The 64,343-nt window shown below is 47.5% G+C and overlaps 1 protein-coding gene and 1 pseudogene across 2 annotated transcripts; one reads left to right on the top strand and one right to left on the bottom strand.

The window, feature by feature from the left end:
* Positions 1-8,387: 8,387 nt before the first annotated feature.
* Positions 8,388-11,273, top strand: senp8 (SUMO peptidase family member, NEDD8 specific). The gene is made up of 2 exons (XM_080533085.1): positions 8,388-8,458; positions 9,557-11,273. Exon 2 carries the CDS (start codon positions 9,598-9,600, stop codon positions 10,249-10,251), a length of 654 nt encoding a protein of 217 aa, XP_080389211.1. The 5' UTR covers positions 8,388-8,458; positions 9,557-9,597; the 3' UTR covers positions 10,252-11,273.
* Positions 11,274-13,569: 2,296 nt separating this feature from the next.
* Positions 13,570-47,416, bottom strand: LOC308158293 (telomerase reverse transcriptase-like; annotated as a pseudogene). The gene is made up of 7 exons: positions 46,640-47,416; positions 26,834-26,986; positions 21,028-22,250; positions 20,674-20,863; positions 20,397-20,550; positions 20,175-20,285; positions 13,570-13,704 (listed from the first exon to the last, which is right to left on the bottom strand). The product of its transcript is annotated as a telomerase reverse transcriptase-like (transcript).
* Positions 47,417-64,343: the final 16,927 nt, after the last annotated feature.

Raw genomic sequence — 64,343 nt, 5'->3', positions numbered from 1 at the left:
TACAAGCCCGGTTTGTTTTGCTTTCTCCACTGCCAACCGAGCCGTACCGGCCCGGGACGATGTCTGTCTGTCTGTCTGTCTGTCTGTCTGTCTGTCTGTCTGTCTGCCAGCAAGCCAACCAGCCAGTCAGTCTGTTGGGCACCCTTTGAAACCTGAGATGATAGGTGCAGTTGGAGCCGCAGTGATGCAAGCTCTGAGATGAGCGTGAGAAACTACAGAGAGCAGCTAGGGTCACACTTGTAAGGAACAACAATAATCCGAAACTCAACACTTACAATGTCATATAACTGTATATTGGGAGACACAGACACAGTCAGTCACCACAGTCACCATTCTGAGGCCCGCCCAGTTTTCACATTGATTGATTCAACAGACAGACACACTCCCTCTAACCCTCTAATTAGCCACAAAACTCCTTCGAGGCCAGGGGAAAAATGTCTCTGGAGGGACTTACGGTCCAGAACAAGGCGGCGGACTCGGATCATTTATTCTCCCAACAATGCCTTGTTCCCCTCAGCTAAGAAGGTCACAGCAGTCCAGATCTCTCCCTCATGATCCTTTATTTAGCCTTGGATGACCCACATCTCCAATCCCACCTCCCCCCCCCCCCGCCAAAACTAGAACTCCGGAAGGACTGGGACAGAAGGTTAGCGTTAGCCACCCTGTTTTCATAACGCGCCTACCTGGACTGAAGCCCACCTCCACCCGTGTGACGTGACCCGAGGGAGACGGGAGCTAAGCTAGCCAGTGACCGCAACCACTCAGTGGGGTCACCGAGAGTGTGGACGATGGAAGGAGAGGTCAAACAGACCGTGGGGTTACCATGGGTTACTAAAAAGTGTCTCCTGTCCAACTATACCACAGAAATGTGTCCAATCGGGGACAAAATAAGGACACGGTTAAAGACAACAAAAGTACCACAGGCGAGAGAGTCCAACACAGGTTTAGGGGGCGACGTCACGTAATGTTGTCGAAGGTTTCAGGTTGATATATGTGTGTGTGAGTCAGGGTACCTCAAAGAGGAGTTTGAAGGAAACGGTCGGTGACAGTTTGTTGTGACAGAGCAGTCAGACATGACAGAGGAGACAGGCAGTCTGAGGTGAACCGCTGATGAGCTAATGACAGCAGCGCTAATGGTTTTAGCAGACCGTGTGCCAGATTAAAAGAGTACTACTACTAAGTGCTACTAAACATCGACTGCACCATGTAGAAGGGAGACACTTCGTTCGTTAGGGCACTTACTTCCAACGACATCGCTCTCGACATGGGCCTAATGCTTTCTAAATGTAACGGTAGAATTGGGGGAGCTGGGGGGGGGGTAAAGTGAGTAATGTCATCAATACAATACTCTATTAGTAACTTCAATTATAGGCCCGTACCAAACAGCACATTAGCAAGAACCTCAGAGCAGCAACAAATAAACTACAGCTTAACCAGTGTAGTAGTAGGATTCAGCTCTGACTTCAGAGGTGTGACTAATGTTGTCTAAAAGTCATTGAGTTACTGTGAGCTCTGCTCTCCTCCGTTAGGGAGGAACCACGTTAACCACAGTTTACCTCACCACATAGAAATATCCTCTGTTTTCTGTCAGATTACCACGCTATCTCAACTTTTCCTCCCCTCTTTCCTTATCCACTGACACTGAATAGCGTTCATCTGAATTCCTAAACCAAGTCTAGAGACAAGCAGAAATTTGTGTTATAGTGTTTGTGTTAACAAAGCAATGTCACAACAATATTAAACTGAGTCCATTTTGATGTAACAACGTTTTTTTATTTTTTATGGTAGCTACTGTATGTTGACGAGAAGAGTATACTTTGTAGAAACATCACATAACAATCAACTTATTGAACTTCTAGAAGGTTCTGGTGAGAGTCAGAACAATTAAAAGCCACCAGAGTGTAGCCTACCCGCTATTGATGATCAATGTTCACTTTTCTGTGTACATTGGGCCCAGGGCATATATATCCAACACACACACACACACACACACACACACACACACACACACACACACACACGTCTGGTTAGAGCGATACCATGGCTCAACCATTGCACTCCACAGCCAATGGCCTGCATTGTCCCAGCACACAGGAGCACATGCCTAGGGATTAGTCGTTGGCCCTCTGCGATGTATGCCATATGGCTACTGCAGGCACCGTTGCAGCTGTGTGTACACATGCGTACACACACACACACACACACACGTAGCAGGTTTCCTCAGTTCAGCTGAAGCCAGAAACAAGGAGAGAGAATGGTCTTGTTTCCAATGGGCTTAATTCTACAAACAAATCAACGGTGCCTACATTATATTTGAGAGGGTTCTCTATTCTGCCAACCTACAGGCCTTGGTGAGGGAGTTTCACACATCTGTGCGAGCCATCAAACAAAAGTGTTTGCCAACTGCAGCTGGCTTGTGGAAATATCATACAGAAGACTCAAACAAAACAACCCTATGTGAGTTATCAGTTAGGCTGCATGTGTCGTCAAACCAAATAGGGATCTTTGTGTCAAAACCATTGGTGGTTGTTGACTAGTCTTCTATAGCCATGCTTTCCAAATCACATTGTTCTCATGTTTCCTTTGGAGGTTTGGAGAATTTGAGATTAGCCGCTCTGGCTTATATGAAACCTGGACGGGAGCGCTGTGAGAAGGAGCTCACAATTTCATTGGTTGAACCCTGGTCCAAGACTATATTGCAGAGAGTTGTTGCCTATGCTAGCAGCAACACTGAAGACAACGGAAGAAAACCTGAAGGATAAACGTAACTCCGTTTTGCCAGGAGTATACTCCATGCACAACATCTAGTTGATGAAGGCGTTAGGTTATTTGATTGGTTTGACATGTGGCGAGGCGTCAGCTATTTCAAAACTGGTTTCTACCCCTTTGTAGCTACTTTACTCTGCGAAGGATTTTTACCAGGCTTTCCGAACTAGGAAAGCCTCGTCTCAACAGGGTTAGTGGTTGACAAGTCATTGGTATGTGTGGTTGTCCTCCTTTAACCACATAGATGACTAATCATGTATCGTGCATGTGGCCACTCCAGCATGGATACTGATAAGACTGCAACTTACTTCTGTCAGAATTGCTTTACATTTAGAAAAAAAGGGAACTAAATGGTTACAATTAGGGTAGGTTACCTTTAAAACAGGTTTATAAAAGGTTCATGGAGTTGGTGTGCGCCTAATAAGCATTTATAAAGCATTACTCATAATGATTAATATTGATAAACCCATTATAAACACAACCTAAAAGTCTTAGTTACAGAACCCACTTCCTCGCCATCAGACTCAGTTGTTCATCTCTCTCACACAAGCCACACTGAACTACCCTCGGAAAGACACTAGGTAGTACACTTACAGTACACTCAGTGGTACACTCAATGTGCTTCTCAGTGTTCTACTCATTCAGATTGGTATGATGAAAACTACGCTAGTAGCACCCCCAGGGTACCAAGACCTAACTCTTCAACCCGCCCGCTTCTCAGGCACCAGAACAGCAGGTCAGAACACTGACCCATTAGGCCAACATCCAGCTTCTAAAAGAAATATCCTAATTTCATCAAACCGTTAAGTTAAAAACACCAGTTTTTAGATTTTTAAAAATCTAATATTGTGCTTAAATTACAGACAATTCACCATTCTAATTGCAAAGAATGATTAAGTGGTACTAAACCGTATGTGGAATTAACAGAAGGGCTATTTTCCAGGAGCTACTTTCTCGACATACCCTCCTGTTTTGAGCTTCCTGTGATTGTTCGAGCATAAACTAAATCACCATGGGGGTTTCTCAACAGAGAGGATGAAAACACCAGGCTATGGCCTAGTTCTCTCTCTGTTAAACAACTGCAGAGCAAACTAGGAAAAGGGCTGACCTGGGAAAAGACATTGAGCCTTAACCATCGACGTTTACCACCTTTAAAAGGTCTTGAACACTCTACTGAGGGACTTGGCCTCATGAACATGCATAGTTTCACTGAATGAACTTGACCACAGTGAATACAAGATACTGTTTTCATCAGTACAGTATTTAAATGTGACATCTATGATGACAATGTCATTTCAGTTCCTGATGTACTGTATTCTGCTCATTACGGTCGTCCTTGGGGTTGAAGGCGAGGTATAACTACTAGCTAACTGTAACTCTTTTGTTATTTTTCTACATTTACTTGTTTTTTTATTAGTTGTTTTATTAGTTGTTTCGTAGATTTTCAGCAATTCTGTCAACGGTCAGGTTTGCACTTTGCATGATCAATCCATTTATGTTCTCAAATGGCAGCCATACCCCGAAAAAACAGTTGGTTGACACCTTTGGAAGCAAAATCATAAAATATTCACATATTCACACTTTTCATGCCATGACAAGGTTACAAAAACCAACACAAGCCCTGCGTTTCTATTCACCTACACCCTTGCAACTGTGAGCAGCATGGAGTTAATGAGGGGAAATGCAGAGCAGGGAGGGAACCGAGCCTTTGAGGGCCCTGGCCTCCCCACGTAATGACCAACAGGAACCAAGCCTTTGAGGGCCCTGGCCTCCCCATGTAATGACCAACAGGAGACAGGCCTTTGAGGGCCCTGGCCTCCCCATGTAATGACCAACAGGAACCAAGCCTTTGAGGCCTCAGCCTCCCCATGTAATGACCGGGGAGAGAAAGGAGAGCTTTGTTCACAGCAACACAAGCAGGTTCCTCTTTAATGACTTCATATGCATGCCAATCGCTTACACCATACAATCCCATCATGGGGCCATAACAAGGCTTTTACTGGAGAGGCCTGACCATGTGACTCAGCATCACGTGACATGACCTGAACACTAACGCACACGCGCGTATACACACACACACACACACACACACACACACACACACACACACACACACACACACACACACACACACCATGTGACACACACTAGAGCACACACACACACACACACGCACGTATACACACACACACACACACACACAATGTGACACACACTAGAGCGCACACACACACACACACACACACACACACACACACACACGCACACAATTGAGCCTAGGGAGTCCCGCTGGGAGCACTGGGGTCATTCTCATCTGAGGTCATGTAGGGTTTCAGAATGTGCAGAACCCTCACAGGGCATTGTGTGTGAGGAGAGTACTATTCACAGAGGACTGGTCTGTTGCCTTGATGCCCACAACACAATGTGGACACGCACCGTAAACATAATGGCAAATCCTCTGCAGTTCATGACGACAATGATGGATGGTTGGGGAGTTCCCTTCATCTAAACAAAATCTTCCATGGGCCCCCAAATCTAAATGTTACATGGCCTATCGTAAAGCTTGTTTCTTTTTAATCAACCCAGCTAGAATTAGCTTAGCCTATTGAGGTTAAGTCACTCAATAACAGGCAGCTAACTATCACTTCTCGTTGATTTCACTGATGCTGCCTGTCATGGTGGGGTTCTAAAGAGGATTCCTTCAGTAACTTTCCTCTAGTATACAATGTTCCACTGTCAAAGAGAATGACATACTCTGACTCTGGGTTAATTTTTAAGCAGAGATTAATATTTCATGATTGAACATTTTTATAAACTGCAGAGTGATGCTGTTCCCTTCAGAAGCTGAGTCTCTGCCCTACACATCAGCTAGAGTATGCACATCTCTCTGGCTGCTAAAAGCATAGTGACGGTATACTGCATTTCCAATCTTTCCCACTCCTAGCCTCTCCTGTGCACTCAATCAAATCATTCATCGATTAGCTCTACAGTCCAGCAGAACCCTTTTCACTGTACCATGTGCTTGAACAACATCATTGTATCAATTTGTGGAAAAAGTGTTGATCATGCTGTTCCTCCAACAGTCAGACTTCAAGGAACCTCATGAGTTCATTGTTCTTTTCAACAAAACTCGAAAGAAAACAAGAGTATTGCCCTACCCTTCCTACTCCTCCACAACATGCTACATCCAGAGCTGTGTCACTCAGAAATAGGAGAGAGAGAGAGACAGAGAGAGAGAGAGCGGGGCTGAGGCTGGGCTGAGAGGTGTCAGATGTCGGTAGGGACCAGTTGCTGGACTCTAATGGGAGGCCCTGGCAATGGCATGTCTCTCTCTGATGCTGCCAACAGCTGTGTCTCCTCAGACCCCTCACATTCCAAGAGCCCAGTCCAGAACCAAACTGGTCACCTGTGTAGATGACGGGCGGGACGGGGACAGTCTTTCTCAGAACATCCCCAGCTATGGCTACGACGATACCCATTTTGGACTTGCATACATGTGGTTAAGGGGTCAGAGAACTAATGCTGCGCTTTTAGGTTAGGTTTTTAGCTGATTTCCAAATGTTTTGCTGCTCATCAACTGCCTCATTTGTTTAACTGCCAGCTAAACGTATTAATAAATGGTTCCATAAACAGAACACGTTGGCCATGTTAGACAGCATACAGCCTGCTGTGTTTAAACTCACAAATCTCACATTAATTACAATCTCCCAAAAAAAACATAAAAAAACCTCTACAGCTACCTTCTGTAAAGAATATTGGATAATACTACAGTTACAGCATATACAGTTAAACAATACAGTATGCAGTATACAGTCCAGTATACAACATTAGTTCAAATCACCCCTACTACTACCACCATCCCTGTGTTCACAGAGCGAGTCCAAGGCAGGCCCCACCATGATTCAGCATCTTCCTCACCCCATTAGACCTCCTCTCCTCTCCTCTCCAATCCCACTGCTTGGCTTTGCAGTCTGGAGGCTATCCCACTGCATTAGAAGCACATCTGACTGACCTCTACTAAATAATAAATGCAGACATTTCCCCCCGCCCAAGACAAAGACAAGACACGCCACACACATCTCTTCTTTTGATACAGGGGTAGTAGTGTGTGCGTCTCAATTCTAAGATTGGTGTTGTTGTTGTTGTTGTTGTTGTTGTTGTTTTTGCGAATAACATTGGTCTGCAAGTCACAATGTAACCTTCAGCATGTGCATGAACCGATATCACTTGACTTCTTGAATACAATCTGATGGTTCAAGAACACATACGGGTGTTGATACACTGTCAAGTGTTTACATATTCCTGGCAGCAACCAACTCCAGCATTCAGAGAAGCATGAATAATGCATAGGTATGAAATACAAATACACCATACTATATATGTTGGCAGCCTAACAAAACGTCATACATTAGATGCAACAGTCAACTTTTATGAAAGGCTACTGCACGGCACACACACACACACACACACACACACACACACACACACACACACACACACACACACACACACACACACACACACACACACACACACACACACACACATACATACACATAGACATAGACATAGACATACACACATACACACACACACACACACACATACATACACATACACACACACACCCTGCTGACAAAAAATGTTCTTCCTAGTTCATAACAGGCACAACAGTGTTTTCGAGCCATGCACTCGATCAATAACACATTGTGTTCAAATGTGCAATCCATGTGTTGGGCTCGCGCAGAGAGGACATCAGATGCGCGATGAATGGAATCTCAAGAATCGTCTATCGGGGAAAACGTAGTGGTAGGGTTTCAAGGATGTTTCCAGCCACACACGAAAGAAAGACCCTGCCCTCTTTAGGACACTAAAGCATATATAACACACATTCTTCTTACCTCTCAAGACTTTAGTTGAATGTCAAACACAATTGTGTTGTAGTAGTACGCAGTATACGCGACTCCTGCTTTGGGTAATAGGGGAACTCAGCTCGAGCTCGCACACATTTGCAACTCTCCAAATCTTGCCTTTTAAATTCTCGGGGCTTCTCAGGCACAAATGATTCTTTTCTCAACTCTTCTCTCCTTAATAAACCTCCACTGAGCAAAGAATAACCCCCCGAATTCACGTACGTCCAGAAAAGTGACGCATGTTATGTTTGTCCGTTTTTTCTTTTCTTTAAAAAAATAATAATTAAAAGCAGCTCTTTTTCTTTTTCCCCGGTGACGTTCGATGAAAACGCTGCGCTGCGCTGTGCCTTTTTTCCCCCTTTGGCTAATCAGTGCGTATCAAAGTGGGTGTGGCTTGTATCAAAGTGGGAGTGGCTTAGACACTTAGTGGGAGTGGCCTGTATCAAAGTGGGCCTCACAGCGCAGTGCGCGAAGGACAGAGCCACTGGCTGGGCGGGGAGCGAATAACGAGAGAGAGAAGGCGGAGGATTTCCAAGAGAGGTTCGACGTGATTGGGTGACTACGAACACCCCCAGCCAATCATCTGCGTTGAAACAAACGGGGCCAGACTGTCTCGGGACAACCCACTCCCCCCCCCCCCCCCCGCGCAACTGTCGCAAAATGTTTACAATCGTGTAGCAGTTTATTTCGGTTTACGTTCGGCACTGCACTGAGAGAAATCAAGGGACACAGGGTTTGGACTTCTGATGGGGTTTCCCCCATTGAACGTGCCTGGTAAGGTATGTGACATCGATGTTAGTTTGTTTATCAGCTGTTTACGATTGAACACGTGGGAGTGTTTTGTAAGCATTAGAATGTTCTTAATCATTTCCAAAACGATTCAAAATTCTCGCTGTATAAAAGATCTGGCTTGCAAAACGCAATGCGACCCTACCTGCTTTGACCCAAAAAAATAAGCTTCCAGGTGACAGTAAAGATCGCATTGAAGTATAATGTTTATGCCACAGCTATATAATCAGCCAACAGTTGTTGTGAGCTAGTTGTCGAGAAATCACTTCCTGTTTTAGCATCCAAATGTTGAACATCAAAGCTTTTACACTCAGCAGTAGTCTAGGACTAGTATTGTCGGACTGCTAACTAGTTGGCCTAGATATGGCACTCAATTCAGCCAATATTAGTGCATAGTGCACTACAGAGAGTCGTGAGAACAGCACAGAAGATCACCGGCGCCCCCCTCCCCTCTCTGGAAGAGCTGTACAACACACGCTGTCTCAGGAAGGCCTCCAAGATCTCCAGGGACCCGACCCACCCTGGGCACGTACACTTTATCAGGCTGCCCTCGAATAGGAGGTACAGGACCCCGGCCGCTAAGACAAACAGACTGAAGAACTGCTTCTACCACAGGGCCGTCAAGGCCCTGAACACAGCAAAGGCCTAAGTTCTGGGCCCAGGACAGTCCGGACGGATTGTATGGCAGCTAGTGCTGAGGCACAAACATGTACATTTCAAGCCTGCAAACTGTGACACTTTAAAATAACGTGAAAAAATACTTTTGTGCAATATGACAACCCTAGTTGACTATCTGTGCAGTATAGTACAGTGGATTGTGTACATAGCCTTTATTTATGTAAACCAGCTCCTTACCTTCTTGTGATTTTATGCTTTTTCTAAAATGTTTTTTTTTTTTTCCCTTTCCTAACACCAGGGGAGCCACCCCTCCTAAATTTCGTTGTTTGGTACCTGTACTGTAGCAATGACAAATAAAGTCCATTCCATTCCATTCCATTCCATTCCATAGGCCTACTGGATCTCTTGGTCTTGCTCCATTAGGCTACCTCAAATCCTTAAACCTCTGTGTCTCTCTCCATGTCTTTCAGAACGACCCTATCCGCGCCCCATCCTGTCCACCGGGGAGAGCATGGATCCTGTGGTGTTGAGCTACCAGGACAGCCTCCTGCGACGCTCCGACGTGGCCTTACTGGAAGGACCCCACTGGCTCAACGACCAGGTCATCGGCTTCGCCTTCGAGTACTTCGCCGCGGACTGCTTCAAGGGGCTGGGAGAGAAGGCCGTCTTCATCAGCCCCGAAGTCACCCAGTTCATCAAGTGCGCTTCCTGCCAGGAGGAGCTAGCCCTGTTCCTGGAGCCCCTGGGGCTGACGGGCAGGCGCTGGGTCTTCCTGGCCGTCAACGACAACTCCAACCAGACCGCCGGAGGCTCCCACTGGAGCCTGCTGCTCTTCGGGCGGGACGGGGACGGGGGAGGAGGCCATTTCGCCCACTACGACTCCCAGAGCGGGGGGGGGAACTCGCTGCACGCCCGGCGCATCGCCGCTAAGCTGGAGCCTTTCCTGGGCGCCGGGAAGAACGCGGCGTTCGCGGAGGAGCCGTGCCCGTCTCAGCAGAACAGCTACGACTGCGGCATGTACGTCATCTGTAACGCGGAGGCGCTGTGTGAGAGAGCGACGGTGGAGGGGTCCCCCAGGCTCCCCGGCCAGACCATCACCCCAGCTTACATCACACAGAAGAGGGCTGAGTGGTGCAGACTGATCCAGAGACTGGCTAAAGATTGACTGACCCCCCTGCCCGTACCTGAATCGCAACGGAATTTAGACGAAACCACGACCATTTCCGCATATGATGTACACGATGCGTGAGGGAGGCGAGAGAGAGATGTTGATGCTGGATCATGGTTAGGGTTAGGGAAATGTATGCTAGCTATGGTTAGGGTTAGGATTAGGGTTACGGCCGAGAGCTGCGGTGTCCATAGCAACACAGCGGGCAACACGCACGTCATGCGGAAGTGGGCATGGTTTCGTCTAAACTGCAATTCGGGTAGTCGCCCCGCCCCCCCCCTCCCTCCTCAGCACTTAGCTGCTTTGCCTACAGTGACAACAGTCTATCTGCAAGTGACCCCTTACAGTACATATGCTACAGGAATTCATTGTAAAACCCTCCGTAATCTATATCATGCTACAACTACAAGATAATACCTATCACAGTTGATATGTAAAAAGAAATACAGATAATAATAATTAAGCAATGTTACAAATATTTCAGGCTTCATATGACAGTTGTTGGTAATATGTATTTAAGATGTCACAGTATGTAAACATTGCACCAGCATGCCTATCAACGTGGATCAACATTATCCTCATCAACATTATATTCCCTAGGGGAGTGTTGCAAGATATCTAGAAAATGGGGGAGATGCTTAACTTTAATTTATTGTTTTAATTGAATGTGGAAAGTGGTTAACATTTTACAGTGATTATTGCTCAGGGTCACTATGAACTATAATTGACAAAGAATGTGCATTCTGTGTTGTTGAATAAACAATAGCCTCACTGAAGAAAGGATTTGATACAAAACATAGGCCTACCTTTTAATGGTGAAGTTGCTTCAGTGTAAAACATTAGTTCCATGAAACCTCTAATTTATTTAGTCCATGGCTTAGTTTGTTAACAGCAATGGTCACACATCATCATCCTCTAGCATTACTTAGAATGAACCATCCAAGCAACAAAGAAAGTGCCATCTTATAATGGAGATTAGAAGACGTGGCAAGATAAGAAGTAAATACCATGTTAAGAAGAAGGGGATACAGTATTTTATTTATAATAAAAAATATATAATAAAGCAGAAATCTCTGAAATCTGACACATGGTCAAATGATTCATGACATGTTTTTATTTGTATTTATTTGGTTTATTAGCGGCAGATGCTGTGTAGCATGTGGGAAGTCTTACTGTGTAGCAGATCTGATGCCAGACTCTGGGTCCGATGCAAGTTTTTGGTAACCGATTAAATAACCTCACACCGTTGTGCATTATAACCGCAAAGGGGCCAACAGTCTTGTAGCTACAGTTTGCCTTACACACAGCACTCCAGATGAGGGGGGATGGCATCCCCCCTGAAATAAAAACATTCAAAATCATCCCCCTTCTAACGGCCATCCCCCCTTTCCATCCCTTATGTCATTTTATCAATGAACGTGGTATTACTGCTATTTCAACATTTAGTTTTGCGCATATTGAGTAAAATACTGTGGGCAAGGGGAGGGGCACGCACACATGCAATGACATTTTTACCAAGTCACTGACGCTGTGGGGATGCTAAAATTGTCCCTGCTTGAGTACTGCTTACACACATACTTAAACTGCTTTACGATTTAATATACTTCATATACCAGGGTATACACACCTACCCTACAACCAACATTACACTCATTCAAAATTACCCCTAGAGCTGCTTACCTCTGCTCTTTCTGTAAGTCCTTTGAGGACTCACACCGCTTGTACCATATTCTATTAAGCTCAAGGCTTCTAGAAACAGGAGAGGAAAAGGGAGGGCTATTCCCACAACTGTATCAGTCAATGGCAGAATCTGACCCTCTATAGGGCAGCATACATTTGAGCAGGGCTTACCTGACCGTGATCGGGTTATGGGCCATGCAGTGAAGCCAAGCTGAAACACTGTGGGCCATTCTCTCTGGTTGGATGGACAACGTGTTCCACAGACATCTCACACCTCCATTTTACTCCCAAGAAAGGGATTATGAATGAATGTTCAGACCATGATTATCTTTTCTGGCACACCGAACCAACCTTGTAACCCAAAAACACTCAGCTCCAATACTGGTGTACATAATCTCCCAGAACCAGACAGCGGGCCTCTGAATAAACTGTGCTGCAGTAATTCTGCAATACTGGGGGGGAGGGGGGGTTGGGGTGGGATTAGGCTGTCCATTACTGATGTACTATAGATCACGTGTCATCTATCACCTTTGAAATCAATATAAAGCAGTTTGAGACTTTCCAAAAATGCAAAAAGTAAACCTATTTCGCATGGAACGTGTCAAGTGGGTCATCATCACGGTTGATATTACAGTTTTTCTCAATTGCTAAAACACATTTCACTAAACTTTCACCCACAGGGGTGGGTTATGGCATATGATGTCCGAAATTTTACTAAAGTTCAGCCGCGAAGTTGTTGCACTGTTGTCCTATCGAGTTTTAAATAAAGGTTTGAAAAATGTACCGTATTCCCACATGTACAATACTGTACTGTATCACAACTCAATGCAAACACTACAGAGGATCCATTACACACAACAATACTCACTGAAAACAATGTTCCGGGTGTGATGTTTTTTGTGATTTATTTATGGAAACACACACACACACACACACACACACACACCACAATCATTTGCAACAAGTGTCTTACATTTTGAGTCGTTATGTTTAATGAATGAAGCCAGGTGTGTTCATTGTGTTCAAATGTTGCTGACTGTGGCAAGCATTTTGCATCACATGAGCTTTAATTTGAGAATTTGAGCAGAGTTTTTTGCAACTTGTGTTTTAGCAAGACAAAATGTGTTTAGATTTATGAGAAAAGGAGGATTGTGTTTTGTGAATTGTGTCTTCATGTGAAATGTGTTTATGGTTTTGGCAAATGGGAGCTAGTTTTATTAAATGTGTTTAGAGAACTGGTCATTTGGTTTAGAGAATTGGCTTTTGTGTTTTAGCAATTGGGAAAAACTGTAACGGAGGACACCTACAGTTAAGTCCACCGGTTGCAACTAACAAGACAATGAAATTAGAATTCATAGACAAACTAACAGACAAATCCCCCTGAGACCCATGGCAATTTGGCTGAAACACCCAAGATGGCCGCCAGTCAAGCCCACCCATAAAGGGCCCTAGCTTCATTTGAATGTGAATGTCTGTTGTTTGAATTCTTAATGATGTGGCTGTGCCAGCCATGCACTTGAGAATGTTTGAGAGCGGACACCGCCACCACCACCACCACCACCACCACCACCACCACCACCACCACGGCTTTCGGCTGAAGATTTATTCCCCTTGGAGCGGTGCCACCCTGGGGGACTACTTCCCCGGGCGTCCTGCGCCTGTCCGCACCCGACGGTCATATTTCACCACAAGTACCCAGACGTCTGTCCCATTAGGGTTTATTGCAGCACTGTCCTCATAAAACACACGGCGGCTGTACCACCCGCCACCCTGGAAGCACACTTCATTAGGAGAACAGAGCTCTCAGAGTAACAAGAGGAGAAGGAGACCGAGGAGGATTTGCCTGTAAATGAGACAAACACACACGCACAGACACAGATACAGACACACACAGGCGCACACACTCAGGCACTGAGGCACACACACACAGACACAAACAAACACAGTCGACTGCCAAATCCCTTCCTTGAACAGACCGGCTTATTTGCCAGTCATCCTGATGTGTGTTGTATGTAATGGATCACAGCGTCGGTTCTTTCCTGGGAATAATATCTTCGCCTCAGCATCTCAGGTGTTTCACATTAGCTGTTCCAGGCGGCCCTTTGGCTTGGAGAATGCACTACCTCACACACACATGCACATTTTATTACTATACATATACTCCACATTCATCTCAGACACGCATACACATGCATATTTATAGACAGACAGACACACACACACGCACGCACACACACACACACACACACACACACACACACACACACTGCTGTGAGAAGTTTGCCATTAGAGAGTGAACTTACAGCTCTGCATCACATTAGCGTAATAGATGGCACGTCTTTTTGCCCTTAAAAGACTCTCTTTAGCCAACTGGTGGAACTACACAACATCCTGGGAACTGTCTGAGAACATCTGAAACCAACTACAACAACCTGAGTCCATTTACACCAATGTGTGCGCAAATCAGTTTAAGGTGGGAAGAAACGGTGCTGCCAGATGTTGTTTTGGATTTTTTTAATGCCGAAGCCTACATTTCAAGCAACTTCTAGCAAGACAATATCATACTGTTTTCTAAGATGTAAGTATTTAAGCGACAGGCAAATGTCGTTCGAGATGATAATGTTAGAGCAGTGAGTCACCAAGCAACCTAGACACCTACAGTACATCTTTATATTTAGCCTTAGCTTAATGGACACAGATATATCCCTTTGCACATGGTTAGTACTGTATGTCATCGTGTCATAGACATCACACCATCAAAGTAAGTAACACCAGTTACAGTAGCTGTCTGACCGGAGACGTAGCAGTCTAGACAGTCAACACACTGTCAGTTAGTTAGTGTGTCAGTCTGGATACTGTCGCTATGGAGAGATGAGAGTCAGCACCAACCAATACCAGGCTCAGGGTAGAACAGTGTAACAGCGTGGAGTAGGTCAGTCAGTGCACTCGTGCATGAACACACACACACACCCCTAATGCTCTTTCCCTGTCAACACTCACTAGCATCGATGCTAGCATCAGGCCAAACATGGATTCAGCATTACAGCTTTCTGCCTGCCAGAGGAAGGAGAGAACGCCCTTCAACCTCCAACCTCCATTTTGAAAGATGTCCTTTCCCCCCCCACCCGTGTCTGTCGAGATCCTTTTCCATCTGTTTCGGATCTGTGTGTTTTTAGAGGTGGGTATCTATGGAAGTAGAACTGGTTGTTATTGCTGGAGGGGAAGACAGAGGAGATTAATGATCCTCCATTTGAGACTTTGTACATCAGTGTAGGAGAGAGAGGGTAGAGGAGTGACTAGAGGAGAGAGAGAGAGACACACAGAGAGAGAGAGACAGAGGGAGGGGAGAGAGAGAGAGAGAGAGAGAGAGAGAGAGAGAGAGAGACAGAGAGAGGGGCAGGGGCAGAGAGAGACAGAGAAGGGGGGGGGGGGTAGAGGAAAGTTAATTGACCCTCCTTCACCTTCCACATCAGGACGTCCAGACCGAGGGTGGTCTGGGGGGGGGGTGGGGGGGCGGGGTGCCTATGACTCAAGGTCAAGTTGACCTCTTTATCTGGCAGCCATGCAAATCGCCCCCTGGACCCACATCACCCCAAGGTCATGGTACCTCACGCAATGGCCTAGTTTCAACAGTACACGTGAGGCAGGTTGAATCAAAGCAGCTGTTTCTAACGTTCAACGGTAACGTTCAACAATCCTTGATCATGAAGGACAACTAGGCTAGGGGTATATTCCAAAAATGCATCACTATTAAAGTTTGTAATACATGTGTTAATATCTGGCAATCTGGGATTCAAATGTGGGATTTAAAATGTTTTCAGTAATATCTGAGGGATGGGGCTGGAGAAGCATAAGAAATATGATAGTAAATAATAATAAATATCATAATAAATTATAGTTTTAACACGATAGTGTTTCACGATTAAAGCTTATATTTTCGGTTCTGATAGGGTAAAACAGTTGAACTAAGCTCATGAGGCGTGTACAAGTTATATTCTTCAAGAATCAATGGCTCTACTCGGCATATCATTAATTTAAAAGTTGTGTTGCATTTATGAAGTATGAAATATGGATATGAATCTAGGCTTTCCATTTCATTGCTTTCCTGATGCTTTGGCCTCTCTCCAAAATTCAAGCTTTCACCATGGGGGGAAATTACAGATCATATTCCTTTCCTGTGTAATGTGGATAATTACTGTAACTTTAAGGGCAGCATGTTCATAGTCATGCAACCGACAGCCTGCGTCCTCAGAGGGACATTCCTGAACAGACACAACATGCCTCCTATAGGAGTAATGGGCCCGTCTCAGCTGTAGGCTGTCTGACCATCTGCTTCAACCTGACCTCTCCCTCTCCCTCTCCCTCTCCCTCTCCCTCTCCCTCTCCCTCTCCCTCTGCACACGTACGCACACAGGCACCCAGGCGCGCGCACACACACACACACACACAGAGAGAGAGAGAGAGAGAGAGAGAGAGAGACAGACACACACACACACAGAGAGAGAGAGAGAGAGAGAGAGAGAGAGACACAGACACACACACAGAGAGAGAGAGAGAGAGAGAGAGAGAGAGAGAGACACACAGACACACACAGAGAGAGAGAGAGAGAGACACAGACACACACACAGAGAGAGAGAGAGAGAGAGAGAGAGAGAGAGAGAGACACACAGACACACACACACACACACACACACACACAGAGAGAGAGAGAGAGAGAGAGACAGACACACACACACACACAGAGAGAGAGAGAGACAGACACACAGAGAGAGAGAGTGAGAGAGACACACACACACACACACACACACACACACACACAGAGAGAGAGACAGACACACAGAGAGAGAGAGTGAGAGAGACACACACACACACACACACACACACACACACACAGAGAGAGAGAGAGACACAGACACACAGACAGACACACAGACACACACACACACACACACGGTGTGCCTTCCCAGTCACCAGATCTGAATCGAACACCTTTGGGATGTGGTAGAACAGCAGATGAGATTCACAGCTTGGAAGTGCACCTGAAAAATCGTATTTGGAATTGCGTGATGCAATCATGTCATCATGGACCAGAATCTCAAAGGAGATTCTTTCCTCCAACATCTTGTGGAATCAATGCCACGACAAAATTGAAGCTTTTTTTGAGAACGAAGGGAAGCCCTACCCAGTATTAGAATAGTGTTCCTAATAAAGTGTCCAGTGAGTGTACTTGATAATTGTTGGTCTGGTCTCATGAAAGGCCCCTGGGCTTAAGTGTAGCCTATATTAGCCATGCCTATCAACCCCTGTGAGTCGAGCTAGTCTGTTCAGCGACTGGCTAATTAGCTGGGAGCATTCCTGACATAGTTCAAGAGAGTGTCAGGGCAAGACTACTGGAACCTCTTAACCAGGTGTCCCTCTCCAGCCACTCACCGCCGGACTGTGGGAACCAGTCTGTCACCTGTCAATCACTTTGGCTCGTCACGATAATGAGGTGCCGTGGTCTGTCGAGGGCCCACAACTTAGGGCTCATAACGGTTCGTATCTTCGGCAGATTGTGAAACGTGAGCCCACATGGTGTTAAAGCTTCCTGAATAAAGTGGAAGTTAATGGTAAATCAATATTCAATAACAATATCATTAATAATATATATATATATATATAAAAGTCATGATAAAATTGCTTTCATATATTTCGAATGAAAATAAAAGTGGAACGTCACTGGAGACACCTAGACAAACGTGCAACGCTGTAACACTGACATGATACAGCAGATATTTCGCTGTCTAACTTGGTTGGTTAGATCGATAGATAGATAGATAGATTGATAGATCGATCGATAAATGGATGTTTCTTTCCCTCCTACACAGATGAGGACAGGGCTGTTGAATCAATCATCCAGACCTCTTACTCATCGCCCTCCTTACTCTGCCACCCCGCACTGCCTCTCACACCAATCAGATGAAGCCATTTAAGCTGCTTGTGTTGTCCCCCAACCTCTCTCCATTGGCTACTCACGTAGTGTCAGAGGCCATAACCCCTAACCCTCGTCTTTCCAGCCACCGAGTGTCCAGTTGCCAGAGAGGTCACTGCAGACACATCTACGGCCCCTAAAGAGGATCTGCCGGCTTATGAAAATCTCCCCTCAGGAAGTTGCTGCTTCCGAGCTTGCCATGCGGTCATGAAGAAGAATGGGAAGGAATGTTTTACTTCAGCAATCAGTCAGTCAATTGTTGGAATTTGGTATTTCTTTGCTCTAGGCAAATGTCTACAAACTGTCACTGAAGACAGGTGAGATCTCCACTGTGTGCAACAGGTGCCAGAGGACATGACGGGCATATCCACCACAGCATGCAAAGAGGATATGCCAACCTATGAAAATCCTCACTCACTGCCGTCTCCAAGCCGCAGCATGAGCCTCGCAGTTGCTGCAAACAGCCACTAGAGGCAGTAGAGGGCTCTAACAAGTGTGCAGTTGCAGTTGTGTGCATTCCACTGTCCAATCGAGAGGATGTGTCAGCTGAGGGAAAAAACGTAGGCTACCTCCAAAATGTCACCCCCTACAAACAGCAGCAGAGAGTGTGACAGAGTGCACGTCTAGTGTGAACAGAGAGGATCTGCAGGTCATTTACAAGTCCTATTCCAACACTGCTTCCAGCTCCAAGCCAGCCAGCCAGCCACACAACCACAATGACACTCTCAAGCAGTCACAGCATGCTCCAGAGGGTGCCCCCAGAAAGTGCCTTCAGAATGCTCAGTGAACACCAAATCACTGCATCCGACCAGGGCCGGCCGCTGGCATAAGCAGTCTTATGCGGTTGCTTAGGGCCACAAGGGGCCACACTTTTGCCGTCGATGTACCGCAAGCTACCACCCGTCAATCAAAAACTCCACCCCCCCCCCATCAACGAAACACCCGTCAATGGGAAAATCTGCTAGCACCCCCCCCCCCACCCGTCAAGGAAATACCCGTCATTCAAAAACTGCGCTAGCACATCTGCTGATAGTTTGGCTGATAGTGAAAATGAGGAGGGGAGAAAGGAGACTAAGGGTGGTGAGAGTAGGGACCAACAGAAGAGAGGGGGCATTAAAACGGATGGAGAGAGATAGAGTAAATTCCCAGAGGGCTAATGTGATGTTGCCAGTAATCCGAGGGATGAAGATGAAAGATAAAGAGCCGAATAATCTTATGGGGGCGGAAAGAAAAAGGAAGCTCAGGAAAGAAAAAAAACAGACAAGGCAGATAAAAGATAAAAGGCAACGGGGGAGCTAGTGAAGCAGCAGAAGGCCATAAAACAAACAGAGAGAACGAGAGAGATCTGTGAGGACTTAAAAAGAAGGGAGAAGGATGGAGCAAAGTTCCTTGAGATGGAGAGAAAGAAAGGAGAAATTTAAAAAGCAGGAGACAACTGAGAGAATTGGAGCTGAAAGAAAACAATGATGTGGTGAACAAAGAGAAAAATAAAGAAAGAGAGTATGAAAAGGGAGGAACAGGCGCTGAAAGAGAAGAAACTCTAGCTGCTAGAGTTTCTTCTCTAGCAGAACAAGGAAGAAGGAAGTGGACGAGGAGATAGGATGTAGAGAAAAATAGGCTGACTAAGAAATACTTCCCTATGAGCCTTTAGGACATTATTGAACCTGATAGTTGGATAAAAAATATCAATTATTTGTTATACTCTTTTTGTGAAGGTTTATTGTACTATGGAAAGCAAATGCAATGTTGAGAAATGGTTGGCCACTGTGACTACAGGGTTGGGTTAGTGCATGTCTCCACCTTGTGGCAAGAATAGGGACTGCAGTTTCATTCCAGGCAACACGACCTCCAAATGTCAGGGCGGACACTGAGCTGGTCAAATAGACATTTTATTGCATTCTTTTAAAAGAAAGAGACAATATGCAGATTTAGATACAGTTCCGTATACTATGATTGTCAGTCTTATTATGTTTTAAGTCATTGGACCTTTTTGACAGATGCATTGCCATCAATAATGCCTGTTGACAACATGTACTGAACGTTATTGTCAACAGATGTTGTCAACAATAGTTTTAAACATATCTAGACATTGTTTGCATACAAAGACACAAAATAACAGTACATTTCAAGTTTGATAAGGTAAGACAGTAGAACTGAAGTCATTATGCAATTGTTTTATTAGACAAATATAAATATCAGGAATTGAAATGATTATTGAACAGCATTATCTGAGGTCCCAGTTTGTGCCTTGAATATATAATCCATTTACCAGGAAGCACTCATCCCCCATTCCCCAAACCGTGGAGCCCAGAAGAGAGGGCTCGGAACGCGTACACGCACGCAGGACGTCCAACAGGGTCCTCACATGCGACTGGAACAGCTGGAAGGTAGGTTAAACACACACACTATACTTATTACATATTGTAACACACACGTTGACTAAAAAAACGAACACATTATTTATTTTATTTTTTAAGTACTCAAGACATACCCTTGTTTTGGAGTCTGCCCCTATCAGTCGTGTGATTGGTCTCATGTTTTTTGTCTTGGGAATGAAGCGGAGGCGGGATATGACGGTGGTTTTTGGAAGGGACGCTACCTGGGCCGGGGTCAACTCCTCCACCTGACCCTTGAGGATGTGACCTCTAAGAACCAGGTCACACCAATTAGTGAGGCACTTGTCTCAGAGTGAGAATGAGAAGCTATAACTGTACTGCATTCCGTGTGTGTGTGTGTGTGTGTGTGTGTGTGTGTGTGTGTGTGTGTACCTGAAAGCCAGATCCTGTAGTTTGGCCCAGACCTCCTGTCTGTAGAATCTCAGGGCGTTCTTCTGTCCCATACACTCTGTGACGTAGAACAAGGCCCTGACCAGGCCTAGCACGTAGCCATCCAGCAGCCAGGCCAGGAACTGTCCTAGCACCCGCGTCCGATATGCAAGCTCACTGGGTGGGCAGCGACCTGGGTCACGAGAGGTAGTGTAAACAATATGGGTAAAGGCATCTGATCTCATTATGTCATATCTACAAGAAGTGCCAGGGGTAGTTACAAGAGCTTGATTTCAGACTATGCATTAGTGGATGAGACAGTCTGGGCAGAGAGGGTACGTGATGAGAAACTCTCACCTGTCTTGCTGATCTTCAGCCAATCACAGTCGTTCACACTAATCTTCCACATCAGCTCAGCCAATGAGAGCCTCTCAAACTTGCCCATGCACAGAAAGCCCCTGACTCTGGACAGGAAGTTGAGTCGGTTCTGGTCTGTACCCCACAGCTCCTGTGGGACCACCGTCGAGAGGCACTCCTTGACAAACAGGTAGACCCTGTGAGGTGCACAGTGCTGGGGCAGGAGTATGGCCATGACCCCCTCTCCATCTCTCTCCCATCCTTGGGCAGACCCTCTGGAGGATCTTGGTATATGGACATCTCCTGTGTCGACGCATCAGCTGGCTGAAGAGGGGCACCATGTAAAAAAAACGCAGTGGGAATTTCTTTGGTTTCTTCTCCCTCCCGTTGAGATAAGCCGCACCTTCAAAGAATACCACTCTGAGTAAGTCCCGCCCCTGCAGACGCTTTGGCCCTTCAGCCCCTCCTTTCCTCCTCTTGTTTAGCAAGAAGCCGTGCATGCCCCTCCCCCCGTAGAGCATGCTGTGGGTGCGGATGAAGCACTGGGAAGGAGGGAGAGGAGGTAACAGCCCTGAACTCCAGCTAGGACCCCCCTCCAAAGTGGTATTGGTGTTTTTGCTTTTGGTGGCTTTCATGTTCGCTGACTGCTGCTCATTTCCAGTGCCATTGGACACCTGATTTGAATGTTCTGTAAACCCATCCACACGTCTCCTCTTCCCAGGTAGACTGTCCTCTCTTTCACTCACCTTTTCCCTTTTCCTCTTCCTGATGTCTCCACCGCCATCCCTTCTCCTCCTCCTCCTCTCACTCAGGTTTGGATCCTGACGTGTCCTGTGCCAGGTAACAGTCCTGTTCGTTCTGGTGTTCCGCCTGGACCGGTTCTGGAGGTGTAGCCCTGCCGCTGATCCCATGGACACCCGGTCGTACACCGGTACACCACACACCTGGAACATACATGATGGAGGAACCGCCACGAAGATGGCACAGTTCTCCAGCAGGTGGTGCATGACGTCTGTGCCAAGACGCTGGGCTATTCTTTTCCATAAGTCACTGCCATGAACGTATGCTGCATTCTGAGTCACTTCACCGTGAAATTTGAACGGGTCAGCGTCACGGTCCTGGGCAAGGAACGGGTAGTTGTATCCGTTTGCAAGGACGTTCCTCTTCTTCTTCCGCTTGAGGTTGTTCAGAACTAATGCCAACAGCTCATGCAGAGTGCAGATCTAGCGATGGGCGACATGGAAGACATTATAATGAAACCTTATAATTACCAAAAATGTATTGAGAGGAGTGGCCCACTGCTACTACATTGCACTGAATAAAAAGTTGCAAATCTTTTGAGAATCAAACCATTCCTGGCACGGCCTAAAGATGAGTTATGTTCAGGTTGCTAAAAAAGAGGGTGCTGTTATGTTCAATAACGGAGTCGAACTCAGAGCTTGTAGTCGGAGCTGGCAACTCCATTTAATCAAACACGAGTGTAACACAAAACGTAATACGGCACATGTCGTAAAGCCCAAACTGTCGTAAACACAGACGTAACATTTCCCCCCCCCTCACACAACCTAGGTGTGATACTCAGTCATGTAATCACGCAAGTGCTCGGGCCTGTTGCGTGCTCGAACCAGACGTGGCTCTGGTGCAGCCACAGCCACTGGTGGCGGCTCCACGCCTTGGGGCTGAGCCTGGTAGGCCGGGGTTGCTGCTTCATCCAACCGTGCGGCTGGCAAGACTGTGGAAGAGGCCACACTCAGCGCTGGGCCAGGGGGAGGCTGCACCTTACGCAGGCGGGTAGCATGCCAGCGAGTGCCGTCGGCGAGCCTAAACGAGGCCGGGCCAAGCTGTTTGCTGACCTGGACAGGGTCAGACCAAAACGACTGGAGTTTGTTGTCCCGATGAGGTCGTCGGATCCTGACCCAGTCCGACACAGCGATGACAGGTGGCCTAGCACGTCTGGCCCTGTCGAAACGATCCTTCATCAAGCGCTGGTTTTTGGTGACTGTGGCTTGAACTGGATGGACCGGGGGCTGAGCTAGTATAGGGCGGAGCCTATCGAGAGGCAGCTGGAGCTCCCGCCCCAGCATGAGGGAGGCTGGGGAGACTCCTGTAGTGGCGTGTCGCGTGGCCCGATAATGCAACAGCGTCTGGAGGAGGCTGGTGGTGAGCGTGCACCCTTGTGCCAGGTGGGCCCTGATGCCATTCTTCAGTGTTTGGTTCAGCCGTTCCACCCCCCCGTTCGCAGCAGGGTGGTAGAACGCTGTGCGGATGTGGTGGATCCCTTTACCCACTAGATAGGAGGACAGTTCATGGGAAACCATTTGAGGACCGTTGTCAGTCGTGATCCTCTTGGGCAGGCCCCAACGCGCAAACAGAGCGTCGAGAATGTCGATCAGCACCTTTGCTGTGACCGAGCCCACAGGTGTCACCTCTGGCCACTTAGAGTGGAGGTCGTAGGTCACAACGAGAAAACGCTGGTGATGTGGTACCCCATGCAGCTCGCCGCAGATATCCAGTTGCAGGTGCTCCCAGGGTTGAGATGGCCAGTCCAACGGCTGCATGGGCGGGGGTGGAGCTGGAGCCCTGGTCTTACCACTAAGGAGACAGGCAGTGCAATCCTTGACCAGGGTTTCGAGTTCCCTGTCGATGCCTGGCCACCACACAACCTCACGACAGCGCTGTTTGAGCCTGACTATGCCCAGGTGACCCTCGTGCGCCATAGCAAGGATACGCGCCCGAAGGACACCTGGGACCACAGTGCAGAACCCGCGAGCGACACAGGTGTCATTCCAAACCGACAACTCCTCCCTGATCCTGGAGTAAGTGAGTAGCTCGTCAGGTACTCTTACCGGCCACCCCTGCGTGATGTAGGTTGAGAGTGTAGAGAGGGTGGGGTCATCGGCTGAGGCATCCCGGAGCTCCTTCAGCGACACCGTCTCCTGAAGGGGTGTGTGGAGGAGCTGGACGAGGTCATGCTCAGCCTGGTCCAGTCCGGGGGTCAAGGTTGGGGCTGTGGGTGGGCTGGGGATTGCGCGTGATAGCAAGTCGGCTACCACGTTGTCTCGTCCTGGCGTGAACTGTAGCCGATAGTTGTACTGTTGCAGGCGGTCGGCCCAGCGGTGGAGGCGGAGTGGCTTGTGACCGGTGCCAGACGTGGCCAGGAGGGTGATGAGGGCCTGGTGGTCTGTCCTCAGTGTGAATAACCGTCCATAGAGGTACATGTGCCAGCGCTCACATGCCCAGAGGCATGCTAGGGCCTCTCGCTCCCCCACCGAGTACTTCTGTTCCGTGGGGCTGAGAGCACGGGAGGCGAAGGCGATCGGTCTCTCCACCCCCCCTTGCAGCTGGGACATCACCGCACCAATGGCTGTGGCAGAGGCGTCGCACGTGACAAGAGTGGGGCTGGCCAGGTCGAAATGCGCCAGGACCGGTGGCGAGGTGAGTTGGGCCTTCAGGAGGCGTACGGCGTCTGAGCAGGCAGACGTCCAGAGCCAGGGCTCGTCATGCTTCAACAGCTTCCGCAGCGGTGTGGTTGTGGCCGAGTACTGTGGCAGGAAACGGAGGTAGTACGCCGTCATGCCTAGAAAGGAGGCCACCTGAGCGGCTGTGGTGGGCTCCGGGACATGATGGATGGCCTCGGTGTTCGAGTGCAGCGGGTACGTGCCATCAGCTGAGAGGCGGAACCCCACAAAGTCGATGGCTGGGGCGGCGAATACACACTTCTCACCATTGAGTGTCAGGTGATGCTTGGCCAATGCACTGAACACACTGTGGAGACGCTCGTCGTGGCTCTCGACGGTGGCCCCGTGAACCACGATGTCATCAAGATAGATGGCCACACCTGGGATCCCAGCGAAGATGGAGGCCATGATCTTTTGGAAGCAGCTGGGGGCGGAGCTTAAACCGAAAGCCATGCGTTTGTAGCGGAAAACCCCTCTGTGAGTGATGAACGCTGTGAGGTTGCGGCTCTCGGGGTGTAGTGGCACTTGGAGGTAACCCTGACGGAGGTCCAGTTTAGAGAACACGCTGGACCCGTAGAACTGGGCGGTGAGCTCCTCTATCGTTGGCAGGGGGTATTTGTCAGGGATGATGGCCTTGTTTACCGCTCTCAGATCCACGCAGATGCGCAGCCCCCCAGACTTCTTCTTCGCCACCACCAGGTTGGAGATCCAAGGCGATGCGTTCACCTGCTCAATGATGTCGCTATCGAGCATGCTCTGTAGTTGAGAGGAGATGTCATCGCGGAGAGCCAGGGGGGAGCGGCGGAGGGGCTGTATAACAGGCATCACTGTAGGATCTAACAGAGGCTGGTGGGCAAAAGTGTCGAGGCAGCCTACACCGCTGAACAGCGCAGGCCACTGTTGCTGCCAGGGGGTGGAAACGGTGTGAATCTCTGAGCCAGCTGTGTCTAGCAGGGTGAAACCGAGGGCGTTGAACAGGTCGAGGCCTAACAAGTTGGTCCCGTGGCGTGCAACGTTGAACCTGAAAGCCGGCAGTGTCCTCTCCCCGTACTTCACAGGCAGCTGAAAAGAGCCCACAATGTCAATCTTAGAGTTGGCATAGCCACGCAGGGTGGTGGAGGGCAACCCCAGGGGCACATGGGAGAAGAACTGTGTATAGGTCGTCAAGTTCACAAGGGACACTGTGGCTCCAGTGTCTAGGAGGAGCGGCAGAGTGACATCACCAACCATCAACGAGCATGTTTTGAATGGCGCTCGTCCTGAGCTGACATTATGGATGACTGTGGTAGGTGACTGGGAAGCTCTAGCTGGGGCAGACCTGCAGACCTTGTGAAAGTGGTTTAGTCTCCCGCAGTTGGAGCAGGTTTTACCACGGGCTGGGCATGTCTGAGCTCTTGAATTGTGTGCAGAAGAGCCGCAATTCCCACACGGCTGGTGTGGCTGGTCGCGTGACCGAGAGGCCAGTAAAATGCTCTCCCCGCCGCTGGTTGCACTCACGTGGAGGAGGGGCACCTGTAGGCTGTGCGCGCCCTCTGCCGGTGAGCTGGGAGAGGCTGAAAAACTAACTGCACATTCTAAAGCTGTTTCAACCTGGACCGCCATGTTCAGAGCTGCTGATAATGTAAGTTCATCATTTTCCAGTAACAGTTTTTCCCTAATCTTGTCACAGTTCGTGTGCAAGATGAGTTGGTCTCTTATCATCTCGTTCTGCAATGCCCCGAACTTGCATAAGCTCGCCAAGCCCCGCAGATCAGCCACATACTGTGTCACTGTCTCACCTGTTCGTTGGTGTCTTCGTCCGAATATGACGCGGCGGAGAAGAGCGCTTTGTGGAGGGGCGAAGTGTTCCTTCAATAGTTCCACAGCGTCTGTGTATCTCGCCGCAGTGCCAAGAGTTCCAAACACGCGCTGACCCTCCGTTCCCAGGCAGTGCCGCAGCAGCGCGCATTTCCTCTTGTCTGATACATCCTCCAAACCGGCGGCTAGGATATATGTTTCGAAAGAGGAAATCCAGCGGCCCCACGGAATCGGTGGTTCTGCCGGGACTGCTAGGAAAGGAGGGGGTGTTGGTAGAGAACAATCAGCCATCGCTCGTCGCCAATGTTATGTTCAATAACGGAGTCGAACTCAGAGCTTGTAGTCGGAGCTGGCAACTCCATTTAATCAAACACGAGTGTAACACAAAACGTAATACGGCACATGTCGTAAAGCCCAAACTGTCGTAAACACAGACGTAACAGGTGCCCCTCGTCTAAACAACGCATTATTCAGCATTTCCGAGATCAATGAATGAGCTAATAACGCTTTTTTTTGCCGTGGCAACCACAATTGCGAAATGAAATACATACCTGGCTACAGCTGGGGACATCCTCAAATTTTTTGTCCGAGCAAATGAGCATTCCCCGGACGAAAGATACGAAGAGGTTTGTGTCGGGTTGCTCGATAAGGACCACTTTGTGTCCCTCTCTGTACACGAGGGTTTCTGCAAACTCCTCCAATGTCTGTACGTGTGGATACAGAGAGCCGAGTATGGCGAGCACCCGTGAAATACCTGCACCGGGCATATTCCCTGCACATGCCTCAAACCACAGAACACGTGGTAAAATATGTACATATGTACACATGTATTTATGTTGGACCTTTCAGTCGTGTTCAGAATGATAGCGCCAATCACTGTAGATATCAGCTTGCACAATCTTCTAGACCAATGAGCAGTCGCTTGTTTCCCCCGTCCAATGAGATAACCGTATTCATAGCTTTCATGTGACGTCACAGCATAGTGGAAACGCCCACCTGACGGGCAAAAGGCACTTTTTGCGGGCAAAACCCACGGGCAAAACCCACTTTTTGCGGGTTAATAACTTTTTTTTCCCGTGGGTTAGGAAAATAATTCCAACGTGTCCGGATAGAGTAGAAGACAGGGAATCCAACACTATTTGAATGGAGTCGATCCTCCACTCCTATCACCGTGGACACAGCAAGGAGCGAATTCCCGGATATAAATATTCCCTCGCCTCGCTGACAGCGGGAGTTGGGAGTTTCGTCCAGCAGCCGGTGAACGCCTGGTTGATCGAGTTTCATATTAAAAGTATATCTTCTCGGGGTGTCAGCGCGTTGGTTAAGAGCTCAAAATGACCGTATACTGATGGTGAATTTAGCAATAATAGTCTTATGTTTGTACCACCTCCATAACCGGTGTTATTCACGGGAAAAGCCGGTCAAGGAGGCACCCTTTGCAGGTCAATAACTTTGATTCTCCGGGGGTTAGGAAAATAATTCCAACGTGTCCGGATAGAGTAGATGACAGGGAATCCAACACTATTTGAATGGAGTCGATCCTCCACTCCTATCACCGTGGACACAGCAAGGAGCGAATTCCCGGATATAAATATTCCCTCGCCGACAGCTGGAGTTGGGAGTTTCGTCCAGCAGCCGGTGAACGCCCGGTTGATCGAGTTTCATATTAAAAGTATATCTTCTCGGGGTGTCAGCGCGGTGGTTAAGGGCTCAAAATGACCGTATACTGATGGTGAATTTAGCAATAATAGTCTTATGTTTGTACCACCTCCATAACCGGTGTTATTCACGGGAAAAGCCGGTCAAGGAGGCACCCTTTGCAGGTCAATAACTTTGATTCTCCGGGGGTTAGGAAAATAATTCCAACGTGTCCGGATAGAGTAGAAGACAGGGAATCCAACACTATTTGAATGGTGTCAATCCTCCACTCCTATCACCGTCGTGTATCTTGATAGTTCTTCATGAGTGAGGTGGTCTAAATAGTAGGCAGCCATGTTGAGCGATGTTGCTATGATACTTTTTGCCCTTCAGGTTGGTGGTTGCTAGGGAAGAAACCACGTGACTGAAAGCTATGAATAGTTGGCCACGTGGTACAGTCAAAGCGTATTAAAGTTGTAAACTCCTTTCTCTGCGTTAAGTCTCTTTGCTCATGTTTTTTTACGTCAAAATAAATATTTACACGGATGTTAGTAAGTGTGATAAGATCAAGCTGTAATTGTTATCATGGGTATTCTTTCTATGTCCGCAAGGACAAATAGACTGAAGCTCAGCTTCTACCCTAGGTGAACACAGCAAAGACCTAGGTTCTAGGCCCTGGACAATCTAGACAATTTGATGGCAGCTACTAGATTGTAATCAAGTGCAATACTGAAACACAACTGTGAACAGTTCATACTTGCAAACTGCGACACTTTAAATGAATGTGCAATAATACTATGTGTGACAACCCTCGTGCACATAAGGTTCAGAGATGTTAGGATATTTATAGCATAGCATAGAGTACAGCACAGTGTTTTATTTGTATAGTATAGTATAGTGGATAGTGGATATAGCCTTTATTTATGTAAACCAGCTCTTTTCCCTTCTTGTTTTTAGTAGGCCTATATATTTTTTTTCCTAGCACCAGGGGAGCCCCCCCTCCCAAATGTCGTTGTATGGTACCTGTTGTAGTGACTACATTATGGGTTCATGTTCTCCTCTTACTGTTGGTTGTGTAGTGGGAGGGAACCAGTTCTGGCACTAGGGGCAGAGGGGAGGATTATTAACGTTGCAACTTCCTGTTTAGATACAAGTGTTTTGGTGATCGATTTCCTGGTCCTGTACGGAGTGTACAAGTTGTTATTTTGATTAAACAGTTATCATTACGTTGCCTACGTCTTTCCTTTTTCCTCCGGCACTACACTGGTGACCCCCGACGTGGATTTTTGTTAACGTGATTGTGTACAAAAACCAGCGAGCGAACATTGCAATCCTGCAAAATGTCCGGGCGAGGAAGACGTTCAAACCAGCGGCAGCCATCACCATCCCCTGTCAGGGTAACGCGTGGTGCGCACACTCCCACTCTCAAGCTACCAGAATTCTGGGACTCAACGCCTGCTGCATGGTTTGCTATTGTAGAGGCACATTTTAACAAAAGTGACATCGATGACGACGACGACCGGTACAACCATGCTGTGGCAATGTTGGGCAGCTCCACCGCAGCTCGAGTGGTAGGTTTTTTGTCTGCTCCCCCGACGACGAACAAATATGAGCGCCTCAAGGCCCTGCTTCTAGAGACATTTGAACTGTCCACTGCGGAGAGGGTGCGTCGCCTATTTGCCATGTCGGACTTGGGTGACGAGAGGCCTTCTGCGCGCATGGAGAGGATGCTAAACCTGCTCGGTACAGAAGACCCCATGATCCTCTTCACAGAGCTGTTCATGCGCACATTGCCAGCTCAAGTTAGGATGGCGCTGGCCAACACCGCCATCATGGAGCCCCGCGCCCTGGCCAGGGAGGCGGACCGGTTCGTCTTGGCCATGCCTCAACGGTCCCCCGACCTGCTCGCTCCCGCGGCCGCCCCGCCACCCGACCGTCGCAGGAGAGCGAAGGATGACGCCAGACCTTCTGGCCAGCAGGGTAACGCTGCGGGCCATTGTTTCTACCACGCCACTTTTGGCGCCAAGGCCAAACGGTGCCGCTCACCCTGCACCTTCGGACCGGCGGGAAACGGCGGGGCCGGCACTCAGTAGTGGCCCTGAGCGCTGGCGTCACCAACAGGCTGCTCTTCATACAAGACACCGCCTCTGGTCGCAGTTTTCTTTGTGACACAGGTGCCCAGTGGAGCATCATTCCGGCAGAGAGATCGGATGTGGCGAAGGAGGAGCGTGGTCCGCAGTTGGCAGGCGCGGACGGCACACCTATCTGCTCTTATGGCACTAGGGCGGTGGACGTGTGCTTCGGAGGACAATGCTTTTCGTGGGATTTTGTCATAGCGGCTGTCACATTTCCCCTCCTTGGTGCGGATTTTCTGTGCGCCCACAACCTGTTGGTGGACGTGGGGAACAGGCGCCTGGTCAACTCACAGACTTTCGCTTCCTTCGCCTGTACGCAGGGGGAGGCGGTCTACAGCGGGTGGTCCAATACGCTCGCCGAAAGTGACCAGTACCTTCGGCTGCTCGCCGAATTCCCCGACCTTACCAAGCCCACCTTCTCCGCGCCCACGGTGAAGCACGGAGTGGAGCACCACATCGAGACCGAGGGGCCTCCCCTCCACGCCAGGGCCAGGCGCCTCAACCCGGAGAAGCTGGCCATCGCCAGGGCGGAGTTTGCGCATATGGAGCAGGTGGGCATCGTTCGGCGCTCGAGCAGCCCCTGGGCGTCTCCCCTGCACATCGTCCCTAAGTCAGACGGCGGGTGGCGCCCATGTGGGGACTACCGCCGCCTCAACGACGCGTCCAAGCCTGACCGCTACCCGGTCCCACATGTCCAGGACTTTTCAGCGAACCTGGCAGGCAAACGCTTCTTCTCCAAAGTGGACCTGGTACGGGGGTACCATCAGGTGCCGGTGCACCCCGAGGATGTCCCTAAGACGGCCGTAATCACGCCATTTGGACTCTTCGAGTTTCTGCGGATGCCGTTCGGCCTGAAGAACGCGGCGCAGACCTTCCAACGCCTCATGCACTCGGTGCTCCGGGACCTACCATTCCTCTTCGTCTACTTGGATGACATCCTCGTCGCAAGCACCACGGAGGAGGAGCACCTGTCCCACCTCCGGGCCCTTTTCACACGGCTCAGCCAACATGGGCTGATTGTCAATCCGGCGAAGTGTGAGTTCGGACGGAACACCATCGACTTTCTCGGGCACCGGGTCTCCGCAGAGGGGGTGACCCCCCTCCCCTCGAAGGTGGAAGCTGTCGCTGCTTTCCCGCGCCCCAGCACAATCAGCGAGCTCAAGGGGTTCATCGGGATGGTAACCTTCTACTATCGCTTCCTCCACCACATCGCTCACATCCTGCGGCCTCTGTACGATGCCCAGAAGGGCAAGACTCTGAAGCAGCCGGTGGACTGGACGGCGGAGCGTGTCAAAGCCTTTCAGGACACCAAGGCGGCCCTGGCCCGCGCTGCCATGTTGGCCCACCCCTCGACCTCGGCACCCACTGCTCTCACCACGGACGCCTCTGACTTTGCTGTGGGAGCGGTGTACGAACAGTGGGTTGGGGACGCCTGGCAGCCTCTTGCATTCTTCAGCCGCCAGCTGTCTCCCAGAGAGCAAAGGTACAGCACATTCGACAGGGAGCTCCTCGGGCTGTGGCTTGCTGTCAGACACTTCCGTTTTTTACTGGAGGGCCGCGAGTTTACGGCCTACGTGGACCACAAGCCACTCACGCACGCCATGTCCAAGGTGGCGGAGCCGTGGTCCGACCGCCAACAGCGCCAGCTCGCCTACATATCCGAGTTCACCACAGACATCCAGCACGTTGCTGGGAAGTCCAACCAGGTCGCGGATTGTCTCTCCAGGGCGGTGGTTGGTGCGGTCCAACTGGGTTTGGACTACGCGCGCATGGCTGCAGACCAGGCCGCCGACCCCGCCGTCCAGGCTCTCAAGTTGTCGGACACAGGACTGCGCCTAGAAGAGGTGGTTTTCGGTGACGCAGGGGCCACGCTCCTGTGCGACGTCTCCATGGGTCAGCCACGACCGGTGGTCCCCGCCAACTGGAGGCGCCCCGCCTTCGAGGCGATACACGGCTTGTCTCACCCTGGTAGGAAACCGTCCTCGCGGCTGGTGTCAGAGAAATTCGTCTGGCATGGGCTCAAGAGGGATGTGAGGGCCTGGGTAGACACGTGCATCGCCTGCCAGCGCGCCAAGGTGCATCGACACGTCAAGGCCCCCCTGGAGCAGTTCTCTGTGCCTGAGCGGAGGTTCGATCATGTAAACGTGGACCTGGTAGGGCCGCTGCCCCCCTCGCACGGATACACCTATCTCTTTACCATGGTGGACAGGACGACTCGCTGGCCGGAGGCAGTTCCGCTCTCCTCAACGACAGCCCCCGACCTGGCCCGGGCGTTCATCGCGGTGTGGGTCTCCCGCTACGGCACCCCTGCTGATCTCTCCTCTGACCGTGGCTCACAGTTTACTTCAGAGCTGTGGGCAGCGGTGGCGGAGAATCTGGGGGTCAAGCTCCACCGCACAACCGCCTATCACCCGCAGGCGAACGGGCTCTGTGAGCGTTTCCATCGATCCATGAAGGCCGCCCTTCGAGCCAGCCTCACGGACAGCGACTGGCTTGACAAGCTGCCGTGGGTCATGCTGGGGCTCAGGACAGCGCCTAAGGAGGACCTCCAGTCGTCGTCCGCTGAGCTGGTGTTTGGACAGCCGCTGCGGGTCCCCGGTGACTTCATTCCCAAGTCAACGGAGCCCTGGTCCGCCGCCGCTCAGCGCGCCTCCCTGCTGGACAGCGCCAGGACCTTCGTCCCGGTCCCGACTACGCAGCATGGTGTCCCTACTTCGAGGGTGCCCCCGGAGCTGCACTCGGCGAGGTTCGTTTTCATTCGTCATGATGGCCACAGGACTCCACTACGTCCTCCTTATGACGGGCCTTTCCGTGTCATCGAGGCCGGAGCCAAGAACTTCATGGTTGACATGGGGGGTAGGCCTGAGTGTGTGTCCGTTGATCGCCTCAAACCGGCCCACTTGGACCTTGAACTGCCCCTGGACTTGGCCCTGCCACCGCGCAGAGGCCGGCCTCCAGTCCTGCCTCCCCTGCAGCGCCCTGGCCATTCCCCCCTCCGACCCCGACAACCCCCCGCGGCTCGCGAGCCCCCGGTCGTCACTGCCCCCCGTCCTTCCCTGCAGGAGGACGTGATGGGCGATGTCACACCTCCTCCCGCACCTCCTGACTTTACCTACGATCGTAGGGGCCGGGCCATACGCCCTCCTCGCCGTGAGGATTTCCAATATTGAGGTGAACACTGGGGGGGCTGGTGTAGTGACTACATTATGGGTTCATGTTCTCCTCTTACTGTTGGTTGTGTAGTGGGAGGGAACCAGTTCTGGCACTAGGGGCAGAGGGGAGGATTATTAACGTTGCAACTTCCTGTTTAGATACAAGTGTTTTGGTGATCGATTTCCTGGTCCTGTACGGAGTGTACAAGTTGTTATTTTGATTAAACAGTTATCATTACGTTGCCTACGTCTTTCCTTTTTCCTCCGGCACTACACTGTACTGTATTAATGACAATAAAGACCATTCATTCATTCATTCATATGTACTTTTTTTATAATAAAAAATGTTTTGTTGGAAAATAATGTTTATCTGGCAGTGATTTTAGAGTAAGACTCGGTGCTTACTGGGTAATGTGAAAGTTGTGACAACAAAGTAATGACATTCTCTTCAGCTAGGACCAGAAATGGTGCATGGGTAGGCTGATTGGTGATTTGGTGACAAATGAATAATATAGGCACTTCCTACTCCTGTATATTGCTCTTGAATGGCTGGAAATTCACCATGACTTTCAACTTATCAACTAAATTGGTGCGCGTGACTCATTATTACGCACGGCATCAGCACGGCGGCTCCATGGAAACAGTTGATCTATGACGTTTTTTGACAGAACGTTAAAACAACAATAGAATAATTGTACAAATCCTCAGTTACTTTACTGCTGGAAAGCGGTGAGACCTACCTATGGTTAAGACGGTCAACTAAAACGGAACAGTGAGATTTGGTGAAAGTCCCCTGTCTGTGATATCAAGTAATTACAGCCGGACAATGGCAATCTGGACATCTGGCTCGCAGACAGAGTCGTCTTCATTCGGTAAGTTAAAAAAAGATAGTCTGGCGACTCCGTCCAGTTTAAATCATTTGTAGCCAAACTCAAGACCATGAATTGCGGCTATTTCCATTATTCTGAGTAATAAACATTATTTAATTAGGCAAATTATCAATGTGGTACTTTTTATTTATTTTATTTTATTTTTTACATGTTTTACAACATATCCTAATCAATGTTGTCATTATTCTATTGGTTTGAATGTTTATTTATCTATTTGTTTTTCTATTATATTCATTTTATCCTGTAAAATTACAATTTTGAGCTATGGAGCACTGTATGAAAGGGCATTATTCCTCACTGGTCTGCACCAGAATGGCATTTAATACATTTTCTTCCACATGTTTTTAGTCGGAGAAGCAGAGACAGTAATCTGCTGAATGAATAAGAAGGGAGAATCTTCACTGATCAGTACAGTAAGTGCCAATTAAATGTAATGTAATGCCAGTCTGGTGAACAGGATGGTTAGGTAGCATACTGTACTCATGGTTAAATAGCATGTTGGGTAGGCCTATATGTGGGGTGTTTTTCTGTTGTTTATTTGTTATATTTGTAAATTGTTTATTTACCGCATTATAACATGTACGTACAGTGTAACAAATACTGTTATTAATAGGCTAGTTGTTGCTACCCTGCTGTAAGTAAAGTGTAACAAATGAGTAATGACAATAGTATTATTTCTCACTGTTAAACTGTTGTAAGTATAGTGTAGTAAAAGAGTAATAATAATGTGTTACATTGCACTTACAATAAATTGATTTTGCGAGACTTATCAAAAATAAGTCTGGATTTTTCTTTAGTGACATTGATGGAATGAGTCGAAAGCGAGGTCTAATTTTGAATCTAAAGCGGCGTCTTAGCCAATGTTGCTTGCTCTTTACTGGCACCATACAACGTGCACTGAACTCCATAGGACACATATACGGTAATTAAACCAACAGAAATATTTTATATTAAATTAAAATGTGACATTTTGAGTCGCATGATGTCGCCGCCACTAATTAGCATATACTTACAGATTTCACTTAAATAATGTTTTCTATCCATTTCCACAAGGCTTTAAAGACTACATCATAATGTATATATACTTTATGAGCCTTAAATGACAAGGTGGATTGAGCTTTCAGTTGTATCACCAACTGTGAACTCAATGGCTGTAACTGTAACACTGTAACTGTAAACTCACTAGCTGTAACTGTAACACTGTAAATGTAAACTCACTGACTGTAACAGTTACACTGTAACTGTAAACTCAGTGTCTGTAACTGTAACTAACTGTAAACTCACTGGCTGTAGCTGTAACACTGCAACTGTAAACTCACTGGCTGTAACTGTAAACTCACTGGCTGTAACTGTAACACAGTAACTGTAAACTCACTGGCTGTAACTGTAAACTCACTGGCTGTAACTGTAAAACTGTAACTGTTATTACTCATTGTTACACTGTTGTAAGTATAGTGTAGTAAAAGAGTAATGATAACGTGTTACATTGCACTTACAATAGTAATTACAGTACACGGTCATTCAAACACTGTAATATAGTGTTACCCCAACTTAGAAAGGTCACGAGTCAAATTCTGACTTTGGGATTTAGTTCAAAAACAGCAGTTTGGTTTGACATGTGTTTATTTACCGCGTTATAACATCTAAGTACAGTGTAACAAATACCGTTATTACTTGTTGCTACACTGCTGTAAGTACAGTGTAGCAAAGGAGTAATGACAATAGTATTATTACTCATGGTTACACCGTTGTAAGTATAGTGTAAAGAGTAATGATAACATGTTACATTGCACTTACAATAGTTATTACACAGTCATTCAAACTGTGTAATATAGTGTTACCCAAAGGTCACGGTTCAAATTCTGACTTTGGGATTTAGTTCAAAAACAACAGTTTGTTTTGACATGTGTTTATTTACCACGTTATAACATCTAAGTACAGTGTAACAAATACTGTTATTACTTGTTGTTACACTGCTGTAATTACAATGTGGCAAAGGAGTAATGACAATATGTTTTACATTGTACTTACAACCGTAATAAAACAGTCAAACACATTAATATAGTGTTTAACCATAGTTAGAAAGGTCATAGTCATGTCGGAGGAAAAGAGGTCTGAACCATTTGGTTTTTCGTCTGGATCTCACTAAGCTGTTGGATCTTTTTAGACTATGTCAAAGTCACTACTGAACCATCTCATGTTGAAGACCAGGACAACTGGATGTGCAGACCTACAAAACCTTTTTGGAACTGTCTAAGATAAAGAGTACAATTAATGGCGCCACAACTATGCCTTTCCATCTGGACTGTTGACACAATGGAGAAATAACCATGTGTAATACCAACGAATCATTGCTTGACAGCCAACCCATCTGCATCAAAAGCATATTGTGAGAAGGCTATTATGTGAGTGGAAACAAAATGTTGATTTGTGTCAAACCTCTTCAAGTTTGCCCTCAAGACCAAGAACAAGAGCAAGACCCTATGACTAGTCCAAGCAAATTACTTGGTCGCTCTATGACGTTGAACCACTGTGAGCAAATTTACGAACACAGCATTCTTTACTTCAAAATAAAAATAAAACGCACCTAGAATTGTCTTATTTGAAGTATTGAGTTGGGAGTGAACAATTTTGGTCGTCTCTTGGTGCAAAATTCTGCTTGACTACATGGAAGGGGCAAGCCATCAAGTCACACTTGATGTAGAGGCATTAGCAAGGTATGCAAATCCTTGTGTACTAATGTTCTCTGTCACTCTCTCTCCCTCTCCTCTCTCTCTCTCTCTCTCTCTCTCTCTCTCTCTCTCTCTCTCTCTCTCTCTCTCTCTCTCTCTCTCTCTCTCTCTCTCTCTCTCTCTCTCTCTCTCTCTCTCTCTCTCTCTCTCTCTCTCTCTCTCTCTCTCTCTCTCTCTCTCTCTCTCTCTCTCTCTCTCTCTCTCTCTCTCTCTCTCTCTCTCTCTCTCTCTCTCTCTCTCTCTCTCTCTCTCTCTCTCTCTCTCTCTCTCTCGATACAATAAGAGGAGAACAGGTGCGCATAAGGCAGCTTCCCCAGCACCTGCTACTGTTCTGGCCCCAGCCCCGGCCGTGCCCCCCAGGGTGAGTCTGGCCCCAGCCGTGCCCCCCAGGGTGAGTATTCCTCCCCCAAGCCTGCACACGTCCAGTGAGGGCCTCTCCAGTCAGGTAAGCCAGAGTAGCACTGACACCTCTGGGGACTCTTCCTCTGATGGCTCCCAGAGTGCCAGGACTACCACTGCCAGCTGTGGTAAGTACAGTGACACATTGAATTTAGTTTAAATTAGTTTAGACTGAATTGTGCATACTTTCAGAACTTTCTTATTCCTGCATACACAAAATGCCTACTTAATGGTAGGCAGTATGAGTATTCGTACACAGGACATTGGCCCACAGTTTTTTGTACTTCCTTATCTCAGGCAGCAACACAGAGGGGCACAATGGATGTGATCTGCTCTTATGGTAAATGATGGATGGATGGATGGATGGATGGATGGATAGATGGATGGATCTTTTTTCATTTGTATGCCTCTTTCTGACCTGAACATGCCATTGCTGAATACACCCAAAATATATTTAAAAAAATTATAATAATTAAACAAATGTACAATGTCTGTTTTTACCAACAATCTTACAATTAGCACAAAATCTTGCTTCCGCAAACCATTTCACAAACACTTCCGCAAACGTTGATCCCATTGTTTGTGTGTGCGTGTGTGTGTGTGTACGTGTGTGTGTGTGTGTGTACGTGCGTGTTTATTGCAGTGTGCATGTGCATGTTGTGGTGTGTATGCAGATGTGTTGCGTTGCGGTGTGTATGCGCACGTTGGTCGTGTGTGTGTATGTGTGTCTGTGCATGTGTGTGTGTGTGTTTGCGTGCGTGCGTGCATGTGTTTAATCAAGTAATGTATACTTAACAATTCGCATTATCTCTCTCCTGTAGATCATTTGTTAGCATTACTTGTTTGTTTGTTGACATTAGCCTTTTTCTCTCTCCCTGTAGCTGGTGCATTGTTCAACATTGATGTGAGGAAGGCCATCCTGCTTCTTCTCCTCTTGACTTTCGGTGAGTGTCACTTCACATCCATTTCATTCTAGATTCATAAGTCCTACTTGTGTGGTGTTACTAGCCCACCAGCAAGCTATTCACAGTGATATATATGATGTGACCTCTTTGGCCCTATTAGTACATTTTCCACAAAAGATTTTTAGTGCCTTTTGAAGTACATATGTTCTGACCACCTGACCTACCACATCATTAACATGTAGGGTTAGGTTATCCTAAAGACATTTCCAAGACATAAATAGACTTGACAAACAAATGAATAAAAAATGTGTTTAAACTACAGACCCGCGATTGTGCTGCTAGCAACAGATTTCCACGTTGTTTAATTTCAATTTGCATATCTGATTGCCCTCTTTCCATGGACGTTATTAAAAGAGAAGTTTCTATAAATCACGGTTATAGTATTGTGATTATTACAGAGTTTGACGTCATGACTCATTAGTTTTTGCAACGCAAAACTGTAAGAAAAATATGGCAGCATCAATAAAAGGAATCGATATCCTTGGAGGCGTACGATTCCGATTGATCGAACAATTTGAAACCGGTTCTCAACTGGAACCAGTTCTCGATTCCCATCCCTACCAATAATGTATTTCACCAGTTAACATGGCAAGCTAATATCATGAATTTCAGAGACAGACATTGTAGCTTTGTCACTAGCAGCTTGGGTGTTGTTTCAATCAACCGACAGCATGGAGCATGTTGCAGATTTGTTGAGGATAGTGGAGCATACCACTTGATAACGTATTCAGTCCTATTTTCGATTCTCTGATTCTCCCTTCTCCCTCTGGCTCTCAGGCGTTTGGTACTTGTACCCCAGCACGTTTGTCGTCACCCTGCCTTCCAAGGAAACGGTAAGGCAAACTTCATTCATTGTTTAACAGATTTAATTGTCAGAAAAGTGAGGCGAGCGAGGGAAGAAAAAAATAAAGAAAAAACTATCAGAATGTAGAGTGTACGAAGATCCAGCTTAGATGGAAAAGTATGAGAAATATTATGCTACACGATTATTAAACACATTAACATTAATTAATTTGGTGTCTGTAGGCTTGATCTTATCTTAAGTTATTGGTGTTTTGGTTATAGAAAGGTGAAACAGTTGTAATTAAGTCAAGTAATATTTATCCAAATCCAGGGGGAGGGGTATACAGTATACATTATTTGTAATGTTTGAGCTTTATTGAGAATGTTGTGATTATTGGCCATGTTTGACCTAAAACCTATAAAGCATATTCAATTGTAGCCTAATGAATGAATGATGAAATAACAGCTGTTTTAAGACCTCAGTCAGACCTCAGCCAGCCAGTGTGTCTATCTTGCATTGAATAGCACTAAACACAGCTGTAATATGAAATCTGTAGTAGAAATCTTCTCGTTTTGTTAATCAGGTCTTGCCTAAAGCCTGGTACACACATAAAGATTTTCTAAATCTTAACAGATTTTTTATCTGAGAGAGACCCCACACATGAAGATAAAAAATCATGGATTGAACAGTTTTGATCGTATTGTGTGTGGTGTGTTCCGATATTCTCAATACAGCACACAACATACATAAAGATCTGTCCTACGACAGTAGAGTCTCGTCACTCAAGCCAGAAATCTCGAAAATCTCGAAAGAAGTCAGCTCGCTTCTTGATTGGCTACATTCCATCCACGTCACAATCGGACTCGGGAGCAGGGTTGCCAGATGGGATTGACACTTTCCAGCCTAACCACAGTCTAAAAACCGCTAATTCCACCAAAGAAACTGCCCATCTGGCAACCCTGCTCGAGAGTTGTTGGGACTCGGGAGTTGCCCACACACAAGAGGACTTTTGATCGTAAATATTGAACACGTTTGTGTTCCATGGGGCGCAGGGTTCCTTGGTGATCGCCCTGTCCCACCCCGTCCTGATCAGTCACGTCACCCTGGACCACCTGCCTCGCTTCACCTCCCCCACAGGACGCATCGACAGCACCCCCAAGGACATCCAAGTCTATGTGAGTCACCTTTAACCTCTTACACCCCAACCTGAGTAATACACATTTCTAGGAGTAATATTAGACAGTAAATTCTGTTAGAAATCTCATAAGATACGTTAGATCCAAAGTATCAAGGAGTGTATTGTGTAGGGCAAAACATATTCTGGAACAGAGGATGTTGTATACTCTTTATTGTTGTCTTGTCTTACCAAAATATTATTTGAGTTACTGTGTGGAGATATGGGGGAATGCATACAAAAGCACTCTAAAACCATTGATTACACTACAGAAAAAAGCTATGAGAATTGTAAAATAACTGTAAAATAGCTTATAGACATAGCCTACCTATAGTCATGTATAATACTGTATAATATTGCTGTATAATACTGCTGTTCATATCCTATACACATATTTACCCTATACATATATTTATATTCACCATTCCTCTTATTTACAGGGATTAAAGCAAAAAAAAAATCTCCTGACGGAAAAAAGAAATCAGGCCAAATCGGGGCCGGTGGCTTTCCGTGCGCAAAGCGCGCGTGCGATTTTCCGTTCTACGTTCTAATGCTTTGACCAGAGCTGCCAAGTCTCATGCAATCACCGTGAGACTCACGCATTTCAACCAGTTCTCACGCTCTCACGCCGCATCTCTATTTCTCACGGCGAGAAATAACAATTGTTTTACAGGACTTTTATTTTTGAAATTCCTTGAAAGAAAGCTACCGGACATGAGTTTCGTGGCATCTTTCTGCACGCGCGTTAACTTGAGTCTGCAATCGAAGCGGCAGGCGAGCGCTGATGGAAGAACCGGTGTTCACGCGAGCTGCAAGAACGTAGCAAGCAGTGTTGCCAGATTGGGCTACTTTTGGTCACACTAGACGGGTGGATTCGGCAGCTTTTAGACCGGTTGGGCTGGACATTGTCAATTCCGTCTGGCAACCGTGGTAGCAAAATATGTGCATACATTACAACATCGTATCTGGTAGCCTACTGGACTGGGTTGCACCAATATGGCGTAAGTCATTACTACTGCATTTAGTATTTACTAAACCCCTAGTTGTTACTAGTTAGTTTCAAACTAGTTGTTTACTAATTTCGGTTGCACCACGCCAATCTTTTGCCAATCTTAGCTAGTAAATACTCAGTTTTGGTAACTGTTTTTTGTTTCTCTACTGTAACATAACCAGGTACATTAATAATAATTATTAATATTAATAATTACAATTTACAATACAAATACAACAATTGGGGGTCCCTCAAAAAAAAAACGCGTAGTGCGCGCACAAAATCACCCACCAAGCCCTCATTCTGACCCAGGAAAAACCCTGGTATGTACTGTATAACATGATAGCCATCTATGAGCAATGCACTGTATATAAGATGATGACCACGGGTCTTTCTGCTGCTGACCAAGGGGCTGAGTCCTGTTGATGGGGCCAATTTTTCTTTTAGAGTCTGTAGGCTACTGTATTTGTTTATTAAGATTTCATAAATATGATATATTGTCTGAATTTTTTTCTTGTTTTATAAATTGTTATTATTTATTAGTTATTATTTTCAATACAATTATTTTCAAGCAAATATTTATTATGACCTGTTCACTTGACATGTCGGGATCTTATCTCAGTGGTCTGGGTACTTGATTTCGAGATGCAAGTTAGCTATTGTAGTACTCGAAGACTTGTACACAAACCACTCATGTGTAGTCTCAAAACCACACAAACCACTCCTTTAAATCTCCAATCTCTTTCTACAGGATGTTACTGCTGTCATAAATGCAGCTCTGGAAGACAACACCAATAACATACTGAGAGAGATTGCCATTCTGAAGGATAAGCAGATACCTGTCTCAGAGGTGAGAAGTCTGACCCTTCCCACTTCCTGTCACTGCTTGAAACGCAAAATGTGGCTGAATCTCAAAAGTCGATTCCTATACACTCTCTCTACTAACCTCTACACAGTAGTTGAAATGTGTCTCTCAAAACTTTATGTGTAGTTGAAATGTGTCTCTCAAGCCTAAGCTCCTAGGTCTGTTACAACAGCACCCAATAGGTCTGCTACAACAGCTCCTCGGTCTGCTACAACAGCTCCTAGGTCTGTTACAACAGCTCCTCGGTCTGCTACAACAGCTCCTCGGTCTGCTACAACAGCGCCTACAACAGCTCCTAGGTCTGCTACAACAGCTCCGAGGTCTGCTACAACAGCTCCTAGGTCTGCTACAACAGCTCCTAGGTCTGCTACAACAGCTCCTAGGTCGGCTACAACAGCTCCGAGGTCTGCTACAACAGCTCCTAGGTCTGCTACAACAGCTCCTAGGTCTGCTACAACAGCTCCTAGGTCTGCTACAACAGCTCCTAGGTCTGCTACAACAGCTCCTAGGTCTGTTACAACAGCACCTAGGTCTGCTACAACAGCTCCTAGGTCTGCTACAACAGCTCCTAGGTCTGCTACAACAGCTCCTAGGTCTGCTACAACAGCTCCTAGGTCTGCTACAACAGCTCCTAGGTCTGCTACAACAGCTCCTAGGTCTGCTACAACAGCTCCTAGGTCTGTTACAACAGCTCCTAGGTCTGCTACAACAACTCCTAGGTCTGTTACAACAGCTCCTAGGTCTGCTACAACAACTCCTAGGTCTGCTACAACCGACCTACGTATGAAGTACAACCGACCTACGTATGAAGTACAACCGACCTACGTATGAAGTACAACAGACCTACGTATGAAGTACAACCGACCTACGTATGAAGTACAACCGACCTACGTATGAAGTACAACCGACCTACGTATGAAGTACAACAGACCTACGTATGAAGTACAACAAAGATGTACTTTTCACTCAAAGCAATAAATGGTTTTCTTTCAAAGAAGTAGCTGTGTGACAGTGTGATTGATTCTATCACTTCCACCCAGGATACTGTGACACATGAACATCAGATAGATAGATTTTATTAACCCCGGTAAGAGTCACACTACGGGAAGTATAACACTGGCTATGAAGGGAGTAGAAACACAAGACTATGCTGAATAAGTTCATTAGGTCTACACGGTAACAGAAGAGAGAGAGAACAGAAGAGAGAGAGAGAACAGAAGAGAGAGAGAACAGAAGAGAGAGAGAACAGAAGAGAGAGAGAACAGAAGAGAGAGAGAGAGAGAGAGAGAGAGAGAGAGAGAGAGAGAGAGAGAGAGAGAGAGAGAGAGAGAGAGAGAGAGAGAGAGAGAGAGAGAGAGAGAGAGAGAGAGAGAGAGCTGTGGGCAAGATTAGTGCCTGCTTTATACCGGGTGGTAAAATAACTTATACCGACTTTTGAGATTCAGCCATCAGTCTCAGACCCATCGGGAATAAGGCTGTGATTTCCTCCTGAGACATCTACTACCCCCCTGTACTGTCCCTCCTGAGACATCTACTACCCCCCTGTACTGTTTCTCCTGAGACATCTACTACCCCCCTGTACTGTCCCTCCTGAGACATCTACTACCCCCCTGTACTGTCCCTCCTGAGACATCTACCCCCCTGTACTGTTTCTCCTGAGACATCTACTACCCCCCTGTACTGTCCCTCCTGAGACATCTACTACCCCCCTGTACTGTCCCTCCTGAGACATCTACTACCCCCCTGTACTGTCCCTCCTGACCGATTAAATGCGTAGGTCATACTAGCCCCAGTTATTGTTATATATGTTCATATTTTAATAAATTAATATTTACTACTGTGGTGATATCAGCAGCAGGCTACATACAGTCATATTGTCACGATGGCATATTGGTATTGACCGCTGCCATAGTATTAATTCGTCATTTTAAGACGGTGGTTCAAATCCCTCTTCTGACACACTTTTTACTGCATTTCGTTGTCTGAATCTAATCTAAAATCTCATCTAAAAAAGTATGTAGGCTATAAAATGATGGTGTCTGCTAATTTACAAGAACTGACACGATTACAATGGTGTTTGAAGCCTTTCTGAGTAGTAAATTATGTTCTTCTAACTGGACCCTGGATTTGGCATAGATTATTTTTTCTTATGATTACTGATGGATAGATGATTCACTTAGACATATATATATATATATATATATATATATATATATATATATATATATATATATTGTAAATCGATTTGCATGAAGGCTTCGGTTAAATGTAAAAAAAATAAAAATAAAAATTAAATCAAGTATCGAAGCGGGACCTCTAGCTGGCTGCTTTCTTATCGATGCTATTTTTCAGGTTTTCTGCTCGAAATCACATGCCCACAGTGAATATAGAATATCTCCACAATCACAAGGGCCTTCATAATGATCTTGGTATCAAATGATACCTGTGGGGTGACTGTAGAAGTGTCAGAATCCAAATATATGTTACTGTGTCAGAGTAAATAGAGCTAGAACATTGTGAAAAATCTCAAATTCAATCTCCGCCTAAAAAAAAAACAGCTTTTAGAGTGAATATCAGCTTGGAAACCTGACCTTATAGCCCAAATCATCTAGGAATCCGTACTCCAGGGTCTGATGAGTCAGACATCAGTGTATCAGACTTTCCCATGTATCAAGACTGTAAAATGTATTATATTTCATTGACATATCACTATTGGTATAAATTGCATCCAAATCCAACTGTTTAGACTGTTTCCGTCCAGCAGGGCTCCCCTGCGCGCTCCTATTGCGCAACTGCCTCCTTTTCACACCAGCTTCGTGACGCGTCGTTTAACCACTGGATTTTCTCCCAAACCCATTGGTCAAATTTCATGATTGACCACTCATTTGAAGCGTCAGAGCCAATAGAATCGAGCAGAGGCGGGAAAAATGACTTTCGAGGACCAATGATATGGAAATTCGGGGGTTGAAACCAAGCATGCTCGGTTTTGCTATGTGACGTGGCTGTAAACAAGGGCTTCTGACTCGCACTGTATTTACTGGGCAAGGAAAAAAACCATATGGTCGTTTAGAATGGAATCAAATTAATCGTTTGCGATATCGATGAACATTATTGATAAAGGTAAGCTCTTTATATCTGTTATATTAAACATAGTGTAACCAGGGAGTAGCTAAAGGACTGTAGAATTTAGGAAGGGCTGGTTATCTAACTAACTCTGAGCTAAATAGGCAGTGTAGGAGGATAGAGGCAGGGGGGCGCCAGCAACCCTTTAGACTAGCATTACTAGCGTTAGCATTAGCATTAGCATTAGCAGTAGCATTAGCATTAACATTAGCTAACAGACGACTAAACACACAGCAACGGTATCCCATATGAACAAACACATTTATTTATACAAATTATATACACATCCCAAATATACTCCCTCCCCGTCGGCCACACACACACTCCCTCACTCACTCACACACAGTACCTCGCCTGGAAAAGGCTTAGAGTCCCGGACTGAGAATGAGCGCGTTGAGGCCTGGTTGGAGCTCGCATGTGCTTCGAGGAAGGCCTCAGACAAGGGGGGGGAAGTGACGTTGCAACTCGAAGGGAAAGGGGCTTCTTCGTAGTCAACGACGAGGTTGGTGAATGGCTCAGGTCCGGTGGTCCACGGTCAGCTCCGGTGGTGTCGGCGGTCGGTCGCAATCCACCTCGTGGAGGCGACGGCTCTGTCCAGCTTGGGTCTCGCTATGCGCCAACGTTAGCAGCCGGCGGCTAGCAAGGCTGGCTAACGGGGACACAGCTAAACTGGGCTAGCGCTGCCAACTCAACAAACTCCGAACTCCCGCGGTGCAGCGGGTAGCCCGTGATTCACTACTAAACAGTCAATGTTAAAGGCAGGTCTCTAAATGACTCGTGTTGTCTTCGGTCTCAGCACCGTGTGCGTTTACTGATCCACCATCTTTGTCTCACATTCGGTTCCTTCTGCTTCTCCTTCTCACTCTCGTCACTCTCACGCACAGACCACTTCCGTCGCTATATATACACCAACCGAACATACATCCGGTCACGTACGCCAATCATACATCCGGTCACGTACGCCACTCAAAACCACGCCCACTAAACTGGCGCTTGCACAATACTAAACAAATCTAAGACAGAACTTATACAATTACAATAACAATACATACACCTTCATGAAAACGTACACGAATAGTATGGAAAATAATAAAGGAAATAACAGGGGCAAAATAGGGCTGATTCGGGAAACTAACTGGCTCTAAATTGTGGGCCTTCATAACAGCCGCCCCATGAAACCCTCGGTTTCATTTAACTATGGAAGGCACACTGGCTAGGCTGCTCTAGCAGCGTGAGGTATGAGGTGATAGTGTCTAGGCTAGTGGAGGTCTGAGGGCCAGGGGGCATCCCATATCCCCACTCCCTTCGAGTGGGGGGTGTAGGTTGGTAAGGGTCATAAAACTCATCCACAGCAGGTGGATAGTCATCTGGGTACATGGACCCTTGGGACCTCTCCGGATACTTCAATGGCTCTTCCTGCCAGGCATGGGATGGTGGGTACCTGTCAACCTGTCCAAAGACCTCTTCATAATGGTTTCTCCTTGAACCTCTGGGTTCAGAACGACTTGCATGGCTGTGTTTCTCCAATTGCTCCTCTGCATCTCTGGGTCTCTCTCTGTAGAGACCCTGTGTAGTTTCTGGGGAGTAGAGTTTCGGTGATCGCCTGGGTTGGCTTTCATAATGTCTCTCCTCTTGGCTGAAGTTTCTTTCGTATTGGTCTCTAGTAGATTCCAGGTGGCCCTTGCTCATGTGACTGTAGTCTTTGGAGACAACTGTTGGACCTTGGCTTTTGTGCTCAACCTTCTCTGATTTGTTGGCTTGGAACTCTTTCAGAAGATGACACAGTTTGTCCTTCAGGAAGTTGGCCTCTTCCACATTCTCAATTTGTATGTTGTTCAACACATCCAAAACATTGCCTGTGTCTGGAGTCTCAGCTCTGGAGCTTGTCCCCTGGTAGACACCCTGTGGCTTGGCAAAGGTTTCCTGCCGTGGTCTATTAGAGTCATCAACACGTATTATTTTAACCACATCCATCTCCTGGTCTGTGGCATCAGAGAACCGGCTCTTCTTCTTCCTCTTCTCAGGGTACTTGTTACTAACTGTGGCCCCAGACAGAAATTGTCTGAAAGGTTCTGGGATCTCAGACCTCACTCTGCTGCCCTCTGCTGGCCTCTGAAGGGGTGCTCTGCTGGCCTCTGCTGGCCTCTGAAGGGGTGCTCTGCTGACCGTTGCTGGCCTCTGAGGGGGTGCTCCGCTGGCCTCGAAGCTCTTTCCCCTTCCCTCCTGACGAATGGCCTTAACTAGGTCTAACAAATGGTCTCTACTGTGTTGACCACCCTCTTCCATTGGCACTGTGAACCTATTCTTGTCTGCCCCCCATTCCCCAGCTGCTGGCCAGAGTGCCTCCTTTGAATAGCCCCTCCCATTTGGATCCCTGTCACGAGTCCGCCGATGAGGGTCAGATTCTGAGTAGGCTAGCTCATCAGGTTGCCCCTTAGGGAAAGCCCTGTGCTTCGCATCTTCTTTGAGGAAGCCTCTTCTATTGGCAGATTCAGAGTAAGGGTCTTCAGGAATAGCCCCACGTTGGGCGCCAATGGTCTGCACTTCTTCGGTTCGGACATGGAGGGATGACGTAGCTCTCCCGTCTCTATCTCTCCACTCGGTAGCGCCTTGGAGGGCCCACCCAAGCGCAGTCTTAACAGCCATCGGGCAGCCTCGTGGTCCTCTCAGCGGAGGACGGAGCGACACGATCAGTGCAGCGTTGTCCGAGCCGATGAGAAGGGTTGGCTCCGCTCCTTCTATCGGATGTAGGTCTACTCGCCGTAGGTGGGAATATCTTGCGCGTAATCTCTCCAGGGGGTAGTCGTAGCGGGAGAGCGCTAGCTGGTCTGCGGTGAAGACATTCCGAAGCCGATATCTGTCCGACGGCCGCCCCGCCGGGGAGATAGAGAAGTTGATTCTCGCCCCGGTGACCTCTTTAAGGTCGCGACGTATCGTGCGCAGAGTCAGCTTCTCCTCAGTCCCTTGGAGCCCCAACTGGCGCACTGCCTCCTGGAGAAGGATGGTCCGTTCCGACCCGTCGTCTAGAACGGCGTACGTGTCGTACACAGCGTTGTTGTGGTGAAGTCGGACCTTCACCACCTTCAGTAGGACCTTGGAGCCGCTGCTCTGGGTTGGGTCTAGATAGTAGACAGGTGTTTCCTCTTCCGGTGCGCTACCGGACCTAGGGCTTCTGGTGCCCTCCGTGGACCTGGCGAGGGAGACCTCGTGTAGGATGTTGAGGTGGACCTCCTCACAGCGGTTGCACTTTCTCCTCAAGGTGCAGTTCTTAGCCAGATGGTCGCGCCCACAGTTCCAGCACCTCTTGTTCTCCTCGAGCCACCTCTGCTTGGCCTCGGTACTCAGGTTGTTGAAGTCACTGCACTCATTGAACCAGTGCTCGCTGGTGCAGTACGGACATGGCGGTGGACCTCTCCGTCCCTTTTGAGGGGGTTGAGAGGAATCCTTTCCCTCAGGTCGGGCTTTCCTCTCTCTCCGAGGCTCCTCCTCCGTGTGCAGCACTCCTACTGGGCGTCCTCTGTTCGAGCTCGGCCTGTCCCAGCGGTCTCCCTTCTCCCTCTCCTTCTTCGGCTCAGCGTAACCCATGGCGTCTACGTTGGTGTCATGCACTTCCTCCAGTAGGAACTCCGCGAAGGCAGCCATGCTCAGACCCAACTTCCCGGGGTTACGAACGCGCTGCTGTCGCCGGAACCTCTCCTGCCGGAAGCGTGGGATCTTGCGGAGCAGCCGCTCTACGTTGGAGGTGCTGTTGATCTCGCTGGCGCCAGCTGGGCCCTGCGTCTTCAGCATTCCAACCAAGGTGTGCACGCGGAGCGCGAAGTCATCCAGCGCCCGTTCATCCTTGATGGGGGCCTGCTGTTCGAGGGCTTGCAGTTCAGCAAGGGCGTGGTTCCAGGGACGACCGTAGCGGGCATCCAAGTCGGCGAGCGCTCTGGTGTAAGGTGTCGGTGCGGAGGCATGGGCCAGAACCATGTTGTGGGCTCTGGGGTTCCTCACATGCTGAAGGAGAATCGCATATTTGTAGGACTCTGAGCAGGAGTCGTCCAAGAGCGTGTCTAGGCAGATGCGTAGTTCCACATACTGGCTCCTGTCCTCGTCCTTGAAGAAGGGGAACTTGGGTCCCTCCACCTGGGGAAACATCCTGTAGGGATGATCGGGGCTGGAGTGACGGTCTGGGTGTCCGGCCTGCATGCATTTTGGTTCACTGGAGGACCTAGGGGTGTGCTACGCTCTTGGGGAATGGCTCCCCTCCCGGGCAGCGACGCTGGCTCCCTCTGGGCCGCGTAGCGGTCGGGTCCCTGGTCCTCTTCCTTCAAGGTGGTCAGCTGGGCCTGTAGTTGGACAGTCATGGCGGGGGTCATGGAGCCATCGGCGGGGGGTTCAGGAGATGGCACTCGAGAGGGCCGTGCGGATGATGCTCTGGAGCTACGGGCCGACGGAGCTCTGCTGATGCACACGTCGCGCATGGTCTGCATCACTTCCTCCATCTTCTCCGCGTGCAGTTGCTCTCTCGCCATCTGCCTCTCCGCCGCGCGTTCCGCCCCCTCCATCTGGAGGCGCTCGCGCTCGAAATGGATGCGTTCCCTCTCTAAAGCCTCCTGGCGCTGTCTCTCCGCCGCACGTTCCGCTCCTTCCATCTGGAGGCGTTCCCTCTCTAAAGCCTCCTGGCGCTGTCTCTCCGCCGCACGTTCCGCTCCTTCCATCTGGAGGCGTTCACGCTCGAACTGGAGGCGTTCCCGCTCTAACGCCATCTCGGCCTGTTGGCGCATACATTCTGACAGCGCGGCACTACTCCCCCTGGAGTGCATGCTATCCGCCCCAGAGGCAGAACTGCCCACGGAAACCCTGGACCGGGAGGAAGCCACTGAACGGCAGGAGCTAGGTCTCGAGCGCGCCGTACTGGGAGGCAGATCGTTAAGGCTGAGGCCCTCCCTCTTCCGCCCGCAGGCGCTGTCAGACCGGGCCTCTCCTTCCTGCTCTTCCGTTTCTACGGCAAAACCCTGCTGTTCTGCCATCTCATCCTCAGGCTGGTGCTCTTTGATGGCTGTCTCGGTGCTAGCCACCCGCGCGCCGGCGGACACCTCGGCCTCTCCGACCACTGTATCCCGTGGAGTGCGCTCCTCACTACCACTCAGTGAGCTTTCGAGCTCAAGCTCATACTCTTGTAACCTCGGAGGCAACCGCGGGACTCTCTGTGGTCGTGGCTCTGGCTCAGGGGGCGGAGAAGGGGGGGTAACTGTCTTGTCTGGTTGGCTGCGCTCAGCCATGCTATCACTACACAACCTATCCGGCTCGAAGGACCAATTGTAACCAGGGAGTAGCTAAAGGACTGTAGAATTTAGGAAGGGCTGGTTATCTAACTAACTCTGAGCTAAATAGGCAGTGTAGGAGGATAGAGGCAGGGGGGCGCCAGCAACCCTTTAGACTAGCATTACTAGCGTTAGCATTAGCATTAGCATTAGCAGTAGCATTAGCATTAACATTAGCTAACAGACGACTAAACACACAGCAACGGTATCCCATATGAACAAACACATTTATTTATACAAATTATATACACATCCCAAATATACTCCCTCCCCGTCGGCCACACACACACTCCCTCACTCACTCACACACAGTACCTCGCCTGGAAAAGGCTTAGAGTCCCGGACTGAGAATGAGCGCGTTGAGGCCTGGTTGGAGCTCGCATGTGCTTCGAGGAAGGCCTCAGACAAGGGGGGGGAAGTGACGTTGCAACTCGAAGGGAAAGGGGCTTCTTCGTAGTCAACGACGAGGTTGGTGAATGGCTCAGGTCCGGTGGTCCACGGTCAGCTCCGGTGGTGTCGGCGGTCGGTCGCAATCCACCTCGTGGAGGCGACGGCTCTGTCCAGCTTGGGTCTCGCTATGCGCCAACGTTAGCAGCCGGCGGCTAGCAAGGCTGGCTAACGGGGACACAGCTAAACTGGGCTAGCGCTGCCAACTCAACAAACTCCGAACTCCCGCGGTGCAGCGGGTAGCCCGTGATTCACTACTAAACAGTCAATGTTAAAGGCAGGTCTCTAAATGACTCGTGTTGTCTTCGGTCTCAGCACCGTGTGCGTTTACTGATCCACCATCTTTGTCTCACATTCGGTTCCTTCTGCTTCTCCTTCTCACTCTCGTCACTCTCACGCACAGACCACTTCCGTCGCTATATATACACCAACCGAACATACATCCGGTCACGTACGCCAATCATACATCCGGTCACGTACGCCACTCAAAACCACGCCCACTAAACTGGCGCTTGCACAATACTAAACAAATCTAAGACAGAACTTATACAATTACAATAACAATACATACACCTTCATGAAAACGTACACGAATAGTATGGAAAATAATAAAGGAAATAACAGGGGCAAAATAGGGCTGATTCGGGAAACTAACTGGCTCTAAATTGTGGGCCTTCATAACAATAGACCCGACTCTAGCCCCAAATGTGGGGGCGTGGATAAGATAACCCCTGCGCCAAACACACCACTGTGATATTGGCAATGCAAGTTGATAGACATACCTTTTTTATTTATCTCACACTTTCTAAATATCAAGTTATCACACAATAAACCATCGATCACACTTTCAAAATATCAAATTATCTATCTCGTAAAAAGTGGGAAAAAAAATAAAATAAAAATGTCCCTGAGTGAGGCAGTCCCACTCCTATTTTTCATTGTATTAGACAGATATAGTGAAGACAAACAGGAAAGTGAGGAGAAGAAGGGAGAGAGGGCATGTCAGCAGGGCATGGGCTGGATTCGAACCCATGCCGACATGGGCATATGTGTGCACTGTAGACCGCGGTGCTAGACCACTGGACCACCCCAGGCCACGGGAAAGACACTTGACGGAACCGTCGTTCGGGATGTCGTTTCCGCCTGCGAGACATTTTTGACGCACGTATTACCTAAACCAGCCTGTAAACCTGCTCGCTACCAGGTTTGTTCAGAAGGATTGGTTGCATAGCAACCAAGCAGCAAATTATTTGAGCCACATTGATGGAACGGAACACAAGCTGAAATTAGCACCAGGATCTGATTTAAACCGGGATCAGATTTAATCACGGTACGTGGAATAGCCCCCAGGTCTTTGTTGTTCATTCCCAGCTTCAGCACAACCTTAATGTGGGGTTTGGGTTTAGACCTGGCTTGAACCACACTTCCCATCCTCCCACACGGCACAACACCAGAGCGACAAAATATAAAATGACCTGCAGTAAAGAAAAGTACATGTGATCATTTCTAATGTTATGTATATCATGACTTGTCTGAGGCTCAAAACTTTAGCACTTGTACTAAGAGGTAAAATAAAGTAAAGGAGATCCTTTATCAGCGATCAGCAAGATGAAGGGACTGACGCTGTGGATCCCTCAAACAGAATGAATAACACCTATAACTTGTTGAATAGTATCAGATTCTCTTGTTTACCATTTTACTTTCTTTTAAGAGAAAGAGACAAGATGCAGTTCAGTAGACTATGATGGCAGTCTTATTATCTTTTAAGTCATTGGACCTTTGACAGATGCATTGCCATCAATAATGCCTGTTGACAACATGTACTGAACTTTATTGTCGACAGATGTTGTCAACAATAGTTTAACAGACATTGTATGCAAAGAAAGACATAGAATAACTGTATATTTTAAGTTTGATAAGGTAAGACAGCAGAACTGAAGTCATTATGCAATTGTTTTATTAGACAAATATAAATATCAGGAATTGAAATGATTATTGAACAGCATTATCTGAAGTCCCAGTTGGTGCCTTGAATATATAATCCATTTACAAGGAAGCACTCAAAAGCATCTTAAGTTCAACACATTTTAATGAAAGGGACACAATTGCAAGTAGACGTCATCCCTCTTCTTCGTCAACTCATCTTTCTTCTCTAACTCTCTGCAATAAATAACAAAAAAGGGACACATTTAACACAATATATTTAGGGGTACTTCAGGTTGTCATGTTCAAGCATCTGGTTTAATGAGTTTATGTTTGTTGTACTAGGGTGGACATATATCTATATGGTGAAAATATAAAACATTGAAACAACGCTGAGAACCTTTACTTAAGTAATTGCTTAATTTCAAATCTAAACTTTTGGAGTATGGCACTAAAAGACAACAATCTGTCCTCTTTCCATAAACTTATGGAGGGCACTGTATCTGGCTCAACAAGTTCATGTTACCTGCAAGACTGCCAAATACTTCCACTTCACACAGAGTAAGGTATCCTGTCTTGTCAGGGATGATCACACTGACAAAGCGACCCTCCATGTTGTTACACAGGAAAATCTGTGTGTGTTCTGCTGGGATGGGGGAGATGACAGTGCATCTGAGAGAGACAGAGGAGAAAGATCAATATGTCAGATCAATATGTCAGTTCAACAATGTACAAATCCATGAACAATACACTGCCATGGATAAGACCAAACGATGTATTCAAATAGTTGAATTAAATGAAAGTGTGAAGTCTTCTGCACTCGGTAGGGAAATGCCGCATGCATCACCTGGGATTGTCGTTGCCGTTGTTCTCCAGTGAGTTACCAATACGAATCTCAGCCCCTTCAAGCCTCTCAGCACAGCAGTCTCCTCTATTGGTGATGGACACAGCACTGACTCTGTACACATCCAGCAGGTCCACTCTCCACCAGGGGTTGGCCTCAGACCGAGTGTGAGTGCAGGAGGATCCTCTGTGGAAGTGTGGGTCTGTGTTCCCATCAACGGCCCTGAGAGCAGGAGCGCTAAAAGCCGTTGATGACTGAACAGCCACTCTTCCAAACGCCACGTTTACTGGAGTGAAAGACAGAAGAGAGATCATGAATTGTGCACGGAGAGTCCACGTTAAGACCTAGAGGGGCTCTAGCTTCATATCACAACATGTAGATAAGACATACTGTATTCCCACTGTAGCAAAGATCGTTGGTTTAATAAACGCTGCTCGTTCTTATAATTATAATAACACATTAGACTTGTATAGTGCTTTTCTAGACACTCAAAGACGCTTTACAAACTGAAAAGATCGAGTAGTAATAATAAAAAGAAACAAAAAAGGTAAATAGAAGAAAGTATAGGGGCCTAATTAAGGTAGTGCTGTGGACACATGGGAAGGGGGAAGGTTGACTGGTGAATACAAGTACATGTACTAACATTTAGTGCCAAATACTTCCACTTCACACAGAGTAAGGAACTCTGTCTTGTCGGGGATAACCACACTGACATAGCGCCCCTCCATGCCATTACACTGGAAGGTGTAGACGCTTTCTCCTGTGATATCGGGTATGACAGCGCATCTGAGAGACAGGATGAATATCAATAACAGTTCAACAATACTTTAAAACACAAACATTCACTGGTATGGATAAGAACAAAAGATGTATTCTAATAGTTAGAGGGCCAGTTTCACAGACAAGGCTTAAGCCTAATCCTGGACTAAAAAGCATCTTCAATGGAGATTTTACATTGAAAGTGTGATTTAGTCCAGGACTAGGCTTAAGCCTTGTCTGTGAAACCGGCCCGAAGTCTTCTGCACTTAGCAGGAGGAAATGCTGCATGAGTCACCTGGGATTGTTGTTGTCCAGTGAGTTACCAATACGAATCTCAGCCCCTTTTAGCCTGTCAGCACAGCAGTCTTCTCTATTGGTGATGGTCAGAGTATCGACGTTGTACACATCCAGCAGGTCCAATCTCCACCAGGGGTTGGCCTCCTTCCGTGTGTGGGTGCAGGACTTTTGACGATAGTCTGTGTTTCTGTTCCCATCAATGGCCCTGAGAGGAGACCCACGATGACTCTGTGATGACTGAACAGCCACTCCTTTCAAAGCCACGTTCACTGGAGTGAAAAACAGAAGAGAAATCATGAATTGTGAACCTTATGTGCACTACATGGTAAATGGACTGCACTTATACAGCACCTTTATCCAAAGCGCTTTACAACAGCCTCTCATTCACACACCAATGTCGGCAAGCTACCATGCAAGGCACCGGCCCGCTCACTGGGAGCAATTTGGGGTTCAATGTCTTGCCCAAGGACACTTCGACATGTGGCCGGCCGGGACTCGAACCGCCAATCTACCAACCTTGCGATCATTAGAAGGCGGCTCTACCTCCTGCGCCACAGCCTCCCCTGAGCTGTGCACTGAGAGTCCACATTAAGTCCTAGAGGGACTCTAGCATGATATTCACAACATGCTTGAAACGATTGGCAGATAAGAGAAATACATTCCCATTGTTCTGAAAATATTTAGTTTTAAAAAGCGCTTTGTATGAGGACCTTAGAAATAATTGCTGCTCTTTCTTTTGTAAGTAGAGTATGACTTAACATCTAGTTAATGTTACCTGGAGGACGAATTTCCAAAGTGCCAAATACTTCCACTTCACACAGAGTAAGGACTTCGGTCCTGTCAGGGATGACCACACTGACATAGCGACCAAACCGGTTGGCACAGTTGAAGGTGTAGGTGTTTTCTGCTGTGATGTCCTGGATGTGAGCACACCTTAGAGAGACCGAGAGGATAAAGGTCAATGTCAGTTCAACAACGTAGCAAACCCATAAAAATGCACTGGCATGGATAAGAACAAAAGATGTCTTCAGATAGGTGAAGTCTTCTGCATTTAGCCGGAGGAAATGCTGCATGACTCACCTGGGATTCTTGTTGTTGACCAGTGAGGTACCAATACGAATCTCAGCACCTTTAAGCCTGTCAGCACAGCAGTCTCCTCTATTGGTGATGGTCACAGTAGCGACGTTGTACACATCCAGCAGGTCCACTCTCCACCAGGGGTTGGCCTCCTTCAGAGAGTGGGTGCAGGATCCTTTGTGAAAGTCTTTGTTTTTGTTCCCATCAATGGCCTTGGCAGCAGCACCATTATGACGAGATGATGACTGAACAGCCAATCCTTTCAAAGCTACGTTTTCTGGAGTGAAACACAGAAGAGAAGTCATGAATTGTGATCCCTATGTGCACTGAGAGTCCACATTAAGTCCTAGAGGGGCTCTAGCATGATATCATTCACAATGTTCTTGAGTCAGTTGACAATTCAAAAAAAGACACATCTCAGAAGGTTACAATAGTCATAGACATACTTTATGTAATGTACAATCTAACTGAACATGCCAGTAACAGTCTTTAATGTTGTATTCTTACCCAGTTCCAGTGGGAGGCCTTGTGGTAGCACAACTCCTGTGGAAATGTCCATATCATGATGCTTTACAAGATGTTTGTCACTCCAGTTATACAAGTACAACCGTGAGAGTTACTTTCACACGGGGGGGTCTCCATTTAGGGTGCGTATAAGACAGAATATAATATCAAAATATAAGAGGCAAAATAAAACAATTAAAAATTAGAATTAACAAATTACACATTTAAGGCAATTATACATCCAGCAGGATTTATTTGCAGAGGCAGTGAAAGCATACAGAACATAACCACGGTGGTGGGGGACTGACTGGTGCAGCAGTAGTGGTGGAGGGGCGATAGATGGAAGACACGAGGTACAGCAACATTTTATTAGGATCAAATGCAGTTACTAGACACTTACCTGCTAAAGTGTAGAGAAGTAGACCCCATTGCATGGCTTGTTGTGGCATCATTGAATCACCTGTTTTCAATCTCCGCTGTAAAAATGAGATAATAAGTTCAACAACGCTGCCTCCCATGCGCTTCAAACACACATTTGCTAAAACTATTGGATAAATGTCAATTTGACATCACATCCAAGAGTCATGGATAGCCACAGTAGTTTAGAGATTGCTACATGTGGATTCTTTTTGGTTCCATGTGGAAGCCTTTCCACAGAAGTTTCTTCATGTAGCCCATTTTGGAACCTTTTTTGTAAGTGTAGGTCAACAGCAGTTCACTACTACAGAAGTAGCAAGAAATAAACAACCCTCAGTACTCACAACTCTAGTAGACCTTATTGTGCTCCTGGTTATTCAGTGTTGCACTTCTCAACATACAGCAAACAGACTCCTTCAAGTGGCAAGATAATACCCCTCTCTACTCAGCTGCTCCTTATATACAATCATGTCTAGTCACATGACCAGGAATTGAGGGAACTGAGATTGATTTGGGTACTGTGTCTGATAATAGGTTGTGTTTTCAGGCTAATGCAGATGCCGTTTCTGAGAAGGTAAAACAACGTCTTTTCTTACTGAGTTATTGAATTCTGAATTATTTTAATGTGTGCACCAAAATGATGACTCTGTTCTATTGGCCAATAAGAACAGGCTTGGTCGGCTTGTCAGAGTGGCCTTTCTTTGTTTTATTATTTTGAAACTGTAAAAATAAAAAAATAAAATATCTAGCTGTAAAAGGTTACAAATAAAAATGAATCTTGCTTTAAAAAAGACTTGAATATTATTTAAAATCTGTGGAGAGATCTCAAACATGGCTTCGTACCTTCATCCACAGTCTCCGGGGGGGGGGGGGGGGGGGCTCTATACTACTACCTTATCGGATTTACACAAGGCGGAGTTGAATACATAGATAAATTGTATTGTAATCCAAAGTGTCTGATATTAGTTCTCTTTTCAAAAGCCAAAAGTGTCATGATGGGGGGTGATATGAATTTGATTTGACATGTAATCTTTGTAGAACTTACCAGTATTTATCGTCCACGACTCCTTGAAGCACTAAACTGGGCCATCCTTTCCTATTAGCGAAGTCTCTGTAGGCATCGCTGGGGGGCAACACGGGGACAGAGGTACAGTCGTTGGTGTACAGGGAGTAGAGCAGGGTGGAGAGCACACAGCCCTGAGGAGCACCGGTGTTAACTGTGCGGGGCTGAGACAGGTGAGGGCCCATCCTGACATCCTGCCTTCTGTTGCTGAGGAAGTCAGTGATCCACTGACAGATGAAGGGGTGGATATTCAGCTGTATTATGTACACTATTTCATTTTTCTAACAAACATATTCATTAAATATCATCTTTTCTATAAATTAACATAATTAATGACCAATATTTTAAAAAAAACGTACATGTTCCAATCATATCACTATATTATGTACAAAAAGGTAGAAAACTTTAACATCTTAAACTTTAACAACTTTAACATCTTAAACAACTTTAACAACTTTAACAACTTGAACAACTTTAACATCTTAAACTACTTTAACATCTTAAACAACTTTAACTTCTTTAACAACTTTAAGTAAAATCTAAAGTTCCGGTCCTTCCCTCTTTTTAGGACACTTGTGTTTCTTTAGAGTTTGTGACAGGCTGAAGCTCTGCCCACACTGGGAGCAGTGAAAAGACTTCTCTCCAGTGTGAGTGCGCTGGTGTACAGACAGGTTTTCTGACAGGCTGAAGCTCTTACCACACTGGGTGCAGTGAAAAGGCTTCTCTCCAGTGTGAGTGCGCTGGTGTTTAGACAGGTAGGCTGACTGGCTGAAGCTCCTCCCACACTGGGAGCAGTGAAAAGGCTTCTCTCCAGTGTGAGTGAGCTGGTGTAGAGACAGGGAGTATGACCGGCTGAAGCTCTGCCCACACTGGGAGCAGTGAAAAGGCTTCTCTCCAGTGTGAGTGCGCTGGTGTTTAGACAGGGATGCTGCTTGACCGAAGCTCTTACTACACTGGGAGCAGTGAAAAGGCTTCTCTCCAGTGTGAGTGAGCTGGTGTAGAGACAGGGAGTATGACCGGCTGAAGCTCTGCCCACACTGGGAGCAGAGAAAAGCCTTCTCTCCAGTGTGAGTGAGCTGATGTCTGTTGAGACGACCCTTTGTAGCGAAGCCCCTTCCACACAGATCACAGTGGTGAGGTCCAGGTTTGTCTGTGTGTCTCTGTTTGCGGTTGGGGGGCAGGGGGGTGTCTGTGGTGGTGGGGGACGGTTGTGGGCCTCTGGAAGACGTCTCTGGTCTGATTTCTCCTGTCCTCAGCAGTCTGACGTACTCCTCATGGTGGCATCTCTTCACATGCTTGTGGAGGAACGTCTGGGAGGTGTAGGAGAACGGACACAGAGAGCAGGAGAACACCTGGGACTCCCCGCTCACCTCTGAGAGAGAGAGAGAGTTTTTTTTATAAACAGATGAGACACAAACACTCAGACACCAAGGCACTATAAAAACACAGCATCACAAACTGACAGTATCTGTTACCCGAGGTTGATGGTGTCGGGTCCGGCTGGGACCCCCCTGTCCCCCCTCCACTGGTGCTGGGGGTCTCTCCAGTCTGCTTGGCCCTCCTTGTCCCCCCTCCACTGGTGCTGGGGGTCTCTCCAGCCTGCCTCTGAGCAGGGAGGCCGTCCCAGAGGAAGGCCAGCTCCTCTGCAGTCGCCTCCTCCTCTAGGCATGGCTGGGGGTGTTCCCTCGCCTCTCCAGTCTGCTGGGACCCCCCTGTCCCCCCTCCACTGGTGCTGGGGGTCTCTCCAGCCTGCCTCTGAGCAGGGATGCCGTCCCAGAGGAAGGCCAGCTCCTCTGCAGTCGCTTCCTCCTCTAGGCATGGCTGGGGGTGTTCCCTCGCCTCTCCAGTCTGCTGGGACCCCCCTGTCCCCCCTCCACTGGTGCTGGGGGTCTCTCCAGCCTGCCTCTGAGCAGGGAGGCCGTCCCAGAGGAAGGCCAGCTCCTCTGCAGTCGCTTCCTCCTCTAGGCATGGCTGGGGGTGTTCCCTCGCCTCTCCAGTCTGCTGGGACCCCCCTGTCCCCCCTCCACTGGTGCTGGGGGTCTCTCCAGCCTGCCTCTGAGCAGGGAGGCCGTCCCAGAGGAAGGCCAGCTCCTCTGCAGTCGCTTCCTCCTCTAGGCATGGCTGGGGGTGTTCCCTCGCCTCTCCAGTCTGCTGGGACCCAGCTGTCCCCCCTCCACTGGTGCTGGGGGTCTCTCCAGCCTGCCTCTGAGCAGGGATGCCGTCCCAGAGGAAGGCCAGCTCCTCTGCAGTCGCTTCCTCCTCTAGGCATGGCTGGGGGTGTTCCCTCGCCTCTCCAGTCTGCTGGGACCCAGCTGTCCTCCCTCCACTGGTGCTGGGGGTCTCTCCAGCCTGCCTCTGAGCAGGGAGGCCGTCCCAGAGGAAGGCCAGCTCCTCTGCAGTCGCTTCCTCCTCCAGGCATGGCTGCGGGGGTTCCCTCGCCTCACTAGACCCCACCTCCTCCACGCTGGGGGGGGCCTGAGGACCAGAGGGGGGGGGCTGTGGGGGCAGAAGACATGATGAGCCAGATCTCACAGTCACCTGTATCTCACCCCCCTCCCCACCACCATGATGAGCTGTCTGAATCACTCTGCTCACCTGTATCTCACCCCCCGCCCCCCCCCCACCATGATGAGGTGTATGAATCACTCTGCTCACTTGTATCTCACCCCCCGCCCCCCCCCACCATGATGAGGTGTATGAATCACTCTGCTCACCTGTAGTGTCGGTGCAGCAGGTGAGTCTGGCTGAGGGGCTCCCTGAGACGCAGCTGGTCTCCCGGCTGGTCTCCCTGCTGGTCTCCCGGCTGGAGGGTGGAAGCTCCGGGGTGCTGGGGGAACCAATCACAGAGACGTTATAAATGTTACACATCCCTACAATCAATCAATCAATCACCAATCAATCAGCACATGTTATACACAAATGCAACACAATGTGCTTCATTGGAACACCACCTCTCTCCTCCTCTCCTCCTGTCCTCCTCCCACCAGCAGGATGACCAGTGTGGGAGTCGGACAGGCTGCTTCTGACACCCTCCTCTCCTCCTCCTCCAGCTCTACCTGGGGGGCGTCTCTCCAGGGCCGGCGTCCACTCCTCCTCCTCCTCCTCAGAGTCTCTGGGTGCAGGAGGGGGGGGCATATGGCCCCTGCGCCACTGCATAAATGCAGGTACGGTGGAGGGCACCCCTGCGACACACACACACACACACACAAAATGTTATTTGAGTGCACCAGTTTGGCTTGCACTGTGGCTATGAGGAGACTGAGTACCAGATTACACTATTCATGTACTTGATAATAAACATTTGTATAAAATAAATAATTATAAATAAATTAATGATATATATATATATCCATGCCATCCACACAGCCCTGTCTCCCCAGCAGCAGTCACCTAGAGCCCGCAGGGCCAGGTGGTTCCGCTTCATGCTCTTGTAGCAGACCTTCTCCCCTTCTGCCAGGCGGGCCCACTCCACCACGGAGAAATGTCTCCGCACGTCCTCAAACTTGTCCTCCTAGCGGGGAGAAGGCGTGTCAGCCTCCAGCATAGGTGTGTGTCCTCAACACTTCTCATGCATAACTACTACTAGTGCAGCGTAAACTAACATTCTACCTGACATAACCTGGCTGGCTGGCCTGCCTACCTGTAGCCCTCTAACCCTGTAGCTGGCTGACCTGCCTTGTAGCTAGCGACCACTCACCTCTGAACTCATGTTAACTATAGGCTCCGTCGCTCTGTTCTGTGTTAGAAAAGTACATGACATCACATTTTAGACATGTAGCAGACGCCTTTATCCCCAACTTACAACAAGTAGCCTACATTTGTCTAAGTAAGTGAATCATCTATACATCAGTCGTCATGAGAAAAAATAATTCATGCTAGGACCATGGGCCATTGGCAGTCACAATGCTAGAATAATTAATTAAAATATCACGGGTTTCCTTTACCATAGCATTGTGCAGGCTGATATTTAGTTTTTAAAGCAATTTGGCTGTGAATGTGAGTTGTCGATTGTTCATGTTTGTTGAGGCTACGTGGCTCCATACAGAGTATTGAATACGCGCCCTCAGTGAAGCAGACGACTAGCTGCCGCTCCTCTGGTGCCTTTACATTGCGGTTGTAACAGGCACACGCTTATTGCCCGCGCTCCATTCAGTTTCGGGGGTGATGCGTTGCCGCACTTCTCCTCTCCCTGTATTTGGCATTTTATTTGTATTTTTACTATTAAATAAAATATTGGAATCATACAGCAATTTAATTGTTCAAAAGATAACGTCAATCTCTTTCGTATAAATGAAAATGAGCGTCGATACAACATAATGTATGTGAACAATGTTTTGACTCAATAAAAAACATTTGAAATAAAAAGATATCGTCTCACTATTACTGCTAATACTGGCTAAACTACTAGTTGTAATTTATATTAGGCGTTATTTGTGTTTTTACCAGCAGTTTACCGTTGGTAGCTATGTAGTAGATATATTAGCTAGTAGGCTAGTTAGCTGTGTGCTGTCAACCGTCGACAAGCATATTACCCTGTTTAATACATAATAATGTATTATAACTATAGCATATTAGCCGTTTTAATAAACAATAATGTATATTAACCTTTTCTCCGTCTCTGCTGTGCTGCTCTCAGATGAGATGGGTTGGTCTCCGCTGTCTCGGGGCTTTCTGAGGTAAACATTCTCAACGTTCTCAAGCGGCCCGGTTCACGAGACCAGTTCTCTTTGGCGCCGAAAGCAGAACGGCGGCGCGTGTTGAGTAAAATGTATTATGTCCTCAGTTGAATATGGATTGTGTTTATTCTGCAGTACTGTCGTTGTACCACTGGGGGGCATTGGACTGCAGGCTTGTATGTTGATGTGTTGATGCACTTGTCCTAGTTGTTTGTCTATCATTCTAAGTTAGCTCGGCTGAGCGAAAGAGTTGTATTCCGTTTCTGCTGAAGAGAAAAATAAAACTATGCCCGAGTGGAAAACAGTTAATCGTCTCCTCCAACATTGATTCTCCCCGAGTGCAACGTAGTGGAAGCTGCCATCATAAACGTCAACAGGTTCACTTATTATACATTCAGCGTGCTGACGGGATAGCAAGAAAAAGCTAACATGGATCATCGAGGGACAAGCAGGTTGGCTCGATTGTTGTTCGACGGAGATGATAATTAGTATGAACTGTGGGAGACCAAAGTGTTGGGACACCTTCACCTATTAGGGTTAAAGAATAGGATTCTAGGAGCACCACGTGGCGCAGACGAGACAGCGGCAGACGCATTATGCTGAGCTAATCCAACTGTTAGATGATAAGAGCCTCTCACTCATTATGAGAGACGCGCCCGACAATGCAAGAGAAGCCCTGAAGACAGGGGCGCCGCTAGGGGGTGGTAAGTTAGGACGATTCTAAGGGCCCAGCACTGACAGGGGCCCATGAGAATCTTTAAAATATATATATATATATTTATAAATAATATTATTATTATTTTTATCATAAGGACGTTAATGTAGCCGAATTCAAATTATAATTCTATGTATTTAAAAAAGTCACAAAAGAAACAAACTGGAGTTTTGTTTCTCTATGTTTAACACAATTAAGCCTTATTATTATTTACCCCTCTATTTATTCACTGCATGGTTCAGTCCACCGCGCGTGAGCTGCTAGACGAGAGGAACGTTACCGCGAATATTCTGACAAGGTTTCCATGACCAACATGTCCTGCTGTAGTATGTGTGTGGGACAGATGGAGGACAGCCAGATTGGAAATGCATCAAATGTGCGTGTGCGTGCGTGGACGATGTCGTGAAAGGCAAAGCCAAAGTCAGGGTCTCAAAAGAGAAAAGTAAAAAAAATCACTAAAAACAGTGGTTTAGTGATCTAATCACTGCGTGGATGATCTAGTTAGCTCGCTATAGCTAATTAACATTAACTTCAAGTATAGTTAACTTACAGTGCACTGTCAGTATAATTTCAGTTAAATGTATGAGATGAGGTCAATTTTGGTCCAAATATAGGTTATTAGAGCTCAGTGAATTTGTATCCAGCAGCTATGCACTCTTGCTATAGCTAGCTAACTAGTATAATGTTACATGCTAATGACGTCATGCACAGATGCAGCCTCCCAGTTGAAGGAGAAGGGGGTGGGCAGTAGGAGTTTGGGGTTAACAAACATATTTTGAATATTTTAATGTATGCTGCATTACCATGCAAGCATTGAATACAACTTTAGCTAATATTCATATTTAGTTAATAGTTCTTCCAGTAATTGCAATAACATTGACCACTGGCATCTTAATAATATTGTTAGCTAGCTAGATAACATTTAAGTTAGCTAATCTGGTGTAATGTATGTGTTATTATGTTAATACTATTATAGGACATATTATGAATTATGTACCTATGGATACTCCATGCCAGGGCCCTCTTCAAGCAAGGCAGCCAGAGAGGAGAGCAGAGGTGGTGGGGTAGTGGTGGTCTAGTAGTGGATAGTGAGTTGGACTTGTGATCGGAAGGTTGCGAGTTCAAATCCCGCCTGAAACCTCACCACTACTAGTGTGCCCTTGAGTAAGGCACTTAGCCCTC

The sequence above is a fragment of the Nansenia antarctica genome (assembly GCF_963989245.1).
Source record: "Nansenia antarctica genome assembly, chromosome: 5".
Lineage (NCBI taxonomy): Eukaryota > Metazoa > Chordata > Actinopteri > Argentiniformes > Microstomatidae > Nansenia > Nansenia antarctica.
Note: the sequence above shows the minus strand (reverse complement) of the source record. Positions and strands in the feature narration are given on the sequence as shown.

Bases quoted from the DNA above. Each gene is read 5' to 3' on its own strand.
- senp8 (XM_080533085.1), top strand. From the start codon at position 9,598: ATGGATCCTGTGGTGTTGAGCTACCAGGACAGCCTCCTGCGACGCTCC.